The 72,089-nt window shown below is 40.2% G+C and overlaps 1 non-coding gene and 1 pseudogene across 1 annotated transcript; one reads left to right on the top strand and one right to left on the bottom strand.

Annotated features, from left to right (window-relative positions):
• The first annotated feature begins 37,952 nt into the window (after positions 1-37,952).
• On the top strand, positions 37,953-38,518 carry LOC142435020 (NEDD8-conjugating enzyme Ubc12-like; annotated as a pseudogene).
• A 32,403-nt stretch (positions 38,519-70,921) lies between these two features.
• Positions 70,922-71,028, bottom strand: LOC142435210 (U6 spliceosomal RNA). Its single transcript, XR_012781314.1, has one exon. It is a non-coding gene; the product is annotated as a U6 spliceosomal RNA (small nuclear RNA).
• Between the last annotated feature and the right edge of the window lie 1,061 nt (positions 71,029-72,089).

The raw sequence follows: 72,089 nt of genomic DNA, 5'->3' as shown, positions 1-72,089 counted from the left end.
TTTAAAGTCCAAATGCCCGAGTCATCTAAGGGAATGAATGGATGTTTAGTTAATATACTTCCACGGTAGCCAAGTGTTTGCCATTCTCTATCTAGAGCTTCTTTCCACTGTTCACTCAGAGGTTGGGGAGGTTGGGGACAGGAATTTTTCAGCCAGAGACCCTAGTTAGAATAACTTAGAATTTTTAAAAATCATTTTATTATGGGCTCATACAATTCTTATCACAGTCCATACATACATCAATTGGTTAAAGTGCGTTTGTACATTCATTGCCCTCATCATTCTCAAAACATTTGCTCTCCACTTAAGCCCCTGGCATCCGCTCCTCATTTTTATCCCTCCCTTTCCACTCCCCCTCCCTCATGAACCCTTGATAATTTATAAGTTATTATTTTGTCATATCTTGCCCTAGCCGGCATCTCCCTTCACCTTCCTTTTCTTTGTCCATCCCCCAGGGAGGAGGTCACATGTAGATCCTTGTAATCGGTTCCCTCTTTCCAACCCACTCACCCTCTACCCTCCCAGTATTGCCCCTCACACCCCTGGTCCTGAAGGTATCATATGCCCTGGATTCCCTGTGTTTCCAGTTCCTATCTGTACCAGTGTACACCCTCTGGTCTAGCCAGATTTGTAAGGTAGAATTCGGATCATGATAGTGGGGGGCAAGGGGGAGGAGGAAGCATTTAGGATCTAGAGGAAAGTTGTATGTTTCATCATTGCTACACTGCACCCTGACTGGCTCATCTCCTCCCTGAGACCCTTCTGTAAGGGGATGTCCAGTGGCCTAAAAATGGGCTTTGGGTCTCCACTCCACACGCCCCCCCCCCATTCACTATGATAAGATTTTTTGTTCTGATGATGCCTGATACCTGATGCCTTCGACATCTCATGATTGTACAGGCTGGTGTGCTTCTTCTATGTGGGCTTATTTTCTTCTGAGCTAGATAGCCTCTTGCTCACTTTCAAGCTTTTAAGACCTCTGATGCTATATCTTTTGATAGTGGGGCACCATAAGCTTTCTTTGCCACATTCGCTTATTCACCACATTGTCTTCAGTGATTGTGTCAGGCAAGTGAGCATAATGGCATGCCAGTTTAATAGAACAAAGTATTCTTGCATTGAGGGAGTACTTGAGTGGAGGCCCAATGTCCATCTGCTACCTTAATACTAAACCTATACATATATGCACATAGATTCACATCCTCGTATATAAATATATCTACATATGTACATGTCTTTATTTAGACCTCTATAAATGCCCTTTACCTCCTAGCTGTTTCCTCTATTTCCTTTGACTTTCCTCTTGTCCCACTATCATGCTCAGCCTTCATCTGGGTTTCAGTAATTCCTCTCGGTTACACTACCTTTGCTCATCCCCTACAAGACCTCCTACACCCTCCTCACCACCGATTTGGATCACTTGTTGTTCCCTTGTCCCTAGATTTGTTTATACCACTACATTTCCCCCCACCTCCCCGTCTCCCATGTCCCCCCAGAACTGACGGTTCCACTGTTTTCTCCTCCAGATTGTTCATCTAGTCTATCTTATTTAGACAGACCTGCAGAGATAATAACATGCACAAAAACAAGACAGGGAAAAAACCAAGCAACAAAATAAAACAAAACAACAACAACAAGCCAACGACAAAAAACCAAAACATAGTGGGGTTGGCCATGTGGTCCTCTCTGTGGATTGGCTGCTCTGAGCAGGAAAATTGTCCTAAAGGCTTGGTGGGCCTGGATGTGCTCCACTCTCTCTCCTACTCCCCCTTCGTTTGCTCCCATGTGCTCTGATCAGAAATGTCCCTCTCCTGGAGCTGCAGATTCAGTGCTATCCTCTAAAATAAATTCTACTGGGGGGAGGGTAAGATGTCCACGTAGTTGGGATTGGGGCCGGCCCCTCAGACCTCGCCACTGGTTCCCTACTCCATGCCGGCATGTTGCATTCACATCTTGGAGCACTGGGTTGAAGTCTGGTCCCTTTTTCCCTGTGGAGATTTAAACAACACCCTGCCCTTGGGTGAGTTAGTGCCCTTTGCCCCACTATCCATTTCTTTTTTTTCTTTCCCTACCTCCTTTTAATTTGGCTACAGTATGTATCCCTGGATTAGGTCTGACCCCTGCCATACTACCTGGTCCTCACCCCAGGAATGTTTGTATACAGTAGCTTTTCCCCTAAGCTCCTTTTGCCTTTTTTTAAAGCTCACCTCAGTGGACTCATATTGTACTTGTCCTTTTGTGCTTGGCTTACTTCCTTAGCATGATTTCGTCCAGTTCGTCTCATGCAGTGATGTGCTTCATACGTTCATCACTGCTTTTTAGCGATGCGTAGTACTCCACTGTATGTGTGTACCACAGTTTTATAATCCACTCATCAGTTGATGGATATTTGCGTGTTTTTTTCCAACTCCTTGCAATTATGAATTGTGCCGCAATGAACATTGGAGCACGGACGTCTGGCCTTGGTTTGTTTCTTGCCTCTTCTGGGTATATGCCCAGTAGTGGGTTGCTGGGTCGTATGGTAACTCGATTTCCATGTTTTACAAAACACCAGATCGATTTCCATAGTGGCTGTACATACTTACAGGTCCATCAGCGGTGGATGAGAGTTCCTGTCTCCCCACAGCCCCTCCAACACTGGTTGCTTTCTGATTTTTTGAATTGGGTTATCTTTGAGGATGTTAGGTGGTACCTCATTGTTGTTTTAATTTGCATTTCTCTTATGGATAAACATAGGAACATTTTCTCCTATGCTTGTTGGCCATTCAGGTTTCCGCTCCTGTGAAACTTCTGTCCAGGTCCTTTGACCACCTCCTCGGTGGACAATTAGTTTTTTTCCTTTTGGACGCTGTCACAGTATTGTAGATTTTAGTAATAAGGCATTTGTCTGATGTGTCATTGCTAAAGATATTTTCACAGTCCATGGACTCTCTTGGTGAAGTCTTTTGATGTACACAGGTGTTTCATCTTCAGTAGAGCCCATTTGTCAATTTGTGCCTCCTCTGTGTTTGTGTCCTTCCTTATTTCTGATAGTCTATATATTCCCTCTGCCAAAGTTCTCAAGTTGGTCCCAATTCCCTGATTGATGGCCCTAATATTTGGGGTTTTACTTCAAGGTCTGTGATCCACCTTGAATTTATTCTGTGCATGGAGTGAGATAAAAGTCTTGCTTCATTTTTATGCAGGTAGATATCCATTTTTTCCAGCACCACAAATTGAAGAGGGCATTCGCTTCCCATTGGATATTTTTGGGTCATTATCAAAGATCAGTGGTCTGTTTGCTTATGATTTTATTTCTGGGTTCTCAGTTCTTTTCCCTTGCTCTGAGTATCTGTCATTATACCAATACCAGGTGGTTTTGATAACTGTGGTTGTATAATATGTGCTAAAGTCCGGTAAAGCCAGCCCTCCCACTGTGTCCTTCTTGAGGAGTTCTCTGCTAATTCTGGGCCTCTTCCCTCACCATATGAAGTTGGTCATTAGTTTTTCCATTTCTTTGAAGAAAGATGAGGGTAATTGTACCTGGATTGCATTAAACTTATGTAGTGCTTTAGGCAGAACTGACATCTTGACTATATTGAGTCTTCCAATCCACGAGCATGGAATATTCTTCCATTTGTTGAAGTCACTCTTGGTTTCTTGTAATAGTGTTCGGTAGTTTTCCCCATATAGACCTTTTGTTCTTTTAGTCAGGTATATTCCTAGATATTTCCCTTGATAACCTTGCCTATTTCTTTTATTGCTACGGGTCTGTTGAGAATCTTGTTATCCTTTGGGGATAGTCTAGGAAGGGATTGTTTTTCCAAGATTTTGTCCATGTCATCCAGGTTGTTGAATTTACTGGAGTACAATCTTTTGTAGTACTGTGTAATTATCCTTTCGATTTCATTAGGGTTTGTTGTAATGTCCCCTTTTTTGTTTCTCATTCTTGCTATTGAAATTTGTTCCCTCCTTTCTTTGGTTAGATTTGCCAGTGGTCTGTTAATTCTGTTTATCCTTTCAAAGAACCAACTTTTAGCAACATTATTTTTCCATAGTTTTCTTATTTTCCCTCTCCTGAATCTCAGCCCTGATTTTTATTACTTCTTTTCTTTTGCTATTAGTGGGATTGTCCTGCTGACTCTACTCTGGTTGCTGTAAAATTTGTGCCAGCACATCAATCATGAGTCTCTCTTCATTTTTCAGGTGTGCATGTATTGCTATGAAACTTCCTCTGATAACTGACTTTGCTGTGTCCCATAAGTTTTGGTATGTCGTGTTCGCATTCTCGTTGGTTTCTAGAATTTTCCTAATTTCATCTCTGATCTGTGCCAGTACGCACTCCTTTTGCAATAGAGAGTTATTCCTCCTCCAATTGTTTGTTCTTGTTTTCTTTGTCTTCCTTTTGTGCTTTTCCAGCCTTATGGCACAGTTGTTAGAGAGAGAGGTCTGTGTGATATCAATGTGCTTAAATTTATGCAGATTCATCTTTTACCCCAGAATGTGGTCTATCTTCAAATATATGCCATGCAAGATTGAAAAGAATGTGAAAAATTTTTTTGTATTTGGATAAAAAGCTCTGTAAATATCTATCAGGTCAAATTGTCTAATTTTAGTGTTTTGATCTCTAGCCTCCTTGTTGTTTCTTTCACTGTGCTCTATCTTTCTCAGAGAATGGTGTACTGAGGTCACCCAGTACAATTGTTGGGGCTGTGATTTCTTTTTTCATTTTTTGAGTGTTTGGTTGACGTATTCAGCTGGTCTCTCAGTCAAGGAATATATGGTTACAATGCTTAGTGGTTCTTTGTGTATTGTTCCCTTGAGCATTATATAGTGTCCCTCCTAATCTCTTTTTATGGTTTGTATTTTGAGGTCAATTTTATCTAAGATTAGAATTGCAACCCCTGCTTTTTGTAATTGCAATTTGCTTGGTATACCTTTCTCTAACCTTTGATTCTCAGCCTATTTTTGTCTGTAATATTGAGATGTGTCTCCTGTAGGAGAAGGAGTGTGTTTTCTTAGCCAGTCTGCTAGCCTCAGTCTTTTATTGCCTGAGTTCAGGCCATTGATATTCATGGTTATTATCTCTATCTGCAGACTCTGTGAATTCATCTTATACCTTTTGTGTTGGGTGTTTTCCTACCTTCCTTTCTTATTAGTGTGCTGTGCGTGTGTGTCTGTGTATCATTCTTGACTTGTTCGTCGGCAGGGTTTTCTCCAGCCTTGGGATATGCTGCACAGGGTGGAGCTCACATAACTTGGTGTGGGGCAGGGATAGAGAGAACAGAGGGAAACAAAAGTAACAATGCAGCTGAGTCCCAACCCCTGCCCGTGGAGCTGCAAGGGTTTAGTCCCTGGTCAGAGGTGGCAGCAAGCTGTGGCTGTGTTGACATTGAGGACCTGTGCTGACTCCAAATGGTCCTGGGTCCGTCCGGATGAGACAGTGTTGGGGCTAAGGTCAAACCGTAGCCGGCTTCCACTGTGGATAGCCAAAAGCCCCCACCCCCACAAAACCTTGTGGATCTGCACCTACTTATCTTTATGATGCTCTTCCTGCTATGCAGCAGTGTTGAATTTCCCTCTTAATAACTTTTCTGGGCTGATTTCTGCGGAGTCCCTCTGGTATGTGCTACTCCATCACCATTTTCCTGGAAGTCTCCATAACTTAGGATTTCGTTGAGAATTTTTGCATCCATAACTATGAGAGATATTTGTCTATGATTTTGTTTTTTGTGGTCTGGGTTTGGTGTCAGGGTTATGCTGAAAAATTGAATTTGACAGTATTCCATCATTTTCTATACTCTGGAATACATTTGATTAGAATTGTTTGTCAGCTTTCCCCTGGATTATTTGGTCCAACTCTCCAATGAAATTATTTGGGCCTAGATTTTCTGTTGCTTTTGGGGTTTTTTAATGACTCAACCAGTTTCTCCTTTCATTATGAACCTTTCCAAAATTTTCTACTTCAATCCATGTTAGTTTAGCTACGCAGCGTGTTTCTAGGAATCTGTCCCTTTCTTCTAATCTTTCCAACTTTCTGGAGTACAGTTTTTCATTGTATTCTACTATTGTTTTTGTTTCAGTTATAAAGTCACCCATTATTTTCTTGTTCGTGTTATTTGCCTTTTTGAATTCTTTTGTCCTTTCTTAAGATTTCCAGTGGTTTGCAAATTTTAATAATCTCTTCAAAGAACTAATTTGTCATCTTGTTGACTTTGTTCATTTGTTTTTCGTTTCACTTATTTCTGTTCTAATTTTATTATTTATTATCTTCCGGTGACTGTGGACTTATTTTGCTGCTCTTTTTCTAATTGTTGGAGGTAGTGGGTTGTGGTTTAAATTTGGACCTTCTTTATGATGTGTCACTGTATTGCTATAAATTTCCTTCTAAGCACTGCTTTTATTGTGTCCCAAAGGTTTTAATAAGTTCTCTCTCCATTCTAAATTGAGTCAAAGTATTTTTTAGTATTCCTTTTTCATTTGTTCCATCACTCGGTAGGTTTTTAAGTAAAGTGTGATTTAATTTTCAGGTATGTATATTTTCCTTTGATCATTCTATTGCTGTTTTACCATTGTGCATATAGTCTTGTGATCTGAGAAGCTGCTTTGTAGTATTTTGGTGTATTTAAACTTATTTAGGTTTGCTTTGTGATTTAACACTGGTCTACTCTAAATAATATTCCATGTGTGTTTGAAAGGAATGCATATTGTGCTGTTTTGGGGTGGGGTGCTCTCTATAGGTCTATTTTCTGTATATGTTGGTTGATTATGCTGTTTAGTTCTTTTGTGTCTTTGTTGAGTTTCTTTCTAGTTGTCTTTTCTTGAATGGAAAGTGATAGATTAAATATTTCCTTCTATTTGTCTCTTGAACCCTGTTAGAGTTTGATTAATATATTTTGATGGTCTATCTTTGAGTTCATAAATATTTATTATGGCTATGTCTTCCTATTCAAGTGACTCTTTAACCATTATATCATATCCTTCCTTGTCTCTTATGCTGGTCTTTGCCTTACATTTCTGTATCAGAAATTACGATTGCCACTCTTGCTCTCTTTTGATTGCCAGTAGCTTGAGATTTCTCTTTTATGCTTTGATGTTAGTCATGATTGTCTTTGAGGTCAAGGCATGCCTCTTATAGATAGTGTATTAATGGGTCCTGTTTTCATATATATGATTAACAGTGGTGTAGTTAATCCATTTGCATGTCCATGTAATTATTAATAGGTAGAGTTTATTGCTATCATTTTGCTGGGATTTTCTGTATGTGTGTGAGGCTGATTTTTTTTCCATTTGTTATATGTTGAGTTCATTTTGCTTTGTGTTTTCTTTACTAAATCTTTTTCATTTTCCACTTTTTGATTTGGATGAGAAAGTTAATTAAATTTATTTTAGATTACCCTGTGATTTATTAATTTTCTCCTAAATTTAAATAGTCTGTTCTATCAATTTCCCCTCCATTTGAACGTTCTGTAACTGTACTATTCTCCTTTTTTTACTTTTAATTGTCTTTATTTACAAATCGATACCTCTAGTTTCCTTTATTCAGTCTTCTATGTTTATTGCACTTTGGATACTTTCATGTCTTGATTAACTTCTGAGTGATGTCATCATGTATGTTAATCTCAGTTTTTTATTTCTTGTTGTTGGTTCTCTGTCTGAAAACAGCTCTCTTAAGTATTTGTTTAAGGTTGATCTGGTTTTTTTACAAATTACTTTAGTTTCTATTTATCTGGTTATGGATATGTCTTAATTTTTCCATTCCAGCTGATGGACAGTTTTGATGGATGTGTAATTTTGGGTTGGCAATTTTTTTTCTTCCAGGGTTTTATATGTGTCAGCCTACTGCCTTCTTTCTTTCCTTTTTCTCATGAAAGTTTGTTTTAATGGATGGATCTTAAACGTCTATGATTAAATTTTGGTCCTTCCTATTGATAAAATTGATTTTAAAACCTCATAACACAAAACTGCCCAACAAAAGAGAAACAGATGGCCCACAAACCATTCCTTTTCTTCTGAAAGTTTTACAATGCACTGTTCTCATTAATCAATCTTGTACTTTGAACTTCAATGGCCAATGAGGTAAGTTCTGAGATTGTTCTATCACCATTCATTAAGACTGGGGTGGAAAATTTTTTAGGTAGAGCAGACTGGGTGACATTGCCAGATCCGGCAGCTTTATGGTCCACTGCCTTGATGACACCACAGCAACTGTGTGTCCCATATCACAAACCTGAAAAAATACGGAGGTGGATAGTCAGGGAAGCACTCCACAGACATGGGCTTGCCTGGAATAATGTCAACTATGGCAGCACCAGACTTCAAGAATTTGTGGGTTTCTTCCACCTTCTTACCAGAATATTGATCCAACTTCTCATTTAGCTCAGCAAACTTGTAAGCAAGTCGTGTGGGCTGAAAATCCAGTACAGGTACATAAGCACCATTGAGTTAGCCTGCGCGGTTCAGAATGATCACCTGAGCTGTGAAGCCAGCTGCTTCCTATGGGTGAACCAGTTTTGCTGTCAGCAGTCACACTGCCGTGATGAGTTTCTTTGATCGAGACATTCTTGGCATTGAAACCCACATTGTTTCGAGGCAGAACGTCATTCAAAGCTTCTTAGTGCATTTCCACAGAATTAACTTGAGTGGTGAAATTGACTGGAGCAAAGACCCCTTGATCAATGGTCATTGTCACCCATAGCCTTCCACCAACTGGGTGCTCAGAATGTAAGCTCTGGTACAGTTCACTCCCACGGTCATGGATTTTAATATTTACAGTACCTGGATAACGAACTTCTTCTGCATGGACTTAGCTGACACCTCATTTAGATGGCTGCTTGTTTTAAGCCAAGCTTTTATGTCCCCAGATTATATTCTTTCTGATAGTTGGGCACCATCTACTTTCTTCACACACTTTGCTATAGCAACCCTATCTTCAGTTGAGTCACACTATCTTTGTTCCTGTAACCAGAAATGATCTATTGCCTCCAAGATATTTGGGTACTGTATTCATATTGCATTGATGGTTGTATGTTGGTGTATCTTAGGCACTCACCTGTTTATTGATAAGTGTGATAGAGAATGGTAACCTGAGCCCAGTCCTCTGTTCCCTGTTTATTATACAGTTGAGGGGAGGTAAAGCTTGTGTTGGCCACTGCCTATCCTTCAGAAAGTGGTGTTGGAGTGGGTGGGGCTGGGCCATGTTGGTATTGGTACTATTTCATAGGGCGTAGCAAAATAAAAACACAAGAAAAACCAATTAAGAAAAAACAAAAAGAAAACACAAGAAAAACCAATTTCAAAAAGATACAAAAAGAAAATAACAAAGAAAAGACAAGCAGAGAAAAACTAGGAAATAATCGGAAGAAAAACTGCTTTAATAAGCAAACAGAAAAAAAAATAAAAGAAAGAACAATTAAGGTGGAAAAAGAAAGTATAAAGAAAAACAATAACCAAATATGAGATTGGGGGGGGGACAAGAAGGAATAGTAAAGGCAAATAGTGTAAAAAGAAAAAGAAGTTGAGGGAAAAAGCAAAGAGAAACAGAAAACAAAATAAAAAAGAGAAGGCAATCAAGAGAGAAAGGGAAAATAAGGGAAGAGACAGAAACAGAGAGGAGAAAGCTGGGTTGTGGGGCAGGAGTCTGAGAAGAGAACTCTGCATGGGGACAGGCACCTAGTAGAAGCTGACAGCCTCTGTCAGCTAAGGTGAAGGCCTGGGGTACTCAGTCCTTGACAGAGTCCTTGCTGGCCTAGTTGGCATCTGAGATCAGGGAATTTGATCTGGAAGTAGCCCATGCTGGTTCAAAAGATGGCTGAAGTCAGGGTGCTTGTTCCCAGAAGAAATTTTTTCAGGCTTACAGGTTACCTGGGAGTAGGCTGGCTAATTATGGATAGTGTTCTTGCCTGCCTAGGGGTGACTGGATACAGGCTGCTTGTCCACTTGGCACTGCATGGTCTGCTGGTCAGATGAGGCATGTGTTTCCAGACATGAGGGCTGTGCTTCCAGCACCCAATCTACAAGGCACAGCTCTGACCTCATATGGAGCAGGGATTATGCAGAAGGTATTGAGAGAAAGTAGGGATGGGCCCACTTCTGGTACCAAGGAGAGTGAGGCACAAGAGGGCGGATTATACCTTTCTGGTGGCCAGCTACTGGTAGGGGTGTTTGCTCTGTCAGGCTGCTGCCCCAACTGAATTCTGTTTGTGAAAATTCAAGATGGCCATGCTATCAGGTCACCCGTTCTGCCTGTCTCTTTTCTTGCCAGTTGTGTTCAGCTACTTCTATTCGGTGTTCAATCCTTCCCTCGGTGCTCTGAGTTCCAAGGCTACCACCTATAGCCGTTTCATTTGATCTCATGTGTCTTTGTTGTAGAGGATCTGGGTTTCACATCGGCTTGGTCCATCATCTTGCTGGAAGTGATTACCCTTTCCGTTATCATTGCTATACAGGGTAAACAGGAAGTTTGTCAGCTTTCAGGCAATATTTGGGTAGCAAACAAGTACTTTCATGGGATTTATTACTCATAAAGAAATCATTTCTGCCTTGTATCTGCTGTACCTTAACAGATGTTTCAGAGCGAATTTATTCATCACATCAAGCATAGCCTTGCAATGTGGGATGCTTTTCAAAATACCCCTTTTGGGGTGAACAGATTGTGTTGCTGCTGTGGGAATTTGCAGGAATGAGGCAATCACTGTGATTCCAACGATCTCTCCTCATTTCGGAGTGCCAACTGTTTATATTTGTAGTAACACAATCCATTTCTGAAGCATTTTAACACCGTTCTCTGAAATTGTTGACTGTCAAATGGTCATAAGAATCAACTTGCTTCTCATTGCAAGCCAAAACCTCTGATCTCTATATCAATACTGTTCCTGAGCAGCCATCATGTTGGGGTTTAGTTGGATGGCTTGTGTGGGATATTACAACATGAGAAAAGTGGCCTACCTTACTTATCTATTCATTCAGCAGCATCACTTGAATGCCCACAATAGTGTGGTGGTAGTAGGAATACAGGGGTACAGGGATTAAAAATACTGGCCCACCCCCTACACAACCCCCCAAAGAGTTATTCGTTTAGTAGGGGTGAAAGATACAAAAAAACACATGCAATTCTAGACTCAGTTTGTATTAAAAGTACTTTCCTTTCTGCATCTTGCCTCAAGGCGTCTTGTGAGGAAAGCTCTCTATTGGCCCTTGCGGGACTACCCTTAATCAATGGATGTTACTGTGGATGCACACACAACCTACCAACATTGCTGTTGGGTGACAGTGAGGCAATTACAACTCAAAGCCATCATTGTAACAGAGTACACTGCCCCATGGCATCTCATAGGTTGGACGTTTTCCTGTAGTTAGATCCTCATGTCTTTGCTCTCACAGAGTGGCTGGTGGGTTCAAACACTGGACTGCTTGGTTATCCACCGAACACTTAACCCTTGCATTACCAGGTTTCCTTCTCCCATGGTTCGGGTCATTGTTTTTCTGTTTCTAGTTAGATGGATCCCATATTTCCTTCCACCGTTATTGGATTGGATTTTCTTCTTTTCCTGTATCTTTATGGTCTCATCAGAAATTATATCACTTTCTGAGTCAGCGATCTCATGCTCTGATTGTGAAGTAGCTCCATTGTGACACCCTTCTGGATTCCTGAAAGCTCCGGCATTCTCCCAACTCCATCCTATCACAACCAGACATCCAGGTTTCATCTTCTAGCAACATGGACATTGTTGAGCATCTGCCTATTGACCAACAAATGACCTTAGCCTTTTGCAAAAAGGAAGCGAAAGGAGCAGTCCATACCAAGTCCTCGCGTCAGGACCCCTCCACCTGTAAACCTTGACTCTATGCTGATAGCTACTTGATAGGCATGCTTCATCTGCTATTTTAGGGAAAGTCTACTTCTAAGTCTACAGAGAAGACTGATAATTACAAGAGTATTAGCTTTTTGGTGTTGTTTTTTAATAAAGGAAAGAGAAGAACGTTTATAATTGTAACCATCTTGATAATTGCAATCATCTATTTTTGTTCCTTTTGGCACTATTTAATTATCTGTGAGTTATAGCAAACAAGTAATCACCCGTTCATTCTTGTTTTCTAAAAACACTGATTAAGTTTCATCTCTACAGACACAGTGCTTGGCACTGACTATTAAAAAAAAAGATGAACAAAACCTGGTCCCTGCTTCAAGATCATAGCCTATTGAGCATATTGGAAACTTTACAAAAAGCATGAGAAAATCTTGATAATGCTTACAGATGAGTTAATGGGGGGGAAAGCTAGATGGACTTTATATGGGTTTTGTTTCAAAATCACTATCTATCGAAATAAAAACAATGATTGATTTTTGGAGGAGTCCTGGTGGCACAGTGGGTTGCACATTGGGCTGCTAACCATAAGGTTAGCAGTTCAAAACCACGAGCAACTCCATGGGCGAAAGACAAGGCTTTCTACTCCTGTAGACATAGTCTCAGAAACCACAGGTGTAATTCTGCTTTGACCTATAGGGTCACTATGAGAGGCACACACTAGATGGCAGTGAGTAATGTTTATTGAGTTCTTACCATGCCAAATGCTGTTCTAAGCACTTTGTATAAATTACCACATTTATTCCTCTTTATAGCTTTACCTCTTCTATCCATCAATCCACCATGCAGGCATCCATCCATCCAAGCATGTAAACATCGATCCAGCTACTCACCCATCCATTATTTTATTCCCCCCCCCAAAGGAATTAAAGATGATTGCAAGACAGAAGCAAGCAACCAGGCCATAGGCTATAATATAAAATGCTCCAAGAGAAATAGGTAGGTTGCAGGCATCAAGAAAGTTTTAAGGGGACATGAAAAATGAGTATTATTTTGAAAGTTTGGAGTGCAGTAGAGAATAAGGAGTCATTTTCAGCAAACATTATCAAGAAGCAATGTATTTGTTAAGTAATACATTTGAAATAGAGACATTGAATGATGGCTGAAACTAGTAATGATAAAGATGATGAAGAAGAAGGTAAAACTTTACTTCTCACTTATCTGGTGTGGTTTTAACTACCAGCAAGTAGAGCAAAGCGAGAGCAGAGTACTTGCCAATGTGAGGTATTCTTAAGGAGATGTTTCCATTGTCTCAGAAATCTCTAGAGACAAGCACTACCATGTCTTGAACCAGAGTTTGACCAAGAAATTAAGTAGCTAGCACTGTTAATTTGTGTGTGTCTGGGGATTTACTTACATTTTGTTTTTTATGCATTTCTGGCAAACATGTAGCCGTAGAGCATGGTTTGTTAATCTGTACACATGTGCACTACAGCTGGGGTTTAAATAAAGCCTGTTTAGTCCCTGCCTTTTGCCAAAATGGAGTCGCAGCCTCTTTTTGAGCCCAGTGACAATATAAACAGCCTCTTCGCAGTAGACTCCCGACTGTAAGATGTCATTAAACAACAGCACCCTGGTGCTTTGCTCATTGCCAACTGCCTGTCTCAAGGCTGAGAGCCACCTGGGGCAGGATGCCTCTCTTATTTATCATCAAGATCTCATTTCTTTGCTGATTCTTTCCTAGTCAGAGTGAAGGGCTTGCCATCAAGTTCTGGCTTTGGGGGCTGACTATACCTACTCATTTGATCACAACCCTCAGTGTTCTGAGTTTGGGACTTTCTATGGGATTAGCAGCAGTGTGATATCCTCTTTCACGGTGGACTCACCTGGAAACACCTGCATCTCAAGAGCTGGTACATGTTCACAGGCTAGCTACAAGACACCTGAGATTTCTGGTCTTGAGCTTCCCAATGAGCCTGGGGCTCACTTTCAGGGTCCCGCATTGTCCTACAGGCTGCAGGGGTTTGGCACGATGACAGAATGGATTGTTTGATTTCTATTTTCCTGTGGCAAGGATCAAGCCAGCACCGGCAGCCGCAACCCATTTTAATGATGTTTTCAAATCTTTTAGTGTCTCCTTCCAGTTGGCAGGCCACACGGACCGGTGCTGATGAAATCGTTTTGTGAACGAATTGTATAAAATGGAGATGGACAATTTCTTCCCCAATCCTTCCGCTTTCTGGGCATAGCATTCCATCATTCTCCAGGATACCTTTTGACTCAGTCCAGCCAGTGGGCTCTAGACAGGAGTGAGACCTAGCACATCCAGGCCTGCTCCCCGCAAACCCCCACTGTTTCTCAGTCATCTTCCTCTTCTGGCCAGTTGGAATGAAGAATACCTCACAGAAGTCACCTTGGGAGCCACATGTTGAAGACATGAAAGAGGCCTGAGTCACCATTCTGAGAAAAGTTGTATGACTGGTTCCATGGAGCCAAAGTGTTAGGTAAATGAGAACTGAACTGCTCCCCTATTCAGCCCCCATGTACGGAAGGTGTATGTGTTATATCCACCATCTCTGTATTTGTTGTACTGTGGTGGCTTGAGTGTTGCTAACATGCTGGCAGTGATGATATTTCAACTAACAGCAAAGTCACCCATGAGAGACAGGTTTCAGCAGAGCTTCCAGACAAAGACTAGGAAGCCTGGTGGTCTGCTTCTAAAAGTTAGCCAGTTACTCTCCCATGGAACACAAGTGAATCTTGTCTTACATAGTGTTGGAAGATGATCCCCGTGTGTTGGAAGGCTCTGAAAAAAAAAACACAGCGACTGTAAGAACAGACTCAATTGTAGCAACGATTGTCAGGATGGTGCCGAGCTAGGAAAGATTTTCTTTGATTGTCCATGGGATCCCCGAGAGTGAGAGCTCACTCGACAGAAGCACACAGTATCTGTGATGGCACCGAGTGGCCCCTTGCCTGATGTGTGCTTGAAGAAAGGGAATGCTGTGTCGGAATTGAGGCCGGCAGCGACTGTGACTGTAGAATAGGAGACAGAGCAGGAAGGAATTCTGAATAGATGGTTTACAAACTCACCTGAGCATCACAAGGCTACCTGGAAAGCTGGTCTGAAATTCAAGTTCCTGAGTGCCACCCAGGAGAGAGTTTCCTTCAGTAGAGCTTAGAAAGGGCTAGGGAGGATGCGTGCTCATCGTGAGGCCACATGCTGCGGCTGTAGGTGGACCAGGAAGGCTCATTTGAGAAGTGGGAAGAACATGGTCTGTGCCATGCTGAAGAGCTCTTTGTCCATTGAATAATTAAATGAACAAGGAACAAGAGAAAAGGGAGCAAAAAATGAGATGACAGATGGGGATGTGTGAAGAAGGAAGTAGACAGCAGGACAGAGCCTGGCCCTGAGGCACATGAGAAGGTGGAGACACTCAGACACAGGTGTCTGAAGCTGGTGGCAGTGGGCACAGTGTAAGGCATGTGGTCCCAAGCCTGACAACCCTAATTTTATTGAGGGAAGCCTTCTGCTCTGAGAAGCCTCCTTTCACCAGGTGCTTTATGTTCACCCTGCTGCCATGGTCCATTCACAAGTTACTCCTCTGCTGGAGGCATTTCATGGCGAATGGCAGTGCCTCTTTTTTTGGGGAATTTATAAGACAACAGAAAGACAGGGTACGTCATGTCAACAGATTGAAATCAGTGATTTTACCCCAGTTTTTGCTCGTTGGCTGCACAAATTTAATTTAAGTCAAAGAGATGAGGTCTCTCTGGTCCTGCTGCCTCCTCATGTTACTTTTATGATACCCAGGTAAAAGGGGGCCTATGCTAGTGAGGTTCAGCATGCCAACCTGGTCAAAAGGAATATGTGGGATCAGGTCACAGCCATTGCTGCCTCAGTGTGGGCATGGCCTTCTCCTGAGGATTCTGGTCTTCATCTGTGGGGGGCAGGACACACACTCTCCCTGTGAGACATTCCTATTGACAAGCCACATGGAGCTATGATGATGGAGCCAGTGTCCTGAAGCTGGAGGAGCTACGTGGAGATCCACGCCAGCACTGAGATGCTTCCACCACCACAGGATCCACAAGACTTTCTACCCATCGGCCTGCGATCTTCCTGCATTTGGCACCATTGCATGTGTTGCATGCATCCGAAGAGGAATTTAGAGACTGGTTTTAGACATATGGGCTAATATCAGACTTATGGACTTGATCTTGACTGGGCTGGGATGTTTTCTTAACAAGCAATTTCTCTTTGATATAAAGTTCTTTCTGATACACTAGAGTGTTTCTCTAGTCAATCCAGACTAACACAGGGCACTTTTTTGACTTTGTTGCAATAAACAACCTTTTGTCACTGAGGGGGCTGAAGGACAGTCCATCCAGCCAGGGCCCATTTGGTGATAATGACAATCGAGAGCTAGGCAGAGAGCAGAGAAGGGGCTAAGCTGATGTTGGGAGCGAAGGGTCCAAGATGGAATGCACCTTGAATGATGGAAATAGGTACCATTAGGATTGGAAATGATCGGAGAAGAATGGTAAGGTTTGAGGGAAGAGAGGGGAAGCCATGTGGACTACCAACTGTAGCAGGCTGCTTGGCTGTTGCTCAGGACATGTCTCCCACCCTCCACTCCCCCACCCCACCCCCACCCCAGCCACCTGTTACATGCATCACTGAGGGAGGGTCTCCTTTATTATTTAAAACACCCATCTCTAAGTTGACACTGCCACAATTGTGAGGCTCCAGGGAGCTTCTACAGGGGCCTGGAAGATTGCTTTTGGCAGAACAGCTGGCAGGAGAAAACGAGAATTGGTGGATGTGTCATAGATTTAAAATAAATTGCTGTGTGTGTGTGCTATTTCCCTTTCAAAACATTCTTGGAGGTCAAGATAAAGGGAAGCTCTCAGATGCATCCCCTGGCCTGAGCGCTGTCCCAGGAGTGATAGAAAGCTCTCTCTGAAGAAAAGCCAGATCGGTTCTTGACAAAAAGAAGCTAGGCCTGCATAGCAATATGTACGCAGCTGGCACCAAATGGGGGAAATGTTTAATCCATCTTCTGAATGGATGAACAGTTGGCTTGGAGAAGGTGCCTCTGACTTTTGGCTGTGGAAACCAGGCGGCCAGGCTGGGCTCCGTCATGCAGAGAAGGGCCAAGGGGGAATTTGTTGTGTATCTCCAATCAGTGTGACACAGCCAGGCAATTATTTTCAGGAAGAGTCAGCCTTCTTGATGTCAAACTGGAATGGAAAAAAATGGTCCACATAGGACCTGTTTCTATCAGCATTGGAAAGTAAAGTAATCGTCCTAAAGAGCGCCATGGCAGAGAGCTATGCTGCCCAATATAGTGGCCACTAGCCCGATGTGGCTGTGGAGCGCTAGGAATGTGGCCAGTCTGAACTGAGATAAGCCAGAAGGGGCCCAAGTGGCACAGAGGTTGGTTAATCAAAAGGTTAGTGGTTCGAATCTACCGACTTTTTTGGCAGTCTGCTTCTGTAAAGATCAAACCAAAGCACCCATTGCCTACAGGAAATTAGCTTTGATAATGAATTTTCTAGTCCAGTTTAATCCAAAATTAGATCACTTTGATAATCAAGGTAAAAGATTATCAATCTCAGAAATCCAATATATCTTTATTTTACCTTTACCAACCCCCACCCCTCCAAACCCATTGATGTAGAGTTAATTCCAATTCTATAGGACAGATTAGAACTGTCTCACGGGGTTTCCAAGGCTCTTTCTGGAAGGTTGGAGACAGAGGCGCAGAAGGAGACAAGGCGCAGTCAGGAATGAGAAGTATAGAGAGGCTTTATTAAAGGCAATGGAAAACTCCCGGACCAGTTCCGCAACCCAACGAGCTAGGTCAGGGAAGTCGTGCCTGGCAGTGAGGCAGTGGGACATATACAGGGCTTGAGCCAAGGACCTATGTACTGATAAGGGGAAGGAGGGCCTTCTGGTGCTGCAGTTGCAGGGTCTGAGTCAGGATGTGGTCTGTGAGAGAATCATCGTGTTTTTCTGCAAACCTTCCTGGAATGCTGAGGGAAGGGGCCATAGAGACCCAGCCCGGAGAGATAAGCTCCTTGGAATGCTGGAGGCAGGGACTGTACAATCCAGCTCCAGCCTTGAGAGGCGGGGGAAGGGGCCACACAGTCCAGCAGGCTATCTTTCGCGAGAGCTGGGGGAGGCGGCTGCACAGTCTGGCCCAGCCCAAACACTTTACACATATATATGAACGTTGGACTATATAAGGAAGGCAGTAAAAGGGTTGATGCATTCAAATGAAGAAAATTAAAAGGACCATGGACTGCCCGAAGAACAAGCAGGTCAGGCAGTCTGGGAAGAAGTGCAGCCAGAAGGCTCCTTCTGGAGAGTTTCCTGATGGCATAAACTGCCACAGCTTTTGCCTACAGCGCAGCTGGAGTGTTCAAACTGTGTTAAAGCAGCCGTGTGCTTCAACCACTGTGCCACCAAGGCTCCTTCCGGACAGGCTGGGAAACCCTACCGGGCAGTTCTACTCTGGCCTATAGGGTCACTATGAGTTGGAATCGACTCCATGTCAATGGGATGGGGGGTCTGGCAGGGGCAACAATCGCTGCCATGCACGAGTACATCATGGCAGATAGGTTCCATCCATCCAGTGGGTCCTCTTCTCTTTTGGTAATCCTCTACCTTCCAAAACATCAGCTTTATTTTTCAAGGACTGGTTTCTAATGATAACACTTCCAAAGACCATGAGACAAAGCCTTACCATCCTCCCTTCCAAGGAAAATTCTGACTGTACTTCTACAGACATTTGTTCTTTGCCAACACCACCATTCAAATGCGTCCATCCTTCAGTCTTCCTGGTTTATTTTCAGCTTTCACATGCACAAGAGGCAAGTGAAAATACCATGGCTTGAGTCAGGCACACCTTAGTCCTCAAAGTGACATCAAGATCTAGCTCACATTATCAATGACATCTCTTGTTCCATGTCCACTTCTGAAGCCAGCTGGAATTTCTGACAACTCCCTGTCAATGTACTGCTACAACGATTGTTGAATTATCTTCAGTAACATTTTACTTGCATGTGATGTTCACTATATTGTTCAATGATTTCCACATTCTGTGGGGTCATCTTTCTATGAAATGGGCACAAATATGGATCTCTTCCCCATCGTTGATCAGATAGCTCGCTTTTGAATGGCTTAGCATAGAACAGAGGGTGCTTTCAGTGCGTTATCAGATTGTTGAAACATATTAGCTGGCGTTCCATGAATTCTTGGAGCCTTTAGTACAGAGCGGAATTTTTCCTTTATTACCATTAGTTCTTGATCATATGCTACATCTTGAAATGATGGAATGTCCATCAGTTATTTTTGGTACATTGACTCCGTGTAATCTTTCCACCTTCTTTTGATACTTCCTGCATCTTTCAATATTATGACTTGAGGCTTGATTTTTTCTTTTGTTCTTCAGCCTCAGCTATGCTGAGCGTGTTCTTCCTTTATGGTTTTCTAACTCCAGCTCCATGCATATTTCATTATACTACTGTACTTTGTTTTCTCAAGATGCCTGTTGAAATTTTCTACAATTAAGAACAAGTTTCAGTCTCTTCTGACATCCACCTTGATCTTTCTTGATTTCTTCTTATAATGGGTTTTTGGTTTCTTGATGTCATTCCACAGTTTTTCAGGTCTTCTGTTACTAGTGTTCAATACCTCGATTTTCTTCCTGAGATGTTCTCACAATTCAGATGAGATATACTCAAAGACATATTTTGGATCTCAAAGGCTTGTTTTAATTTTCTTCAATGTCATTTTGAATTTACACAGGAGCAATTGATTGTCTATTCCACAGTCAACCCTTGGACTTGTTTTAGTTGCTGATATTGAGCTTCGCCATCATCTCCTCACCAAAAAAATCCCTCACTGCCATCTAGTGGATGCCAACTCATAGAGACTACAGGACGGAGCAGAATCGCCTCTGTGGGTTTCTGAACTGTAACTCTTCATGGGAGCAGAAAGCCTCCTCTTTCTGTCATGCTGACTTTGCAGTTATCAAGCCCACGTTTAACTCTTATACCACCAAGGTTCCTCTCATAGGTGTAGTCTTTACTCACACATGCAGTCAATTTGATTCCTGTGTATGCTATCTAGTGAGGTCCATGTGTACAGTTTTTGGAAACAGTATTCAAAGAATGAAGCCAACTGAGTGAAAATTTAAAATGAGAGAGAAGGATGTGGGACAAGAATAGCAATAGTAAGCAACCCCTGCCCCAAATCCTATTGATAATTATTGTTGTTAGTTGGTGAGTTTGTTCCTAACTTGTGGCACCTCTATGCACAATGACTGCCCAGGCCCGAGTCATCTTCATGATTGCGTTATGATTGTATTGTTGTGACCCATAAGGTTTTCGGTGGCTGGTTTTGGAAAGTAAATCACAGGCCTTTTGTTCATAGCTGTGCTGAAACCTGCTCACTTTTCATAGCAACACACACGGTCTCAATGACATTGGTTGCATTGGCTGGAATGGAACCCTAGCATGCCCCACAGATTGTGAGATTCTACCACTGAATGACCAACATGCCACATGGTTTGTACATGCTTATAAGTGAAAAAGTAAACAACAACAACAATAATAATTATGTCACAACTAAAGAACTAAAATCCTAGATGTTGAAAAGGGTAAGAAGAAGGAACTGAGGTTTTTGTTTTGTCCGGAAGGAAAATTTTGATACTGATTCATTTGAAAATGGCTAAAATGCTATAATTATAGATATATTTTCTTTGTCAAAAATTTAATTGCAACAACTAGTAGAATAATAAAGTGACATCTGGTTTTATGCTTCTAGAGTAAAGTTCATTGGAATAAAATATTGTCAATCAGCACAAAGAAGTAAAGAGGAGAAACAAAACAAATCATGGAAAGTAGAAGTAAATGAAGACTATGCATAAATTTTAAAAATAATGATAATCACATAAAAGGTGGGCGTGTTAAATCCATCTTTTAAAAGAAAAGAAAAACTTAGATTGGTTCAAAATGCAGTTGCATACTGTTGATAGGAGATAACTTTAAATGAAGTAACATGGTAAAATTAGAACGTGAAAGCAAAGATATATCATGAAACAAGCAAAGATATATCATGAAACACTGAAATAGGACCCTTGGTGGCATTGTGATTAAAGTGTGTGGCAACTAAACAAATGTGAGGCAGAGGAAAACAAAGAGAATTATAAGGTCACCCAGATGAACAAAGAATGTGGGGTATAGCATATATATATTTTCAAGGCCCACACTTAATCATAGCTCTAAGAATAATACGTTCTTATGATGTGGTCTTACTCAATACCTGGCCTCATGAAGAGCTCACTGAAGATATGGGTGCTATAGCAAAGTGTGGTGAAGAAATCAGATGGTGTTTTCCTATGAGAAAGAATAGTATCTGGTGTCCTGAAGGCTTGTTTTAAAATAAGCCAGCAGTCATCTCAGTGACGTGTCAGCTAGGTTCACACGGAAGGAGCACACTACCCTGTGTGATTGCAATCCAAGGATTGCAGATAATAAAATCCAAGACTGGAGAAGGAAAAAAATACTAGAGTTTATATTTGAGTATCCAGTTCTCAGAAGGCTAGGGACAACAGTGAAGCCCCAAATCCAGTTATAGGGTCTCCATGAGGATTAAGCTCCTGGTAGAATCCCCACTGACCACTTACCAGGGCTGTGCATAGCCTTGCTATGAGACAGAGTACATTGGAAAGTGGATTAATCTAGATGAAGTTAGGTTAATATTTAACATACTATTATCTGTTCTCCCTTTTAAAAGTTGTTCTAATTTTTCATATATTCTGCTTTCTTTTCAATTGAGGTTTCTCTGTGTTATTGATGTTTTTTGGCTATGCTTTTCTGTATATGAATACCAGGAGAGGTAAATCTATAGAGACAGTAACTGGAGTAAGAGCTTCGTAGGGGTGTGGCAGGGACGTTTGAGGGGAAATGTGGAGTTTATAATAATGTATACAAGAAAAAAGAAAATGCTCTGATGATTGCATAACTCTTGTTGATATGATTAAACCACTGAATTACAAAAAACCCTATGTCTATGATTATATAAATTAAAAAGAATGAAATACACACTGAAATACAGAGTTCAGGTAATGCAACAGAAAAACCCAAGAAAAGTAGAAATGATTAGAAATGTAAATTATATACTTAAAAAAGTAAATTTACTGCCATGGGTTCAATTCTGACTCATAGCAAGCCTATATAATAGAACTGCCTCTGTGGTATTCAGAGCATTAATCTCTACAGTAGAACGTCTCATCCCTCTACCAAGGATCAACTGGCAGTTTCAAACTACTAATCTGTGGTTAGCAGCCCAATGCACAATCCCCTATGCCACCAGGCACCTTTTAAACCAGATACTAATGGTATTCTAGACAATTCAGAGTTGAACAATACAACACAAACCTGATTCTTTAAAAAAAAAAGATACTCTGAATAGCCTGTCCTTTGGGAAGTCTGATTTCAACATTTTCAACATGTCAAGAAAAATAAGAGACATAAATAGAAAATATTAGAACATACCATGAGATTCAAAGGATGTTTTCACAAAAGGATTCAATATACAACTTCACAATAATAAAAATTTTAAATTTAGAGAAATTAAGGCATTTTTGAACATGAGAATTTCTTAACTTGACTAAAAATGTATATAGAAAATTAGAATAAAACAATAATCACAGGATGAATTGAAATGGTATTCAACAATCTATCCCCAGAAGTGATCTACATTGAGCTACCACTTTTTGAGTAATTTCTGCAAAACTTTCAATGTTCAAGCACAGATAGCTTACATGGTTTAGTAGCAAAAGCTTCCAAATTCACTTTTTGAGATCAGTATTAAACTGATCAGGAATCTGTTTCTCTCTCTTCCTCTTGTGTGTTTGCGTGCACGCACACAAAAAATGGGTCAATCTCACTTAGAGGACATTAAGTATATTTAGCATATGAAATCCAACAGTGTGTTAAATCAGTATTACGTAATGATAAAGTAGAGTTTATCCGAGGAATAGAGTTCCTAGGTGGTGCACCCAGTTAACATAGTCAGCTATGAACAGAAAGGTAGGGGGTTCCAATCCAGAGAGGTACGTTAGAAACAAGTGATCTACTCCTGAAAAGTCAGTCATTGAAAACCCTGTGGAGCACTGTCTGACTCTCCCTACGTGGAGTTACCAAGAGTTGGAAAAGACTCAAGAGCATTGGCATCCTAGGAGTCAAGGATGTCTTGGAATTTGGGCATTTGTAAGCATAATTTGTGACTCTAAATCTCACTGCTCATTGAGTCCATACTGACCCATGGTGACCCTGTAGAACAGGGAAGAATGTCTCTAACAGATTAAAGGCGTAAAACATGTCTCATGTCTCTTGAAAAATTACTTGACAATGTAAGCTTCCTTCAGTCCTGAATGACTACATGTAAGAGCATTTAAAAATAAAAGGCAGGAAGGAAGCAAAACACGAACACTCATCACGTGTGTTCAATGCTTTCTTACCAAAGAAGCGGAAAAGGGAAGAAAACTCAAGAGGCATAATAATGGAGAGGAGAGAAAAGTGTCTCTGCCTGATGATAGTATTGATTATGTGTTTTGGAATTCAAAATTTATGTGAAAAACGATTTAAGAAAAGTGTTAAGGAGCTCCGGTAGCAATGCCAGGTAAGCCTTGGACTGCTAAGCTCCAGGTAAGTGGTTCAAACTAACCAGCAGAAAGATGAGGATTTTGGCTCCTGTAAAGATTTACAGCCGTGAGAATCCTCTATGAGGTTGTTATGAGTTGGAACCAACACGCAGTGGGGTAATGAAGAACGTTTCTATAAATAAGGAGATACAAAACAGAAATACAAAAAGTAGTAACTTTCTTATACTAGCAATGAGCTATTTGAAAAGGAAACAAAAAGCTCTTATAATCCCCAAATAAAAAACAATAGCTAATCGGAAGTTGAAGAAGGGATCACTGTAGTATCTGAAGTTGAAGGAGGGATTAGTATCAGAGCCTAACTTGTGAGAATTCGGTTTGCAGAAGGCTATGGATGACAGCAGGAGCCCCAGATTTGTTTGTGGGAACGACATAGGAAATAAGCCTCCGGTGGTGAACTCCTTCTAACCACATTTGAGGGATGGGAGGAAAAGTGGTTACTAAACAGAGTGCATTGGCAAGACGAGTACAGATAGCAAAGATCACAGGGATACACCTGACTTGAACACTTAAAACTTTGTCAGTTGATCCCTTTCTGATGCATGCTGGACCTGATCAGGTTTTCAACATTTTCTGTATTTTTGTTTGTTCATTTGGGGGTTCATCTCAGAGGTGTTAAAGCATTGGGAGTCACCCTCTTGAAGCTGTCTTATATGTTTTTGTGTTTTTCAAAATATGAACCCCAGGACGGATGAACCTATAGCAAGTAGAATAAGGGTTTCAGCAGGGGGAGGGGAGGTAGCGGGAGGGGGTCGGGGTACCATGGCAGTGATGGGGGTGTAAAAGGAAGATGATGTTAATGAGTCCAGGAAGAAAAACTGATTGTGGGAACAATTGGACAATACTACTTGACATGATTGAACTATGAAATGATATGTTATATGTAGTAATTCCCAATTAACAATAAAATTTTAAAATAGCTGATATGTGAAAACATAAAGGCAGAGCTATACTTAATACAATTTTAAAAACAGATGAAGAAATTAAAAAATAAGTACTGAAGCATATGAAATAATATCTAAAATCTACGGTTGTCATATTTTTTTATGATGTAAAGATGTAAGCTTTGCCAAATTAATTTATAAGTCTAGTGCCTTCCAACTCAAAATCCCAACATGAATTTTTAAAAACAAATTTGACAATCAATCCTAAAATTCATAGAGCATAAGAAATATTCAAAAACAGAACCAAGAGGGTTGTAAAAAGGAATATTGAGATTTTTGCTACAACAAAATATTTTATAAGTACTCTATAAAGCAAAAGGACTTCAGATAGAATTATAGCATTTTAAGCTAACATAAATAGATGAAAAAAACAGAAAAGGGAGTTCAGAAACTGATGAATGTTTATAATTATCATTTGACTAAATTTACTAGGCAGAGTAGAACTTGTCAGGAAATAAAATTTATATACCGTAATTTCATATCTACATAGGAAAATCAATATTTTGGATTCCTTTTTATACTATTTTACATTATGTATATTTAAATGTTAAAATTAAGTATAAAATCAAAATTATGAAAGTATTGAAATGATTTAAGATAAGTAATAAATTAAAGTAAAATAATCTCCATATATTGCTCTTTTAGGTGCCATCAAGATGTTTCCAACTCATACAACGAGCCTATGTTCAATACAAGGAATCACTGACTGGTCCTGTGACATCCTCACAATCGTTATATCTGAGGTTCTAGTTGAGTCCATCAATGGAGTCACTATATCAATCCATCTCATCAAATATCTTTCTCTTTTTCATTGACTCTCTACTTACCAAGCATGAAGTCTGTCTCCAGAGACTGGTCCCTTCCTGATAAAAAGTCCAAAGTACAGGAGAGGGAGTTCTTTCTTCTAAGAAACATCCTGGGTGTCTTCCAAGAGAGATTTGTCCAAACAAAGAGAAAGGTATATTGAGTATTCTTTGCCAACACTATGATTCAGAGGCATCAATTCTTCTTCAGTCTTCTTCATTCACTGTTCAGCTTTTGAATGCATATCAAGTGATTTAAAATACCATAGCTTGGGTCAAGCACACCTTAGTACTCAAAGTGACATTCTTGCTTTTCAAAGGTCTTGAAAAGGTCTTTTACAAACGTCTTGTGCAGCAGATTTATCTAATGCAACATTTCCTTTGATCTCTTGATTATGTCTTTCATGAGGACTGATTATGGATCCAACTCATATGAAATCCTTGATAACTTCAATTTCGTCTCCATTTATCATGATGATACTTATTGGTCCAATTAGTCCCCAGATCCAATTTTTATTTTCTTTACATTGAGGTGTAATCCACACTGAAGGCTGCAGTCTTGGATCTTCATTAAGAAGTGCTGTAAATTCTCTTTACTTTTAGCAAGCAAGATGATATAATCTATATCACAGGTTGTTAATGAGTCATCCTCCAATCTTCCTTCTGATTCACTCATATAGTCAAGCTTCTCAGATTATTTGTTCAGCATACAGATTGAATAGTATGGGCAAAGGATACAATCCTAATACACAATTTTCCTGACTTAAAAGGAAATCATATTTCCTTGTTCGGTTTGCATGACGGCCTCTTGGTGTATGCACAGGTTCTGCATGAGCACAATGAAGTGCTCTGGGATTCAAATTCTTCTCAAGCCTGTTCATAGTTATCATCCGCACCATTGAATACACAAGTAAACCTCATTCAGGTGCTCTGCTTTCAACTAAGATCGATCTAATATCAGCAATGCTATCCCTTGTTGCATGTCTGCTCTGAATCCAGCTAGAATTTCAGGCAGCTCCTGCAATTATTACTGAATGATCTTCACAATGATAGATTTGCAGGTGACATAGATCTCTTAGTAATTTCTGTATTATATTGGGTCATGTTTCTTTGGAATGGGCACACATATGGATCTCTTTCAGTTGGTTGGCCAGATATTCCAAATTCCATGGCATATATGAGCGAGTACTTCTAGTGCTGCATTAGTGTGTTGAACCATTTCAGTTGGTATTCCATCAATTCCTGGAGCCTTATTTTTCACCAATGACTTCAGTCTAGCTAGGACTTCTGTTTTCAATGCCATCAGATCTGGATCATTTGCTACCTCCTAAAGTGGCCCCGCCTATTGGTACAATGCCTCTGCATAGTCTTTGTGCTCATATATTCTCTTGATGCTTTGTGTCATTCAATATTTTGCCCATAAAATCTGTCAATATTTTAACTCAAGGCTTGAATTTGTCTTCAGTTCTTTCAGTTTGAAAAGTGCTGGGTGTCTTTTTTCCTTTTGGCTTTCTAATTCCAGATCTTTTCACATTTCATTATAATACTTTATATTCTTGTGCTGTCTTTTGAAATTTCCAGTTCAGTTCTTTAACTTCATCATTTCTTCCATTTGCTACAGTTTCTTTATGTTTTAGGGCATGTTTCAGAGTCTCTTCTAACACTGACTTTGGTTTTTCCTTTCTTTACTCACTTTGTAATGACCTTTGTATGTATGTCAAATCGTTTTTTAATTGAACTCTAAACTCATTTGTGATAGACTCAAGGTTGTATTTTGACTCTCAGGGACTTATTTAAAATGTAAAGATTTAAATTTCTTCAGCTTCAACTTGAACTTGCATATTAGCAGTTGATCGGATGTTCCACAGTCAGCCCATAGTCTTGTTCTAATTGAGTTTCTCCATCATCTTTATCAATAGATGTAGTCAATTTGATTCCTGTGTATTCAGTCTGGAGAGGGTCTCTTGTATAGTTGCTGTTCATGTTGTTTAAAAGCAGTATTTGCAATGAATAAGTCATTGGTCTTGCAAGATTTTGTCATGTGTTCTCCAAAGTAAAATCCATCACTAAGGTTCTGTTTTCCAACTATGAATCATTCCCCTTTGTTTCCAACCTTCCCATTCTAACCACAGTAATTATCCATGCATTTTGATTGCATATTTGATTTCTTTCAGAATGCAGAAGTAGTGATTTGCATAAATCTAAATAATAGTCATATTAGCTGGGCTTTCTTATCCTCATGTAGATTTTATCCTAGCACAGAAGGCATTGTATTTCAGGATACACCTTGAGATGTTCTTGTTGACAATGAATATGACTTCATACGTCTTCAATTTGTCATTTCCAGCATAGTTAACCATATGATTATCTCATTCAAAATGGCCAATACCAGTGCATTTCAGCTCACAATTGCCTCGGATTTCCAAATCCAAGTGTTACTGTTCATTTGATGACTTCCAATTGTTCTAGATTATTACTTTTTAAATTAAAATTTCTGATTGTTAATGGACTTTTACAGCTGTTTCTTCTTATTTTGATTTGTGACTTTGAAAGCTTTATTCCATCCTGATCTATCTATCTATCCCCATTGGTTTAAAATGAGCTTGTATGTCACTAAAGACTTCAAGTCCACCTCAATTTTACTTTTCCTCCTTTCTTAGCCACTCAGATCAATAGTCGATCTAGGGGGTAAGGAATTGGGAAGGTTTTTTTAAAAAGGTCATGAAGCTTCGCTCTCATTTATTTATTGATAAAAATTTAAATAACGTTATTATTAAGTGAAAAAGGCAAAGTTACTCACAATACACATGCCGATATTTTAACAGAATATAATATTAAAGCAAAACAGAAAGAAAAAAAGCATGGACAAAGAGGATACTTAGAAGGAGCTATGTTAATATGCTAAGAGAAGTTACTTCTATAAAAGTTCAGCAGCACAAAAATAGTTAAATAAATATGAGAATTCCTTAAAGACAGTAGTGCTCAGCCTTGAAAGAAGAGTTAAGGGGAGTGGTAGAAGTTGGAATTGAATCAATGAGGACCATCGCCACCATTTGTATTTGGAGTTACTTTGTGTGCAGATGATTAACATATACAGATGCTAAAAGGAAATTAGAGTTTTGAATCCACCCCAATATTCCTTGGAAGAATGGTCTGTAGATTTAAGAAATTAGTGGTGGTAAGCCATGTTGACTGCAGGTGGACTCTCACGCAGGCAGAGTCGCACTGAGTTGGAATCAGCTCAACAACTGGTGTTGTTGATCTCCAGAATATTTTGTTTGTGGAATAAAAAAAGGCAAGTCACTAAACAATTCTCACGTGAGGGCTGGGATTCTATTGCGCTTCCTTGTTTTTCCAAACCCAGAACGTTTTTCACCTCTGGAAAGCATGCAGTTTTACCACTTTTCTATTGATGATTTTAGTGGCACATACTCATATTTGAGTGGTTTTTTCTTTTCCCTCTTACACAAGTTCATTTTTGAAGGTTTTACTATATATGTATTTTTGTAGCATTAGAAAATTAATAAATCTAGATAAAGCAGTGCAATTATATGCAACGATTTAGAAAAACGGATACACATTAGGGAGGAGTTGATAGATGCGTCTGGGCAGTGATTTTAGATACTTTGCTGTTTAACTCTCAGCTCTGACCAATAGAATTTTGCTCAATGAGGGAAATATTTTATATCTGTGCTGTCTACGTCAACAGGCACCAGTGACACGTAGCCCTTGAACACTTGAAATATGACTTGTGGGACTGAAATGATGAATATTTCATGTTACTTCATTTTTAATGTAAATAGCCACACATGGCTAGCAGCTGCTGTGTTAGACAGCACAGCTCTCTACTTTTTTGTTTGAACACTTTTTTAAATAATAAAAGTGCTTCTCTTTGTGGTGATGAGAACCCTGGTGGCACAGTGGGTTACAGGTTGTGCTGCTAACGACAAGGTCAATGATTCAAACCCACCAGCCAGTGCGCATGAGACTGGCTGCTCCCCTAATGATTTACAACCCTGTGGACCCCATGGGGCAGTTCTACTCTGTCCTATAAGATCACCATGATGGACACGATCAATGTCCCTGAAATGTACATGTACCAAAGTTGAAAATTCAAATGTTGCTGGATATGAGCATCGTTTAACCACACACATTCAAATGCCTATCTTTGTTATGTTGTAGGTTATGTATGGCCAAAGCAACCCTTAGAAAGCTCTGTGACTTGAGCAATCAATGATTACTGTTGAACATGTTACACGTTCTTCAGGGCTTGGCTTAGTATGCTATGCTTCACGTCTCCTCCTCTGAGAACCCAGGGTAACAAAGCCTCTACCATCCAGAGCCCCTCTGATTGCCTTGGGAAAGGATGAGATGCTACAGAATCTCATAGGGACCATTTAAACGCTGTGTCTGGGTGGGAAGGGGCACATGTCCCTTTTCTCATTTCATTAGCAAAGCAAGTCTCATCGGCACCTTGAGTTCAAGGGTGTTGGGGATAGCAGACAAATGAGGTAACCAGAGAGAGGAGAGCTTGCAAGCAATCATAATGTGTACCAAATCTGAGAAAGGCAAGCCAAGTGAGAAAGTTAGAGCTCACACTGCTATGGCAACACTCATAAAACTTAATCAATAGTTGTAAATTACTCACCGCCCCCTTCCTCATTAGAGAAAAGAACTGTCGTCTTCATTTATAGAACTGGAGAACTTAGAAATACGCTGAAAAAGCGGGTTGTTACTGCTAGAGGAAATTTTGGTTGACTGACTGGTGAAATATTTCAAAAGATTTTAACACTTCTTATCTTGTAGAGTATTAAAGCTGATACTGAGTGCATATCTATTTCTTTCCAAACAATAAGTACTTTTAAGAAAATATGTCAATTACTGGTAGCATTATGATTAATGGTATTTCTGCAACAACATGCATAAGTCTCACAGTCATGCGATAAGTGGACAATTTTGATGGCAACTGGAAAATTGGTACAAGTGAGAATTTACTGTTCTACTCGTCAATGACTGTAAATGAAAGCCAACCCACATAAAGAAGTACAAAATACCTACCGAGGGAAGAAAAAAATCATTGAAGGTAAATCAACTAGTAATTCAGACTTGTAATATGTACTATGACCTTTGTAGTCTTTGTGCCTCTGACACAATGTATACTGCTAAAGCAAATAAGGTGTACACGAACCCTTGGGGGAGGGTAAGGAAATGCAAATAAGGTGAATGAAACTAATATGGTGAGATATGATCCAGATGACTCCCACTCAGGGCTACATACAGGGTAACAAAAAACAAACAAACAAACTGGAAAAAAGCTCCGCTGGGCACAGCTTTCATAGTATGCATTTGTCCCGCTAGATGCGCATCCATCAACTTACTCTGCATTAGTGCACTCAGTGGCATTGCCTGGGAAGGTTCTTTCTGGTCATAGTGAATTTTTTGGTAAAAGCACTTTCGCTCAAAACCCATTTTTTTTTTGATGGCCAATTGAAAGGAACAGCATGCGGCTGTGAAATTGTATTTTCTGCTTCGGAAACTGCCATAGAATCTGTTGTGATGTTCAATACAGCTTACAAGGACAGCGCTGTGGGAGAAACTCAAGTGTTTTTCTCATTTCCAAGAAGGTGAAATCAACCAGAACCAGCCTGACTCCCACCCTGGAAGTGTGTGCCACAGAGAACTACACAAGAACTTCTGGTGGGGGGAAAGGAAGCGACCTACCATACCTAGACGGAAGCAAACCAAGAAAGAAAAAGAGAAAGGGGCAGTGGCCACCCTAGACTCTATATGGGCACACCAAGCCCCAAGGACGAGGTCCCTGCATGGAGCTGCTGGGGCACAGAGAGGACTGTGGGACTACCAACAGCTGAAGACATGTTGCCCCTAACTGGAGCATACAGAGATGGGACACATGGTAGGGAGAAAGTGTGGGAATGAAGCATAACAGATCAAGCCAAGCAAAATGAAATCTTCACCAAATTCAATATTTTCTGTTTATTTTTCTATTTATTGGTCCAGTGATGAGGATTTGGGTTTTCTTTACATTGAGTTGTAATCCATACTGAAGGCTACAGTCGTCCAAATTTTTTTGGCTTCTGTGAGAGGGTGTTTCCAGTGCTTCATCAGTTTGTAGACAAATCTCATTGGCTATTCCATCAATTCCTGGAGCCTTGCTGTTTCTCATGCCTCAGTGCAGCTTAAGCGGAAAGCTGTAGTCCTTGACCTTCTTCAGCAAGTGCTTCAATTTTTCCTAGCTTTTAGCAAGCAAGGTTGTGTCATCTGCATACTACAAGTTATTAATTAGCCTTCCTCCAATCCTGATATTTACATGATGATTCATAACAGTAACAAACTTCACAGTTATGAAGTAGCAATGAAAATAATTTTATGGTGGGGGGGCTCACCACAGCATGAGGAACTGTATTGAAGGGTTGTGGCATGAGGAAGGTTGAGAACCACTGTGTTACAATCTCCATTAAATATCAATGCCTTTTTATTACATTTTTGATCAATTACAGATTGAAGAGGTTAATAAAATTCTTCAATTTCTTTGTAATTTTCTTTAGTTGTTAATAGATAAAATTGAATACTAGTTTTAAAAACTCATCTCCCTTGTCATATAGACATCTTCATCTCACATTTGTTGCACTTTTAGCTAGATCTTGAAGTGTCATTTTTGATGATGAATGCAACAAGATTTCTCTTCAATTTGTCATTCTTGGCATTGAAGGCTATGACTGTCCAATTCAAAATGGCCACTACCAATCGATTTCAGCTTACGAATTCTGATAAGACCTGTTCAATTAGGGTGACTCTGTTGGTCTTTGAAATACCAGTGGCATAGTTTCTAGCATCATAGCCAACAGCAAGCCACCCAGTATAACAAGCTGAACAGCAAGTAGTCAGATTAGATGAGAGGGCTGTTTAATCATTTTGTGCCGTGGTTTCAGACATGGTTACAAGGTTTGAGAAGAGTTTACACTTTCAAAGGTTTTCCTATGGCCAGTTGAGAATATTTTGATTGGCTCCAACAGCATGGTATTTCAGTTTCTCAGGCACAAGGCTGCCACCTTGCTTGGAACCTACTCTTAGCCCATGGTACTCAATTGCAGTATTAGTTTGATTTTTCAGTGGCGTGTCAATGAATAAAATGAGGTTCTGGAGGATAAAATGAATCTTCCCAGATTTTAGGGCCTTATGGAGTGTGATGAGGCATCAGGTAGAGGCCATTCCTAGACAAAGAGCCTGAAAGAGGCAATCATTTGATTCCATACTCAGTCGTATACATGAGTTAGTTATGTCTAGATGACCATTATGACACATATATTTATCATCTGTACAATTGCTTTATTGGCCCCATTCCCTCCAAACACGCATCCATAAGGACCTCTGGTGGTGCAACAATTAAGCAATTAGCTGCCAACAGAACATTTAGTGGCATAAACCCACCTCTCAATGGTGTGGGAGATAACATCTAGTAATCTGATTCTATAAAGATTACGGGTCCTAAAACCCTATGTGACACTTCTACTCTGTCACATAGGGTTGTTATGAGTCTTAATCATCTTGATGGCATCTCACAACAACAATAGCCCTGCATCCATACTCATCATATATTGCTTCACCTTATGATTGTGGGGTTGGCCATGCAACTTGTTTTAGCCAATGGATTTTTAGCAGATAGGAACGTCTTCTTTAAGGAACTAAAATTGAAGCCACGATCTGAAGGATGAGCAGGTTTCAGTAAGCAAAGGAAGAGAGTATGCATCGAAAGGATGAGCTTTCTAGGAAGAGGGAAGTGTATGTAATAAGATACAAAAGATAGAAGCACAGAGTTCAATGGAGGAGTTTTGCATAACACAGGGAAGAATGGCAGGGACTAGAGTTTATTCAGGATGTGTAAAGGGTTTGGGAATTTATCCTAATGCTACTGGAAAGCTATGGAAAACATTTAACCTGAGGGTGATAAGATCTAATTTCTATTTTGAAAGATAACTTTGATGGCAGAGTTGTTATAATCAGGGATGGAATTATGGAGAATGGAATTCTAGCATTTTCCCATTTTTGTCAGGGCATCATGCAATACAAATTGGCTCTCTCATTTGTTCCATTAAAATCAATGACTTTGTTTAGGCAAAGTGGCTTCTGGACATCATCCCAGAGAGGGGTTAGAAGGGTCCTTGATAATATTCTAAATTTACTAAATGAAAATAGGAGAGTAGCTGAGAGGATTGATTTTGGGGTGAGCCAAAAGTCGTTGGTGGCATGGGGCCAAGCAAAGAGGGCCTATTAGGTGAGGTTTCACAAGCTGTGGCTGTGAGTTACTAAGGGATGCCATTTTCTTCAAATGGTAACTCAGTTTGGAAATGAGGTTGGTGAGAATGAATAACACTTTTCGGTATGATAACTACAATATATGCTAACTACAACTACTATAGCCCGTTCAGATTTGAATCTCATCTGGAAGTGTAGTTTTTACGCTATGTCACATGTCAGAACATTCGATTCTATCATTTCAATACCAAAGGGGCTGGTATCTTGTACTCTTTAATCGGAAAATAAAATCTCAGCAACAGTGAGATCAGATGACATTGAGCCTTAGAAGCTTGAAAATCTGAAAACAGGAAATTAAGTTACAAGCGGAAATTTGGCTTGCTTTTTTTCAGGTTGGCTTGTTTGTTTTGAAAAATGAAGGTTTTTAGGAATAGGCAAAGAATGGGTTGTGGATGGCTGGTTTGATGGTTACTTTAGGTGAGGGGGACTGGTTTGTCTTTGTAATCAGATAGTAATGGTGCTTTATTTTCAGAGTGTCTGATTTGAAGAGCACCTTCTTTAGGGCATTGAATTGTGCAAGCATTATCTGTGTTACAAATTGACAGAGGTTTTTCATTTACAGAGGCCTAAATACAGGCATGTACATATGTAAATATATATATAAAATGAGAGGGGACTAGAAATATGTATTCATATCTATATGTTAAGAATGAAGGTTGCAGATAGACATTGTGCCTGAACTCAAATACTCCTTAACACAAGAACACTTTATTCTAACAATCCGGCATTCTGCAATGCTCACCTTCCTAACACAATTGCTGAAGACAAAATGGGTGCATAAGCAAATGTGATGAAGAAATCTGATGGTGCCCGGCTATCAACAGATATAGCATCTGGGGTCTTAACGGCTTGAAGATAAACAAGTGGTTTTATTAGTTTTTCAATCTCAACCTTCTTTCCATTTATGGATGAACGATTCTTTGAGAGAGGGTCTGTCCTTCCTGTACATTCTTGGATGTTGAGCAGCAACTCTGGCCTCTGGCCTTTAGATGCTGCTTGGCACTCCCCCCAAGTTGTGACAATCCAAACTGCCTCCACACATGGCAAATGTCCCTTGATGGGGATTTTAGTTGAGAACCACTGGATTAGCTACTACCCCAACACATTTTTGTCTTGATGATTGGACAGATTTTTCGCTGTTACTTCTTTTCGTGTTTATGCTCAAGTAGACGAAAAGCTGTTTATAAATAGGTTCAGAAGGCCATGCCCATCTAAGAGGAGGACTTTGGGCTATACTATTCTGTGGCTTCCAGCATGTCACAGGTGTTTGCTGAGTTTCAGAGGTGCTTTCATGGGTACTTGATGAAAACGAAAGAATTTAAAAGGTAGGTCGTGTGTGTCTCAAGATGTTGTTTGTAAAGAGCTTGGAAAGGACCAAGAACACACTGTATTTTATGTGTGTGAGGGAGCATGAAAAAATATTCATTGAATGAAATATTCATTAAAACCAAGTTTGCATTTCCTATTTATCTTTAGATATTTAATCAGGGGTTGAGCGGCGCTGTGAATTAACAGGATGGAAGGTCACATGTGATTATATTCAAGGATGCATAGGAAAGACCACAAACAAGAGATAAAAGAAATTGAGAGGGTGAATTTAGAAATGAATTTCATTCAAAGATGTACTGGGATATGAAATGAGGCACGAGGCTCCCTTGAGAAAGTACTGAAGTCACCAAGCATCAGGTAATTTGAGATAGGGACAGATGACTCAGAGCATGTCTTAGTAGAATGGGCCTATCCCTGAAATACTGATGAGGAGATGAGTCCAGAGACCTTAAGGAGACCATCTAAATGCTGACAAATTATCAAAATGAACTGAAAATGAAAAAACAGAGAAGCAAATGCTAGGTAAATACCTATGTGCAAATAATTCTACCAGGTGCAAACATGGAATCAGACCCTTAGAGCTGGAAGGGAGCCCCAGTGGTAAGGATGTGAGGTCTTGAAGCAGGCTGCCTGGATTCAAATCCCAACTCCACCCCTTATTAACTGTGTAGCCTTGAGTATGTTACTTGCTTTCTCTTTGTCTCAGGTTTCTCATGTATAAGATGGAAAGTACAATAACAGTATTTACCTCATAGGGTTGCTGTGTGGATTAAATTAACGAAGACCAAAAGTTTGGCTTTCATTTTACTCAGGAATATTAGCTATTATTATTTATTTAAGGCATAAAAGGACACTGACTTGCTCAGAGGCATAGCTATAGTTAGGTACAAAGTTAAGACATGGACTCTCAGTTCACATCCGGTGCCTTTTATTTCAATCTGTTCCCCTCCATGTAATGTCTCTGTGTGAATGTCTGTGTACACGCACATGTGTGTATGCAAGCACACACATGTGTGAGAATAAGAAATAGACATGGAAAAGGTCGAGCAAACTTTTGAAATATTTTATATCAGGATCATACTTGAGCCCCTAACCAATCTTATGACATAAGGTAAAATCTCCCACGTTATAAATATAGGAACATAAATACAGTAAAAATGTTAAGCAATTTGCCTAAAATGTCAGAGCTAATGAACAGCCAAGTTGCAATATTAAATCAGGGCTTCTGACTCCTGTTCGGTGCCTCTGCCCTTGCACCCCACTCCGAATCTATGGCTGAAACTGAATGCATGAGGACTGAGAGTGGAAACATAGGTGAGTTTTTGGGCAGTGCAATGGAGGGAGGGCTGCCACCCCACAGGTGAGGGCAATCAGGGAGGGCTGGTTAGAGGGGTGGACATCAGTCCCAGCCCTTTCCGTTCCCTCTCCAGCGATCACTTGTGTCCATTGATTTGATTCCAAAACTCCTTCCACATATCTCTCATCCTTTTTTCTTCCTCTTTGACTGAATATTTCATGCTGTCAATGAGGCCATATGATTATTCTAACACTCAAATCTGACCCTTCTCCTCTGCTGGTGGGAATATAAAATAGTTGCAGCCACTGTGGAAAAGTGTTTGGTGGTTTCTCACAAAGTTAACCACAGAAGTACCATATGACCATGCAATTACTACTCTTACAACCATACCCAAAAGACTTGAAACAGATGCTTGGCACCAAAGTTCATTGCAACACTATTCATAACAGCCCAAATGGGGACATAACCCAAGTGTCCATCAACAGAAGACTGGATAAACAGAATGTGCTCAATTCATATAATGGAATATTATTGCACCATAAAAAGAAATCAACCTTGAAACCCCATTAAATGAAAGAACAAAACACATAAAATATATTTCATTATTACTTGCATATGAAATATCCAGAAGAGGTAAACCCAGAGAGAAAGAAAACAAATCAGTAGTTTCTTGGAACTTGATCAAAGGGAAGAATAGGTATTGAACACTAATTTGGGGCTTCCTTTTGGGGAGCTGAAAATTTGGACCTTGATCAAAGTGATGGGTGCACATTAGGAAAGTGTTATATTAAAATGGATAATGCTATTTAATGCAGATTTCACTTAAATTAAAACAAACAAATGACTCTGATCATGGCCCTTCGTTCCCCCAACTCCACCTCTCTATTCAGTGATTCTCCATTTTGCCCATCAAACCAACCTCTCCATTTCGCCAAAGCAACTCTTCAGTTCTAGCCTGTGCTTTCCTCGGCCACAACCAGTCTGCTTCCCCCATTCATCCTAGCTCTCTCATGCCATGTTAGTCTGGATCGACTAGAGAAAAAAATTCGTAGACACTCATATAGGTATAAGAAAGAGTTTTATATAAAGAGAAAACATCCCAATCCAGTCCTGTCCAAAGCCATAAGTGTGATATTAGCCCATATGTCCGATACCAGTCTATAAAGTCCTCTTCAGACTCAGGAAACACATGCAATGACATCACATGCAGGAAGATCACAGGCCAGTGGGTGGGAAGTCTGTGGATCCAGTGGGTTGTCAGCTGCAGCAGGGGACTCCACTTATGGCTCCTCCAACTCAGGACACCAGCATAGCTCCATGTGTCTTGTCAGCTGCATTGTCCTGCAGGGAGTGAGCCTGTGTCCCACCTCCAGCAAGATATTTATCTCCTTTGCACCTCCAAATGAGCTCTTCAAGCTGTGGACCTGAGTGACAGGCTAGACTCCACCCCTCCACTTCTAAGTCTCAAATTGACAACAGATTATTTAACTACCACACATGCTGAAAGAGATTTCCTCCTCCACTAAAGCATCACAATCTTTTTTCCTACCTGCCTTTTACATGTAAGCTACTTGAAATAGTATATAGATTATATTTTCATTGTCTCTAAGGGCTTAAAAAGAACGTTATTGGAGGTGGGCCGTGCGGTGGGCGTGGAGCAGCGTGGAGGCCTGGCTGCCAGGGGTCCGGTCCGGTCCGGCAGCGGCATCAGAGGAGGCAGGATGATCAAGCTGTTCTCACTGAAGCAGCAGAGGAAGGCGGAGAGTCAGCGGGCGGCACCAAGGGCAGCAGCAAGAAGGCGTCGGCCGTGCAGCTGCGGATCCACAAGAACATAAACGAGCTGAACCTGCCCAAAACCTGTGATTACAACTTCTCAAACTCTGCCGACCTCCTCAACTTCAAGCTGGTCCTCTGTCCTGATGAGGGCTTTTACAAAAGTGGGAAGTTTGTATTCGGCTTTAAGGTGGGTCGGGATTACCCACAAGACCCCCCACCCCCACCCCAAGGTGAAGCGTGAAACAATGGTTTATCATCCCAACCTCGATCTCGAGGACAAAGTCTACCTCAACATGTTCAGAGAGGACTGGAAGCCGGTCCTTTTGATAAACTCAATCATTGATGGTCTCCAGGACCTTTTCTTGGAGCCCGACCCCGAAGACCCCCACCCCTGAACAGGGAGACTTCCGAGGTCCTGAAGAACCACCAATGGCTGTCTGTGCAGAGTGTGCAGCGCTCCATGCGGGGAGGCTGCGTCAGATCCACCTACCTTGAGCGCTGCCTGAAATAGGGTTGGCGCCCATCCCAACCCCGCCAGGGCCACCAGCGCCTGTGTTCCCTGCAGATATTTATTGGAGGCCACAGGTGGGGGACGTGGGGTGGCCGGTGGAGGGTTATCCCCCTCCCTGGCTTTGCCTCCTCTCCCTGCCACGCGCCCCTCATTTTTTTTAACCGCCATGTGATTAAGGTTGGTGCTGCCTCCCCCAACCTACTCAGTGATGGGAAATGAATGGGCTTATCTAGCTCCACGCTGGGTGCTCCCTAACCCCCACTATGGGCACTGGGGTGGGTAGGCAAGGGGCCTGTGTAGCTGGGGCCCCCAAACCCTACCCTCTGTCACTGGCAGTCCACCAGGCTATCAAAGGGGAATGTTACTGGGGAAAAAAAAACTTTATCGTGAAGTGGGTGAAAGTGTACAGAGCAAATCCGTTTTCCATTGAACATGCCATATATTCCACTGCCTCCTTGGTTCTCCTTTTCCATTTCTCCTTCTTTCCTACCCTTTTGCATATTCTCAGCTGTGTCCCTGAGCAAATACTACCCTTTGAATCTCAGTTGATTATTCTGTGGACTGCATATCTCCTTACAGTTATTTTTCACTGTGTAGACCTCTCTATTATTTGATTGCAACTTGAGCCAGGGATGTGTCAGCCTCCTTACCCTTCAGGTTTCATTCATAACTTTGTGTTCAATACCACTTCTGGTTTCAGTTGCCTAGGAGTCAACACCACCTCCAATGTGTGTTAGAATAGAAGCCGGCTCCATAGCATTTCCATGGCAAATTTTTCAGAAGGACATGGCCAGGCCTTTGTTCTGAGGTGCCTCTGAGTGAAATCTGCATCTCCAACCTTTCGGTTAGTATCTAAATACTAACCAATCAGCTTGTATTCAATGACTTAACCCAAAATCCACTGTCATCCAATTGATTCCTACTCATAGAAACCCTATAGGACAGTGTGATAGTTAGGTCTATTGTGCCAACCTGACCAATAGGAGCATGTGGGGTTAATCAGGTTGCAATTTGATTGGAGGACAAAGTGATAAATGGCTCTGCAAGACCCGAGACTTTCTCTCTTGCTCTCTGATGATCGGAGTGGGCTGGAGTATTCGAGCTGCTGCTGGTAGCTCAGTTCTCAGCCTCAACCTGTGAACTACACCACTTGTGGACCAGACCAGAGTGTGGAACATGTCTCTAGAGCTTGAGGCTCCTTTGAGACCTGCTTTGTCACGCTGCTGGTGCATACATCGCCAGAGCTTGAGGCTGGTGGATTCTGTCACCTTGCATTGCCTGAGTTCAACATACCATCCGCACCTGCTTCACTAAACTCACTAGCTACTGACTGTTGGTGACCCACCCTTCTGCCTGTGGGCAGATTCTGCTTGCCTTGCCCCAGGGAGTACTCTGTTGTCTGCTTTCTTGACCTTGAACCCAGCAGCCCGCTTGAGTTGAAGGACTTCCAGTATGTTAACTGCTCCACAAAAGTGAGTTGAACTGAACCCTCTGTACTGCTGTGTGAACTAATTAGCTGTTACATTAATTTTCTCTGTATAAGCCTGCCCTCGTGTGTGTGTGTGTATACATATATACATACATATATATATATATATACATACATATATATATAATCATAAGTGTCCTGGTCTCATATCTCTAGAGAACCCTGCCTAACACATAGAGAGTAGACTTGCCCCAAAAGGGTTTCCTGGGTTGTAATATGGCAAAACTTTATTTCATATCCTTAGAACATGTTATCTGGAGAGACCAGTGCCTGGAAAAGATATGCTTGGTATAATAAAGGGTCAACAAAAAAGAGAGAGACGCTCAATGAGATGGATTAACACAGTGGCTGCAACAATGGGCTCAAGCACAGAAACAATGGTGAGGCTGGCACAGAACTGGGCAGTGTTTTTTCCATTGGACCTAGGATTGCTATGAGTCGCACCAACCTGATGGCACTGATCAACAACAACACGAACAACAATCTTTAGGAGCCTTCTGCCTCATCTTTCTCCTCTGTGCCCCCCTGGGCTCCTTGTGTTCTATAGCAATGACAACAAAGTTCATGAGTGCTACATGTAATGACCTTGGCCATGGCCTATCTTGGCACAGCTTATGAACATAAAATATTAAGAGTGTTCAGTAAAGAAAAGATTGTTTATCGTTGAAGCCTCAATCTAGGTACTTTAGTGCTACTCAAATGTTTTTTTTAAAAGGACAGAGAGACAAAATTGTAATTGCAGATGTAATTGCAGATGCCCTGGGTCATCAGAACAATTTAATAACGTTAACCTAAGTGATGCGATGGGCATTTAAAAGGGAAAAACTGGGGGGAGGGAAGGGGGGACTGGAGATTATAAAAAGTTCTTATAATTAAATGAAAATTGTTGTTTCAGTCATAATTACTTTCTGTTAATTTTCAGGTTCATGGCAAAACCTAAAAGAACCTATTTTAGTCCACTAGACAAAAACGCTATGATTGTTTTTTAAATATAAAATTAGAATAGATTAAAGTAGAATAGAGGTTTTCATGTAAATTGTACACATGATTATTTAGATAATGTTCACAGAAAAAAAATAAGCCCTGGGGGAAAAAGCAGACTTCTTCTTTCCAAGCTTATTATAACTGAAAATATCCACATTCACATGCTCAAATAGAAGATGACATAGTATACTGACTTCATATTTATTTCAATTTATATACACATACTTGCAGGTTATTTTGTTTTGCCAAGACTTGAAGTCTTTTGTTTATGCATATATCTTGTTAATGTCTAATTTGTTATGAAATCTTTTGTTTAGTATAATGTGCCTACATGTTTCAGAAGATAGAAGATCTTTCTGTCATTAGGTCCAGGACTGTGCCTGGCAGGACCTAAAATCAATATCAGGAAAGGCAAAAGAGAGGGAGGTTTTCCACCAGGGATGAAGGTGTTTTGCAGGAATATTTGCAATGTCTAGTGACATTTTTCCTTCTTTTAATTTATTTTTTTAAAACATTTTATTAAGGGCTCATACAACTCTTATCACTATCCATACATATACATACATCCATTGTATAAAGCACATCTGTACATTTTTTGCCCTAATCATTTTCAAAGCATTTGCTCTCTACTTAAACCCTCCGCATCAGGTCCTCTTTTTCCCCCCCTCCCTCCCCACTCCCCCCTCCTTCATGAGCCCTTGATAATTTATAGATTTTTAGTTTGTCATATCTTGCCCTATCCGGAGTCTCCCTTCCCCCCCTTCTCTGCCGTCCATCTCCCAGGGAGGAGGTCACATGTGGATCCTTGTAATCAGTTCCCCCTTTCCAACCCACTCACCCTCCACTCTCCCAGCATCGCCCCTCACACCCCTGGTCCTGAAGGTATCGTCCACCCTGGATTCCCTGTGCCTCCAGCTGCCATATGCACAAGTGTACAAACTCTGCCCTATCCAGTCCTGCTAGGTAGAATTCAGATCATGGTAGTTGGGGGGAGGAAGCATCCAGGATCTGGGAAAAAGCTGTGTTCTTCATCGGTACTACATCGCACCCTGACTGACCCATCTTGTCTCCTAAATCCCTCTATGAGGGGATCTCCAGTGGCTGACACTTGGGTCTTGGGTCTCCACTCTGCACTTCCCCCTTCATTCACTATGGTATTCACACACACACACACACACACACATATATATATATATATATATTCTTTTTTGCATGATGCCTTCTACCTGGTCCCGTTGGCACCTCATGATCGCACCGGCTGGTGTGCTTCTTCCATGTGGGCTTTATTGTTTCTGAGCTAGATGGCTGCTTGTTCACCTTCAAGCCTTTAAGACCCCAGGAGGAAAGTCAAGGGAGGTGGAGGAAAGAGCTAGGAGTCAAGGGACATTTATGGAAGTCTAGACAAAGACATGTACATGCAAATATATATATGAGGATGGGGAAATAGATCTATGTGTCTATATTTATAGGTTTAGTATTAAGGTGGCAGAAGGACCTTGGGCCTCTACTCAAGCACTCCCTCAATGCATGAATACTTTCTTTTATTAAATTTGCACTCTATGATGCTCACTCTCCCGACACAACTGCTGAAGCCAAAGTGGGTGAACAAGTAAATGTGGTGAATAAAGCTGATGGTGCCCGCCTATCAAAAGAGATAGTGACTGTGGTCTTAAAGGCTTGAAAATAAACAAGCGGCCATCTAGCTCAGAAGCAACAAAGCCCACATGGAAGAAGCATACCAGCCTGTGCGATCACGAGGTCCCAAGGGACCAGGTATAAGGCATCATGCAAAAAAAAAGAATATGTGTATATATATATATATATATGTGTGTGTGTGTGTGTATACATATGTGTGTGTGTGTGTGTGTGTGTATATATATACCATAGTGAATGAAGGGGGAAGTGCAGAGTGGAGGCTCAAGGCCCATTTGTCGGCCACTGGAGATCCCTTCATAGAAGGGTTTAGGAGACGAGATGGGTCAGTCAGGGTGCGATGTAGTACCGATGAAGAACACAGCTTTCCCCCAGATCCTGGATGCTTCCTCCCCCCAACTACCATGATCTGAATTCTACCTAGCAGAACTGGATAGGGCAGAGTTTGTACACTTGTGCATATGGCAGCTGGAGGCACAGGGAATCCAGGGTGGACGATACCTTCAGGACCAGGGGTGTGAGGGGCAATGCTGGGAGAGTGGAGGGTGAGTGGGTTGGAAAGGGGGAACTGATTACAAGGATCCACATGTGACCTCCTCCCTGGGAGATGGACGGCAGAGAAGGGAGGGAAGGGAGACTCCGGATAGGGCAAGATATGACAAAATAACAATCTGTGGATTATCAAGGGCTCATGAAGGAGGGGGGAGCGGGGAGGGAGGGGAAAAAGAAAAAGAGGACCTGATGCGGAGGGTTTAAGTGGAGAGCAAATGCTTTGAGAGTGATTAGGGCAAAGAGTGTACGGATGTGCTTTATACAATTGATGTATGTATATGTGTGGATTGTGATAAGAGTTGTATGAGCCCCTAATAAAATGTAAAAAAAGAGAAAAAATCTAAAGAGGAAAAAAAATAGAGTTTTATGTTAATGAGTAATTGTATATTAAGAAAACATCCCTGCCCAGTCCAGATCAAGTCCATAAGTCCAATACTGGTCCATAAATCCCTCTTCAGACTCACACAGGTCATGCAATGATGAAAATGCAAGAAGATCACAGTCCAGTAATGGTGGAAGCATCTCCAGGGCTCTCACAGGTCTTAGCCTGGCTCCATGTGGCTTGTCAACAGGAAGGTGAAAGCAGAGAGAGAATGCCTCACATCCAGCAGGCCATTTAATTTGGTCAAGCTGTGACCTGATTGACAGGCTAAACTCCGTCCACATGTTCCTAAGGGAGCCACGTAGGCACAGTAAAAAACTATCACAAGTTATGTCCCGCCTCAAACACATGTTGGAATCTTAACCCCTTTATCGATGGAGTTAATCCCATTTAGAAATAAGGTTATCTTTGTTATTGTAATGAGGCCATATCTGTATAAGGGGTGTCCTAAATCTAATGTTATAAGGAACAGCATAGACGGAGACATAAGGGAGCACAAACAGGAAGAAAGACACCGTCTGATATCCACAGAGGCAGAGGCAAATGCAAGGACAGGAACTCCACGGATGGCCAGCTGAAATAGATGAGGGCCTTTCATTGGAATTCCAACTTCTAGCCTCTGAACCGTAACAGCAGCGTAACGAAACTAAGACAGTGACCTTTCCGAAGTAGATAGTCAGGCTTGTCTTAGTCAGCTCTGGGTGGCTTCAAATCAACAACCTTTCACTTAGTAGTTGAGCACTTCGCTGTTTATACCTCCCAGAGACTCCATGGTAGCATTAGGGGGAATGACAGGCAGAGATATTATTCCATTTCTCTGGTCGAGTTCAAGTGCCTCTTCCCAAATAAGCATTTCCTTTTCAGCGTTGCTGAAAACCATTCATCCAGTTTCTGCTTGAATTCCTCAGAGGCAGTCTATTCCTTCCCCCGCTTCTTTTCTTGACAGCTCTATATTTTAGAAGCTCTATATTCCAAGCTGTGAACTGGCATCACTGTATTACTTCTTCACTTCAAGTCTGGTCCTAGTGTTTTCAATTCCTCTTCCACTTGGCGATCCTTCAAAAAGTTAAAGGCAGCACATTACTTCCCCAGAGATTTCTCTTTTCCCACTGAAACCTGCTTGATTTCTTTCACAATTCCTCATTGAACATGATTTCCAGGCATCATAATGTTAACAACTCTTGCCTGTTTCCTCTTTTATTGATACTCATCTTGAAAGTCTTTGCCCAGGACTTTACCCAAACAAATTTAGACATAGGGATAAATTCTTCCATTGTTCTGAACACTGTACTAATATTAACCCACAATAAGAATCATTTGCTTTCCTTCTTGTTAAAGCAGTCCATTGCCTTTTATGCATGTGGGTCAATTAAAACATCGAAGGACTTTATTTACATAAACAGTCATTCCATGTCCCAGCAGGTGGCAGACATAGTATGAAGAGCATGCTATGGAAATCCCAAGCCAGGTGTGCACACTCTGGTGCTTGCCGCTTATCAGCCTTGCTAAATCATTTTCTCCTCTCTAGACTTTGATGTTTCAACTGAAAAACGGCACATGAGAAGTTCTGTCTTAACTAAGTGATGGGGTTCTTGGGAAAATCAGTTGGCATGATACATGTCAAAGAATTTTCTTAACTGACAAACACCTGATGCACATTTTAGAAATGCTCGGTGATAACTATTGCATGCATACATAATCATTTATCTATTTACTACCTGAAGATATCAAGTCAGATGGAATGTATCAAGAAATACAGAGGTCCTTTGTAGCAGATTTGCAATACACCATTTGATTTCTTGACTGGTACTTCCATGAGTATTGATTGTGGATCCAAGTGAAATGAAATCCTCCATTCATCATGATTGGTTTAATTGTGAGGTAGGTCCATGTGGCTTCTCCTCAGGGATGTCTTGCAGGAAGTTAGCCTTGCCAGCTGAAGCAGGGAACTGCTAAGGCAACTGTAACCTGATGCAACCATCACAAAGCAAGAGACCCGAGAACTCAAAAGGTGAGGATCACCGAGCCATTTATCCCTCCACCCTTCAATTAACGCCACATGTGTTTATTGGCCAGGTTGGCACAATAAACTAACTCAGAAGGCTATGCCCACAAGGAGGCACCATTAGGCTGTGACCTGATTGACATGCTAGACTCCACCCTTACACTTTTATTTATCAAGTTGACATGAAGTTATGTAACTACCACACCCTCCATTTCAGTCTTTCATCTTCTCTAAGCCTTTACAACATAACATCCCTAGATGGCTTACTTGGACTTTCCACCCAGGTTCTGTTGTGTCATCAACTTACCATGGCCTTCTGGAAGTGTGTTTGTTCTTGCTGACATCAAAATAATCTTTTTGAGGTTCTATTAAACCAGAATTTCCACTTTAATGAGCTCATAGCCACTTATATGCACATTGAAGTTAGAGATGTGCTGCTATAAGGATCTATGTATCCTCTTGGCTCCAATGGAGACTGTATTTGTGAATTCCCGCAATCATATAGTAACTAACAATAAAACCATAAAATCTGGCTGTTCATCGGAGCAGATGAATACTGCTCCATGATGATGAAAATGAAAACCATGGGGGAATTGTTGACTAACAAACAGAGTACAGAGAAAGATTATGAACTACAGAGTCTAGTTGTGAGAAGACACTATTTCCTTTTTGCAAATTTCAAACCAAATGAGAGAGATCTGAGAACTTACTTAGGGAAGTTTACATAAAATGTACTTTCTCAGGGCTTATCCTATTTTTATTTTTTCACAAAAATCTTCAATGATGGAGGGATAGGCCCTCCCACTTCTAGTGTTACCAGCGTGCAAGGGATCAGAGGAATTGGTATTTTCTGCTAAGTTATTATTCTTTGTAATTTTCTTTCTTTCAAGAGAGGGATATCTTAGTCCACCATAAAAGGTAGTTTACAATTCAATCATTGAAATGTCATTCCTCTCTCCACCGATTAATTCAAGATCAGGCAGGCTTAAACCAGTTTAGACCAATGAGATGCCAGGGGACCCTAGGGCATTTGTGCAGGATGTATCCTCAGTCCTAGGAGAGACTGAAAGGAAGCATAGATATCACATGCTAGGCATGAAAAGACACATGAGGTACAGATCACTACCTGCATTCATCCTGCAACCACAAGGGTGAGCTTATGGTTGGCTTAGGAGTTACTAAATGGTTAAATGACATTTCAGTTACTAATTCAAAGGCCGGTTGTTAGCACCTAGCCAGCAGTGACTTAGAAGAAGGGCCTGCCAATTTATTTCTGAGAAAATGAGCAATGGAAAATTCTCTGGAGCAAAGTTCTACTCTGACATATATGTGGTTGCCTTGAGTAGGAGTTGACTCCATGACAATGGGGAAAGTTTAGGATGAAATCCAGAATATGTCATTGTGCTGGTATGGAACCTATACATGAATCCAGAGGTAGCAGTTCAAACAGAACAAGGGACTATTATGTGGTTTAAAATCAGGGAAGGTGTGTGTTAGGGCTATATCCTTTCACCATACTTACTTAATGTGTATGCTGAGCAAATCTCAGAGGAGCTGGATTATATGAAGAAGAGCATGACCTTGGGCTCGAAAGAAGCCTTATTATACCTTTGATATGCAGATGACACAACCTTGGTTGCTGAAAGGGAGGAGGGACATGAAGCAGTTGCTGACTAAGATCAAGGACATGCTCTTCAGTGTGAATTACAACTCAATGTAAGTTAAAATCCTCACAACTAAACCACAGGCATGATTAATGGAGACAAAACTCGAAGTTGTCAAGAATTTCCTCTTGCTTGGATCCACAATCAATGCTCATTGAAGCAGCAGTCAAGAGATCAAATGGCACATTGCATTGGGCCAGTCTGCTATACAAGGCCTCTTTAAAGAGTTGACAAGCAAGGAGGTAACTTTGAAGGTAAGGTACACCGAATAGCAAGGCATGGTGTTTTCTATGGCCTCATGTGCATCTGAAAGCTGGATAATGAATAAAGGAGACCATAGAAGAACTGCTGCATTTGAATGATCCTGCTGGTGAAGAAAACCAGGAGAACAAATGACTCTGTCTTGGAAGAAGTACAGCAATGCTCCTTAGAGGCAAAGATGGTGAGACCGTTTCAGGTTCTTTGGGCAGGAGAGACCAGCCCCTGGAAAATGGACATTAAACTTGGTAAAGTAGAATGGCAGCAAAGAAGAGGAAGTCCCTCGAGAAATGGGTGGACACAGCGGCTCAAAGATTTCTAAGAACACCGACAACAGGATGGAGTCAATCTTACAAGTTCAAGAAGAAATTAAGTCTTCACTTTGGCAAACGTGGAAGCGTCATAGAGAAGAAACAAAAAGAACGCAAATTCCTAATGGCCTTGTTGATCCACTAAACCCATCCTATTTCTGGACTTCCTGTTGCATGTGCTGTGATATTACTTACAGACTTAAGTTATTCAGTTGGGAGTTTCACTGCTGCTCAGTTATAAACACTCTGATTTAAACCATGTCTAAGAACCCCTTTTTCAAACTACAAATACAGCATAACAGTATAATTAAGATGAATTCAGGTTCATCGTTTCTAAAGTGATGCTGTTTAAATTCACAGACACTCATCCCAGGTGAAAGAACATAATTTTTAGCAATCATAATGAGATTCAACAATTAGAGCAGGGGTAATTTAGAGAACAGATGTCATGGTACTCCCATGTTGTGCAAATCTTATTTCAGTAATTTATTGGCAAAGGGCTCAGGGGTCTCCATTGCTGTAATTGATAGGACTGATTTCATCATGAAAGCTCTACGTACGATAAATACAAACCAATTTTCAGACCATATTATTGAGGAACTTTTCTGTAAAGCCTTTCCCCTTAGGTGGGTGGTCCTTTTCCCTCTGGCAATTGAAGCACATATCTCTTGATTGTTTTACATATATTAACTCATTTATTAGAGGCCAGAGGCATTTCATATAGTGGAGCTTCTACTGGTCTTTCCGTTCCTTCAGTATTCTGATGGCGACCTTGACTGTGACAGCAGAGGTGGATTTGTGGGTCCAGGACTCACCAGCTACTGTTCTCAGGGGGGAACCGCAGTGCCAGATCCCCAGAGCGTGTCTCTTCATTTTGGTTTTGCCACAGAAGGTGCAAGGCTTATTAGCTGCTATCAATTTTATTCACCATTTTCCTGATGGGGCACTGTAACCGATGCCCTATTTACCCATGAGCCTGATTTTCTTAGCACGTTTGGCCTTCTCACCACAAGCTAGCTCCAAGCCAGGAGGATCATCCCTTGATTTGTAAGCACAAGTTCTTCTTGAAACCTTCTCTAATTAGATCATGCCACAGACTGGAGAAAATAACTGTGCTCATTTTGATAGATTTGAGTCTGTGGGTTCTAACAGATCATTTCAACACTTAGCAAGTGGGAGTGACTGCACAGTCAATATTGCATAACCATAATTCTGAGTTCTAGGTTCTCCCTGGCTTCCCAGACTTAGTTTTCTCACATGTAAAATGGGGGAATTATGAGGCTGTTATGAAATCACATGAAATGAGATCATCCAATCAAGGTACTTAGTTCAGTATCCAGCATGTGGAGAATGTTCCACAAAAGTCACCTGTCATTACAGTTTATGCAAATGATTTCTTTGAGATGAGTTATTTTCATTGAAGGTTGTGGAATTCTACTTTCACATATCGAACTATTCTAATTTTGCTTATTAAAATATAACCTGTGCTTTTCCAGATGTGCTAGACTGATTGAGACTAGAAGAGTCACCGAGGCCAATTCCCTGAGGGGCTCTTCAAACTTTGAATCCAAACTAATCCCTGAAGTCAAATTGGCTAAAAAAAAAAAAATCATGAACATCACCCTAAAGTGCTGTTCTTCTTAAATGGTCAACAAATACTTTAAAACAAAAATGAGATGGTAAGGGGAGCAGGAAAACTAGATTTATGGAAATCAAACAATCAAAACAGAAATGATGAGACTACTCAAACATTGTGAAGAATGTAACTAATGTCACTCAACAACTTATTTATTTAGAAATCATTGAATGGAAACCTAAATTGCTAGGCAAACTTTTACTGAAAACATAACAATTTTAAAATAAAATGTGTTTTAATTCCCTAAGTTCAGGTACTGGATTTCATATTTAACAATGAAACCTCCTCTCTGATCAAATGAATTAGCATCTTCACAGTAAAGTAAATGATGCAAATTTACTGATGTGGGCATCTGACATATCTGCCTTCATGTACATAGTTAGGATTCATAGGTAACAGCTGACCACAGACTTTCCTTTAAAATAAGACTTATCTCTAATTTCAAGTGGTAATAACAGCCAATTTAACAAACAGCAGTATCTACTGGGTGGTTGGGTAAGTGTTGGATTGCTAACCACAAGTTCAGAGGTTCAAATCTATCAGCCATTGCAAGGGAGGAAGATAAGACCGTCTGCCCCCATAAAGATGTACAGCTTCAGAAATGCTCTGTAGAGTCTGAGTTAGCATCAACTCCATGGCAGTAGGTTTAGTTTTCACGTGTTTTTCTAACTGAGCAAAAGGCATTATGAGACCTTTCTAGAGGTGTGGGAAGGAAGGAGGTTTCATGCAAAATACAGGAAGTTGTTAAAAAAGAAATGCTTCACTGGGTTGTATAATCAATATTGTTTATATTAGAGGCATATCTTTCAAGATAAACAAATACTTATGAGAACCCACAAATTATTCTCACTATAAATTTATCTTATATTAACTCAGTTTCTGGATTATTCTTGTCAGGACCACTAATGAGAGTAGCAATACCAGGAGAGTAAGAGGAGAATGGGGGGAGAAAAGGGGAACCAATCAATAATCTACATATAACCCCCACCCAGGGTGGTGGACAACAGAAAAGTGGGTTAAGGGAGACAATGGTCAGTGTAAACCATGAAAAAAATTATAAATTATCAAGGGTTCATTAAGGAGGGAGGGGAAAATGAGGAGCTGATACCAAGGGCCCAACTAGAAATAGAATGTTTTGAAAATGATTATGACAACATATGCACAAATGTGCTTGACACAATCGATGTATGTATGTATAAATTGTGATAAGAGCTGTACAAGTCCCCAATTAAATTATTTTTTTTAAAAAAGGAAAGAAAGAAAGCACAGACTAATTGCTATAAAGTTTAGTGTGAATCCTGAATCCACCACTTATTAATTGTGCTGCACTTGGGCAACTCACTAAACTTTAGATTAATATCTCATTATTTTCTTCAGCATCATTTGTTAATGAAAGAGGTGAAATTACACAGTATTATGCATTAAGCTAAGCAGCTAAACAAACCTAAGCTAAGCTAAGGTTAGCTTCTGTAATGAAAACAACATTTTTTTTTTGCATTTGTTTCAGGAGATAGCATAATGGATTAGTCAGTGGTTCGAGCCCACCAGCCACTCTGCAAGGCGAAACACGAAGCTGTCTGGTCCCACCAAGTCTCAGAAACCAAAAAGGGCAGTACTACTTTGTCCTAGAGTGTTGCTATAAGTCAGAATAGACTCGATGGTAGTGGTGGGGGTATTTCATTAGCTACCTTACACAATTAACAACTGCTGGAAATTATATTAATATTAAAAATAGCATTATCCAACATTTATTTCAATAACTCAGAGGTACACCATTAACTATAATAAGGATAGAGACCGGTCCAAGTACTGTATTTAGTACTTTTCAAAAATGTTTGATCAAACATTTAATGTCAGTGGTACAATTCTTGAGTGAATTTTAGAGGAAACACATGCTTGTATATTTAATTATGTTTACTGCTTACGTGCTAGGCATGAAAATAAAAGACATGAGGGAAATCATTTAGTCAACTCTTGACACTCCTTTCTTGCTACAAATGAGAAAACATTCATGAGCCTTTGAAAATTATAATGCAGTATGGTCATTATTTGTCAATGGTAAAATGAATTGGAATATGTAAATTTAAAAAGGAATCCTGTGTATAAAAGATATTACAAATGAGTTTAAAGACAAACAATAACATAAGAAGAAAATTGCAATACACATCTTAAAGAACTAATTTATTTACTATAAAAATGGGTGATGCGGGTCTGTCTAAATAAGATAGGCTGTATGAACAATCTGGAGTAGACAACAATGGGACCAACGGTTCCGGGATGTGTGTGGGGAAGAAGTGGTGTAAACAAGCCCAGGGACAAGGGAACAACAAGTGATCCAAAATTGGTGGTGAGGAGGGTGTAGGAGGCCTGGTAGGGCTTGATCAAGGCTAATGTAATCTAGAGGAATTACTGAAACTCAAATGAAGGCTGAGCATGAGAGTGGGACAAGAGGAAAGTAAAAGGAAATAGAGGAAATAACTAGGAGGCAAAGGGTATTTATAGAGGTCTAAATAAAGGCATCTACATATATAAATATATTTATATATGAGGATGGGGAAATATATCTATGTGCCTATATTTATAGGTTTAGAATTAAGGTAGCATAAGGACATCGGGCCTCCACTCAAGTACTCCCTCAATGCAAGAATACTTTGTTCTATTAAAGTGGCATTCCACTTTGAGTGAAACTGAAGAAAAAATGGTGATGCAAATCAATAGCAAAAGATCAACAATCCAATAGGAAAATGGTCAAATACCATGACTAGTTCACAGAAAATGAAATACAATGCATTCATGGGCATAAGTTAAACTATTGTTTAAGCAAGTGAAAATAAAACACCAATCAGTTGCCATTTCTCAGCTATCATATCAGCACATGAATTTACAATACCCAGTGTTGATGAGCCTTGGTACGTATTAGCTGTCAACCAAATGGTCAGCAGTTGGAAACCATGAGCTTCTACAACTCACCAAGGAAGAGAGGTGGGTATTTCTATTCCCATAAAGATTTAGTCTCAGAAACCAATCAACCAACCAACAATCACTGTTTGGTTTTTTTAAATCATTCTGTTGGGGATTCTTACTGCAATGCATACATCCATCTATTGTGTCAAGCACTTTTTTTATGTTGCCATCATTATTTTCTAGACATTTATTTTCTAGTGAGCCCTTGGTGTCAGCTCCTTATTTTTCCCTCCCTCCCCCACTCTCCTTCCCTCCCTTCCTCCCTCATGAACCTTTGATAAATTATTTTTGTATCTTTCAGGAAGAGATGAAAGGGGGGAGGAAGCATTGAAGAACCAGAGGAAAGTTATATGTTATATGTTTCATCAGTGCTATACTGTACCCTGACTGGCGCATCTCCTCCTTGTGACCCCTCTGTAATGGGATGTCCAATTATCTACAGATGGGCTTTGGGTCTCCACTCCACACACACCCTCATTCATGTAGATATGAATTTTGTTCTGGGGTTTTGATGCCTGATATCTGATCCCATCGACACCTAATGATCACACAGGCTGGTGTGCTTGCTTTTTCCATGTAGACTTTGTTGCTTCTCAGCTAGATGTCTACTTGCTTATTATCTTCAAACCTTTAAGGCCCCAGATGCTATATCTTTGGATATCTGGGCACCATCAGCTTTGTTCACCACATTTGCTTATGCACCCATTTTGTCTTTAGGGATAATGTTGGCAAATTGAGTACGCAGAATGCCAGGTTATTAGAACAAAGTGTTCATGCCTTGAGGGAGTACTTGGGTAGAGTCCCAATGTCCGTCTGCTGCCTTAATACTTACATTTAAGTATATATACATAGATATATTTCACTATAATTATATACAAATATATTTACATATGCACATAAAATGTGACTATATTTATCCCTCCTTTGCCTCTTACTTTTTTCCTCTATTTTCTTTTACTTTCCTCTTGTCCTAATATCATGTTTGGTCTTCATTCAGGTTTCAGTAATTCCTCTTGGCTACATTGCCTTTGATCAAGCCCCACCAGGCATCCTACGCCCCCCCTCTTTATTGATTTTAGGTCACATGTTGTTCCCTTCTCCCTGGGTTTGTTGACACCCCCTTCCTTTCCCCGTCTCCACCTTTCCCATGTCCCCCGAGGACTGTTAGTCTGTTGTTTTTTCCTCCAGCTTGAAAAATGGGACCAGGCAAAGAAAGTATATCAAAGGTAGTTTTCTGGGGAAGGAAGAGGAGAAACTATCATTATTCGCAGATGATATGATGCTATATATGGAAAATCACAAAAGCTCCACAAGGGAAATGCTGAAAGTGATTGAGAAATATGGCACAGTAGCAGCATACAAGATCAACAAAGAGACGTTTATTGGACTACTATACACATTAGACAAGACCATAGAAGAGGGGGTCAAAAGGAAGTTCCCTTCACAATAGCCAAGCACAAATTGAAATATCTAGGAATATACCTGACTAAAATAACAAAAAAGATTTATATGAGGAAAATCACAGCACACCATTACAAGAAACCAAGAGCGACCTCAAAAAATGGAAGATTATACTATGCTCATGGATTGGAAGACTAAATATAGTAAAGATGTCCGTTCTGTCCAAGGCACTATATAAGTTTAATGCTATCCCGATACAAATACCATCATCTTTCTTTAATAAATTGGAAAAACTGATTATCAGCTTCATATGGAGAGGGAGGAAGCACAGAATTAGCAGAGAACTCTCAGGAAGAAGGACAAAGTGGGAGGGTTTGTGAATTAGTTAGTTTATTGTGCCAACCTGGCCGATAAACACATGTGGGATTAATTGTAGGCCAGAGGGGTAAATGGCTCAGTGAGCCTCACCTTTCTAGTTCTCGAATCTCTTGTTTTATGATGGTCTTACCAGGATGCAGCTGCCTTAGCAGTTCCCTGCTTCAACTTGCAAGGCTGACTTCCTGCAAGACACCCCCAAGGAGAAGTCACATGGACCTACCCCGATGCAGCCCTGGATGCTGGAGCACCCATGTAAAGACCTCTGCCAGCGCTGAGATGTTTACACATTCTCTGACTTGGCTTACCTCCTGCAGTCAGCATCATTGGGTCTGTTTTGTGAGATGGAGGAGGACTTTGTGGACTGGTGTTGGACATATGGGTTAATGGATTAATGTTGGACTTGTGGGTTTGGGCAGCACTGCGTTAGGATATTTTCTTGATGCGCACTTAACCTTTACATAAAACTCTCTCTTATATATGAGTTTCTGTGGATTTGTTTCTCTAAAGTACCCAGACTAATACAGTTTGATTTATCTGACTTTAGTATGTATTATGCAGCCAGAGTGGTCAAAACAGTGTGGTATGAGTATAATGACAGAAACTCAGACCAATGGAAAAGAACTGAAAACTCAGAAATAAAATCATCAGCATACAGACAACTGATCTTGTATGAGGGCCCCCAAAATATCAAGTGGGAAGTGGATGTCCTCTTCAACAAGTCGTGCTGGAAAAAAATAGATATCTACCTGCAGAAAAATGAAGCAAAACCCTTACCTCACTCCATGCATAAAATAAACTTAAGGTGGATCACAGATCTTGAAGTAAAACCCCAAACTATTTGAGCCATCAATGAGGGAATGGGGACCAACCTGAGATCTTTGGCGCAGGGAATACATGGGCTATCAGAAATAGGGTAGGACACAAACACAGAGGAGGCACAAATTGCCGAGTGGGATATATTAAAGATAAAGCACTTGTGTACATCGAAAGAATTCACCAAGAGAGTAATAAGAGAGACCACAGACAGGGAAAACATCTTAAGCAATGACACATCAGACAAAGGCCTTATTACTAAAATCTACAGTACTCTGCTAGCTTGCAAAAAGAAAAAAAACCCTAATTGTCCATTGAAGAGGTAGGCAAAGGACCTAAACAGACGTTTCACAAGGGCAGAAATCCAAATGGCCAATAAACATATGAGAAAATGCTCCTGATCATTAGTCATAAGAGAAATGCAAACAACTATGAGATACCACCTAACACCTTCAAAGATAGCCCAATTCAAAAAATCATAAAGCAACAAGTGTTGGAGGGGCTGTAGTGAGATAGGAGCTCTAATCTACTGCTGGTGGACTTGTAGGTATGTACAGCCATTATGTAAATCGATTTGGTGATATCTAAAACAGATGGAAATCAAGCAACCCAGCAATCCCCCTACTGGGCATATACCTAGAAAAGGCAAGAAACAAACCACAGCCAGACATCTGTGTTACAATGTTTATCACGGCACAGTTCAGAATTGGAAGGATTTGGAAACAACCCAAATTTCCAGGAATGGACAAATGGTTTAAAAAATTGTGGTACATACATACAATGGAGTACTACACATCCCTAAAAAGCAGTGATGAACACATGAAGTACATCCTAGAATTCTTCCCATACGATGATGTACTTCATGTGTTCATCACTGCGTTTTAGGGATGTGTAGTATGCTAAGCGAAGGAAATCAAGTACAACATGAGTCTGCCTAGGGAAGCTTAAAAAGGCAAAAGGGGCATAGGAGAACAGCTACTATATACATACATTCTTGGGGTGAGGTCCAGGTACTATGGCAGGAACCAGACTCAATCCATGGATACATATGGCAGCCAACTAAAAAGGAGGGGGAAAGAAAGAGAGAGAGAGAGAGAGAGAGAGAGAGAGAGAAGACATGGGTATGGGGGAACAGGGCACTAACCCACCCAAGGGGAGGTTATTGTTTATATCTCCACAGGAAAGGGAGAGAGGGACCAGACTTTAACCAGGTGCTCCAAGACAGGAATGTAACATAACGGCATGAAGCAGAAAACCAACAGAAGTCTGCAGGGCCAGCCCCAATCCCGACTATGTGGACATCTCCCCCACCCCTGCCTCTGAAGAATGCACTTAAGAGGACAGTACTGAAGCTACACCTCAGGGAGAGGGGTGCATCTGATCAGAGCACACAGGAGCCAATTAAGAGGGAAGGAGAGAGAGTGGAACACATTCTGGCCTACCAAGCTCAGAGGATAATATTCCCGCTCAGAGCAGCCACTGCACAGAGAGGACAATAGGGCTGGCCCCACCATGAGACACACTGTTCCTCACTGACCCATAGCACTACAGGAGACAATACTGGAGACACAGTGCAGGAATTGTGCCTGATCTGACCCCACCACACTGGGGCGAAACTTTAAGGGTGTGCAACATAGCAGTAATGGGAGCAAAGCAATGAAGTCCCTGGGGAATACCAAAAACAGACTTTGAGGCCAGGGTGTGGCACCCTATCAGACTTGACCAGAAAACACTTCTAAAGGTAAACAAATGGATCTGCAACTATTGACAAGCTTTTCTTTTTTTGTCATTGCGTTTTGTTGTAATTTTGCTTTGTCTTGTTTTTGTGCTTATTATTGTGTCTACACGTTTATCTAGATAAAATAGGTCAGATAAACAATTACTGTTAATGAGTCAATTCTAACTGACTGAAATCAGACAGAATAGAACTTCCCTTGTGGGTTTTTGAGGCTGTAAATCTTTACAGGAGTAAAAAGCCCCATTTTTCTCCCATGGAGCAGCTGGTGGTATCAAACTGCTGAATTTGTGGTTAGCAGACTAATGCATAACCCATTATGACACCAGAGCTCCTGTCTGTAAGTAGTACTATGCAGCCATTAAAAATGAAAAGATCATTTTCAAAATGATCTATAAGAAAGCATTCATTAAATGTCAAAACAACAGAGTGTGTAGAGGTAAGATGATACTTAAACATTTCAACCAAATGCAAGTGGGCCCTTGTTTTTACCATAAAATATGCCTTTATGAAAAACTGGGGACACTGGTGCACTTGCTAGATATTTTAATGATACTAAGTAATTGTCGTTGTTGTTGTTGTAAAGTGTCATAAAGTCAGTTCCAATCCATACTAACCTTATGCACAACGGAGCAAATCACAGCTTGACCCTGAGCCATCCTTACAATTGTTCCTATGCTTGAGCCCAGTTTTGCAGCTACATTGTCGAGCCATCTCATTGTGGGCCGCCTTCCTCCTCCTCCTCCTCCTCCTCCTCCTCCTCCTCCTCCTCCTCCTCCTCCTCCTCCTCCTCCTCCTCCTCCTCCTCCTCCTCCTCCTTCTTCTTCTTCTTCTTCTTCTTCTTCTTCTTCTTCTTCCCCTCCATTTTACTAGGCATAATATCCTTTTCCAGGGATTGGTGTCTCCTTATAACAAGTCCAAAATATGTAAGACAAAGTCTTACCACCTTTGTCTCCAAAGAACGCTCTGGCTATACTTTATCCAGAACATATTTTTGTTGTTGTTCCTTTGCCAGTGCATGGTAATTTCAATATTCTCCTCCAGCACAGTACAAATGCATCATTTTTTGTTCTTCCTTATTCAATGTCCAACTTTCACATGCATATGAGGCAATTGAAAGTACCATGACTTGTGTTAGGTGCACCTTAGTCCTCAAAGCAACATCCTTGCTTTTCAATAGTCCAAAGAGGTCTTGTGCAGCAGTTTTACTGAATGCAACACATCTTTTGATCTCTTGACTGCTGCTTCCATGAGTCTCAATTGTGGAGTCAAGCAAGACAAAATAATTGACAACTTCAAGCTTTTCTCCATTTCTCATGATATTATGTATTGGTCCATTGGTGAGGATTTTGGTCTTTTTAATACTCAGTTGTAATCCATACTGAAAGCGGCAATCCTTGATATTTATCAGCAAGTGCTTCAAGTCCTCTGCACCTTCAGCAAGCAAGGGTTTATCATCTACAAATCACAGGTCAATAACCCTTCCTCCAATTCCAATGCCATGTTCTTCTTATAAAATCCAGCTTCTCTGACGATCTTCTCAGCATATAGATTGAACAAATAGGGTGAGAGGATACAACCTCGATACACATCTTTCCTGATTTTAACGCATGAGGTCTTCCCTTCTTCTGTTGGCACAACGAGTACAACTGCCTCTTGACCCATATACAAGTTCTGAATGAACACAATGAAGTCTTCTGGAATTTCCATTCTTCTCAAGGTTTACCATGGTCAACATAGCTGAATACCTCTGCATAGTCCATGAAACACAAGTAAACATCTCTCTGGTATTCACTGCTTGAGCCAAAGAAATGCAGTATCATATTAATGATATTATTATATAATTTGATAATTCTGTTGGATCACCTTTCTTTGGCCTGGGTACAGGATCTCTTCCAGTCAGTTGGCCAAGTAGCTGCCTTCCAAATTTCTCAGCATAGATGAATAAGCGCTTCCAGTTGTTCATCATGTTGTTGACACATTTCAATTGGGATTCCATCCATTCCTGGAAACTCATTTTTGGCTAATGTTTTCAGTGCAGCTTGCACTTCTTTCAGCCGTTGATTTTTGTTCAGACACTGAAATGATTGAATGTCAGCAAGTTCTTTTTGGTGCAGCGACTCTAGTATTCCTTTTATTTTCTTTTGATATTTGATATTTCACCCATAGACTCTTTCATTATTCCAGTTTAAGATATGCTGTGCATGTTCTCTAAGTCGTTGTACATTTCATTATATTTTGCTTTGCCATCTTGAGATGCTGTTGGAAATTTTCTGTTCAGCTCTTTGACTTCATGATTTCGTCCATGTGCCTTAGCTACCCTACAATTGATAGCAAGTTTCATGGTCTCTTCTGACATTTACTTTGCTCCTTTCTTCCTTTCTTGTCTTTTTAATGACTTATTGCTTTCTTCATTTATGATGTTCATGAAGTCCTCTTATAGCTTATCAGGTCTTTTCTCATTAGTGTTCGATGTGTCAAATCTATTCCCAAGATGGCCTTGAAATGAAGTTGAGACAGACTCAAGGTTGTATTTTGACTTTCCTAGATTTGTTTCATTTTTCTTCACATTCAACCTGAACCTACATACGGTCAATTGATGGGTCTGTTCCACAGTCAATCTCTGGCCTGGTTTAAGCTGCTGATATTGAACTTCTCCATGGTCTCTTCTGACAGATGTAGTCAATTTGATTTCTATGCATTCCATCTGAAGAATTGCATGTGTATAATCACCATTTCTGTTGTTGGAAAAAAAGGTATTTGCTATGAATAAATCTTTGATCTTGCAAAATTCTATAATGTGATCTCGAAATTTGTTTCTATCACTGAGACAACATCTTCAAATTTTCCTTCCAGTTCGTTTCCAACTCTTGTATTCCAATCAGCAATAATTATCGATTCATCTTGATTGTATTTTTTTATCAACTTCTGACAGAAGACATTGGTAGAATTCTTCAATTTCTGCATCAATAGCTTTGGTGGTTGGTGCATAAATGTGAATAACAGTTGATTGATTGGATTTTCTTGAATGGGGGATAAACCTAATCCTGTCACAGACAGCCTTGTACTTCAAGATAGATCTTGAAATGTCCTTTTGACAATGAATGCGAAGCCATTCATCTTGATGGTGTCATTCCTGGCATAGTAGGACACATGATTTTCTCATTCAACTGAACAATACCAGTCCATTTAAGCTCACTAATACCTATAATAGCAACCTTTATACATTCCATTTCATTTTTAATAACTTACAGTTGTCCTAGATTCATGCTTCTGACATTCCAAGTTCTGATTATTAGTATATTTTTGTAGCTGTTTATCCTTAGTTTTAGTTGCACCCTATCAGCAAATGAAAATTCTGAGGGCTTTACTCTGATAGGCTTTATTTCGTTAATGTCATCATGAAAGACTCCACTTTAAGAAAGCAGCTCCTCCTCAGTCATATTTTGAGTGCCTGTCAAAATGGCACCAATGTTCTGCTTCCAATTATGTATTCTTTAGCATCAGACAATGTTTAATATTAACCATAACATTTTCAGTGGCTACTTCATCTGAAGTGGGCAGCAGATTCCTTTGAAGTAGTCAATTGTTATTCTGGAAGCTTTGCTGAAACTTGTTCACTTCAAGTGACCTTGCTGGCATTTGAAATACCAGTGACATAACTTCCAGTATTATAGATACCACAGTATGACAAAATGACAGACAAGTGATGATACTAAATAATTAGAATCAAAATATCCAGTAGGAGCTCTGGTGGCATAGTGTGTTAAGAGTTGGGCTGCTAGGCACAAGTCAAGGGTTGAAACCCACCTACAGCTCCAAGGGAAAAATATGAAGCTTTCTAAAGCCTCAGAAAGAAACAAGGGAAGTTCTACTAAGTCCTACAAGGTCACTGACTGGGAATTGACTCTACATCCATGAGTAAAATCATTAGTATTTGATAATGCTATTAAAGTTATGTTTAGAAAAAAGTCCTTACATCTTTAACACTTCATACTGAAACATTCTGGATAAACTTGTATGGTTTGGGGATACTTCTTGTAAGAGTATAAAGTATGAAGATTATCATATCAAGTCTATGAATTATGGATATTATCAGTGAGAAGGAAAGGGAATGTAGAGGAAACAAGATTGGCCATGAGCTGAAGATTATTGGAACTGAGTGATGGGTAGATGAGTAATTCTTCTATTCTTTGTGTGTGCATGTGTGTAATTTTCCCCAAATAAAACATTAAAATTAAAAGGTAAAAACAAAGCTAAATAGTTGTAATAAAAACATGAAAACTAAATGAAAATAAAGTGAGACAACGATATGGATAAATATATTTAGTAAGCTAACAATTGATCTATTTAGAGAAATTCCAAAGAAACCTGTCACGTTAGGCAGAGTTCTCTAGAGAAACAAAACCAGAGCATTTATGATGATATATATGTATATATATATGTGTGTGTATATATATATGTTTTATAATGGCTAATTATTCCACACAGCAGTACAGAAGGCTCAGTTCAACTCAATTTTGTAGAACAATTATGAAGATCAAGGAAGCAGAGAGCAGAGTCTGCCCTCAGGGAAGACAGGTAGAGCAGGCTGCAAGTAGCAGGGTTGGGTAACAACAGTCAGTAGTGCGGTAGCTTAGCGAAGCAGGTCCCTAAGATGGGGTCTCAAACTCTAGAGTTTGGTGACAAGATTCACCAGCAGCATAGTAACATAGATCAAGAAGGAGCTTCAAGCTCTAGCAATAAAATGCAAGGCGACATGATCCATGGGTTAGCTCAACCCACAGGTTGAATTCAGCACACGTTTGAGGCAAAGAACTAGCTCAAGCAGTAGCATGCTGGTCTGATCACCAGGGGAAAAGAGAGACAGAATGCTGACTTTAGAAAGCAGTTATCTCATTGCCAACCAATCAAAGTGTGACCTGATTAAATTCTGTTCTCATGTTCCTATAGAGGTTTATTTGGCACAATAAACCTAACTATCACACCTGCTGATGGTGGGTTTCATTTGGGGTGAGAGATTGGGAACATATAGTGGATGGAATGCTTAATTTTCAGTATTTTAATAATGTTTGAAAACAAAGCTATAAACATAAACTACTGTACAAATACTAAATCAGCTATTAAGAATAATATCTGCCATAGTTAAATCCAAATGAGCTAAGGATCTCAGCAGGGCTTTCCAATTAGCACATTTATTAATTCAGATCCTGCTTAGTCTACTATTGACACCTTAATTATTTTAAAGTCTCCAGCTTGCTTACAGTGATTTAGTACATGCTATAAAATGATGGCAGAGCAAGTTAATATTATTTTATGTTCATTAACATATATTTAAATATGTATTTAATTTGAGTATATTTTAAATGCATATAATTAAACCTGAAACCGTGATTTAATTTCTGTTAAATATATATATATAAATTCTTCAGTCCTCCAAACAATGAACTTCTGTCTTAGTTTCTTTCTTTCTTTTTTAAGAATTTATTTACTTATTTATTTGTTTTCAAAATCATTTTATTGGGCCCACGTACAACTCTTATCACAATCCATACATCCATCCATTGTGTCGAGCACTTTTGTACATTTGTTTCCCTCATCATTCTCAAAACATCTGCTTTCTACTTGAGCCCTTGGTATCAGTTCTTCATTTTCCCCCTCCCTCTCAGCTCCTCTCTCTCCCATGAACCCTTGATAATTTATAAATTATTATTTTATCATATCTTATACTGTCCAACATCTCCCTTCACCCACTTCTCCACTGTCCATCCCCCATGGAGGAGGGTATATATAGATCCTTGTAATCAGTTCCCCCTTTCTCCCTCACCTACTCTCCACCCTCCCAGTATCACCACTCTCACCACTGGTCCTGAGGGGTTCATCTGTCCTGGATTCCATTTCCTATCTGTACCAGTGTACATCCTCCACTCCAGTCAGATTTGTAAGGTAGAATTGGGATCATGATAGTGGGTGTGAGGAAGCATTCAAGAACTAGAGGAAAATTGTATGTTTCATCATTGCTACACTGCACCCTGACTGGCTCGTCTCCTCCCCGAGGCCCTTCTGCAAGGCGATGTCCAATTTCCCCCAGATAGGCCCTGGGTCCCCACTCTGCACTCCCTCTCATCCACAATGCTATGATTTGTTTGGTCTTTTATGACTGATACCTGATCCCTTAGACACCCTGTGGTCTCACAGGCTGGTGTGCTTCTTCCATGTGGGCTTTGTTGTTTCTCAGGAGGCCAGTTGTTTATCTTCCAGCCTATAGGACCCCAGACTCTATATCTTTTGATAGCCAGGCACCATCAGCTTTCTTCACATTTGCTTATGCACCTGCTTTGTCTTCAGAGCAACCCCATGTGGTGGTGTTAAGGAACAGAAATGTATTTTTTAGTAGATCAGGAGACCAGAAATATAGGGAAAGGCTTACTATCTCTTTTCTCTGTGGGGAAATCCATGGCTTAGCTTCTCCAGTTTCTGACTTCCTCAGTTCCTTGGTGGTCCATTTCTATGTGGGATCTAACTTTTCCCCATTTGTGCTTTCTTGCTCCCATGCCTGATCTGCTCTTTCAATATCTGGAAAGTTATTAGAATTCAAGCACACCTACACTGATATTGCCTCACAAACATAACAAAGACAGCCATAATCATCCTAACACAAATATGATTATATACACACGTGTAGGGGTTAGGATTCCAAAACATATTTAGGGGGAGAACACAATTCAATCCATAACAACAACCATCATCTAGATTTGAAAATTTTCAGAATCTCCCCATATTTGCTTCATTAACTTTGTCTTTCAAGTACTTTCAAGCAACTTACAGACATGAGGAAGTTTCATCCCTAAATTCATAGGCATGTATCTCTCTCTTAAAAAAAGTGATTCCTGATATGATTGTAATTTTACAAATCTAACAAAATCAGTACTATTTCCCTTGTACCAACCAGCACTCAATTCATCTTGAAATTGCTACAAGTATCAAATCAAGATCAAAACATAGAACATACACTGCATATGGTTGTTATCTCCTTTAAGACTTGGGTAATGTAGAGCATCTTTCTATTTTGTTTAGGTTGTTGATTTATTTCCATTTTTTCCTTTAAACTGGAAGTCAGATCATCAGGTTTCACATAGTTTTCAAATATTGATTCCATTACATTCCAGTCAACTTGTGATACTGCGGCTGCTGTGTGTTGCTGAATCTATGCTATCACTATTTGAAATGCCAGTAGTGTCACTCAAGAGGGCCACATTTCAGCGGAGCTTCTAGACCACAACAAAAATCCCCACAAAAACCCACTGCCACTAGCTTCATTCTAACTCATAGCAACCCTGTACAGAGTTTCTAAGTCTGCAAATCAGTATTGGAGCAGACAGCCTCATCTTTCTCCCCTGGAGTGGGTGGGGTTGAAATGTTATGATTAGCAGTACAATGTTTACTTGACAGCACGATTCCAAAACCAAGTTCACTGCCATCAAGTCAATGTTGACTCATAGCAACCCCTGTGAGTTTCTGAGACTGTAAGTGTTTACGGGAGTAAAATGCCCAGCCTTTCTCCTTCAGAGCTGCTGGTGGTTTTGAATTGCTGACCATGCTGATGGCAGCCCATCTCGGAACCAGTACACCACCAGTGCTCTATTCCACTGAATTCCATTGACAGCATTATTACTTTAGCCCATGGCAAGGAATTTAACATACTGTTAAGGAAAGGAGGTTATGCAAGCATAGCCCAGCTGAGAACTGCGATCCACAAGTAATTGATTTGTACAGATTGAGTTCTTAAATGATTGAGCTCTGTTGACATTGACCATGGGAACTGGTGCTAGGGGAACATTTCCTGTAACATTTCTTTACAAGAGCAGATAATTTCCTATGAGATAAATGCATATCACAGCAAACCAAGGAGGGCAGCAAACTTATAAATATATGATAGTTCTGGGCCACCTTTCATTGGATGCCCTGAATTTGTTCTTTATTTCTATCTGTAAGATATACTGAGTGTTCTTCCTCTTTGGTTTTATAACTGTAGGTCTTTGCACGTTTCATTATAACATTTTACTTTGTCTCCTTTAGCTGCCCTTTGAAATGTCCTGTTCAGCTCTGAACAGGACTTCATCATTTCTTTTATTTGACTTAGCTACTCTACTGTTAAGAGTAAGCTTCAGAATCTCTTCTGACATCTATTTTGACTTTTTCTTACTTTCCTGTCTTTTTAGCAACCTTTCGCTTTCTTCTTGTATGATGTTCTTGATGTCCTCCCACAGCTCAAGAGGTTTTCTGTCAGTGTTCAGTTTGTCAAATCTGCTCCTGAAAGGTTCTTGAAATTCAGGTGGGATATCATCAATGCCATATTTTGCCTCTCATAGATTTGTTTTCAATTTATTCAGCTACAATCTGAATTTTTAGCTACTGATATTGATCTTCTCCATCTTCTCTTCCCACAGATGTCATCAATTTGATTTCTGTGTATTCCATTTGGAGAATTCTATGTATATAGTCACCATTTCTGGTGTTGCAAAAAGGCATTTGTTATTAACAAGTTGTTGGTTTTTCAGAAATCTATCATGCAATCCTGCTCCATTTCTATCACTAAGGCCATATTTTCTAACTACTCTACCTTCAGTTTAGTTTCCAACTTTTGTATTCAAATTGCTAATAATTATCAATGGATCTTGATTTTATCCTTGATAAATTTCAGACTGAAGCCATTGGCAATATTCTTAAATTTCTTCCTAATTGGGTTTAGTGGTTTGCATATAAATTTGAATAATAGTTGTACTGATTGCATTTCCTTGTATGTGGATAAATATTATCCTATCACAGACAGTATTGTACTTCAAGATAGGTCTTGAAATGTTCTTTTTAATGATGAATATAACAATATTCCTCTTGAATTCCCGGAATAGTAAACTACATAGCTATTTGATTAAAAATTACCAATACCAGTACATTTCAGCTCCTAACGCCTAGGATCGATCTTTATGCTTTCCATTTCATTTGTAATAACTTCAAATTTTCCTAGAGTCATAGAATCATACTCTGCACAGTCCAAGTTCTAATTATTAATAGATGATTCCTACTGTTTTTCACTTTGAATTAGTCATCATAATTTGACATATCATGTTTTAGTATGATTTGATTTAAAACACCAAGAAGGATAAGACATTAGGTTAAAAAGAGTCCCAACAACAGCAACATTCTGCTACAATCAGAGCAAGAACAAACAACTATTTTATGGTGAAGCGTGGGTGGGAGACTGGTGAAGCCATCGATGCTTTAGGAAAATTTATGGGGTAATGTCCAATAGAACTCAGCAGTTTTAAAATGGTAACTTTGGATAAGATGATATTGAAAATGAATCCTTCAGCAACTTTGGGTAAAAATGAATCCTATTTGTTCCCCACTTGAAGATGATGGATGATTAACAGTACAAACAATAGCTAATACTACAGACATCTCAATTCGCTCAACTTACACAATTTTAAATGAAAAATTTAAGTTAAGTGAACTTTCCTCTCAATGGCTGCCATCACTTGTACCTAGATCAGTTGTAGACAAGAACAGAGCTTTCTTTTTTTTTCTTTCTATATGTTAGTTACTTTATTAATTTTTCCAACAGTTTTTTTGGCAAGTAATTTACATATTATGTAATTCAATAGTTCAATCACATCATGGAGAATTGTACAATTACCCCCACATCAATTTTGGAGCATTGTTCCCACCCCATAGTTAAATAGCCTTTAAGATGACTTATGCAATCACATGTTCCAAAGCTTCCCCACCCTCCTGTCTCCATTAGTTACTCTCAAAATCCCCTTTCCCTCCTTATTCCCGCCCCCAAACAATGTATTCCCTAAATGGTCTTGTATCTATTACTATCCATTTCTCCTGTGCTTCACAGCTGGGAAACCCAACAGAAAACAATAAAAAACCAAAATTGAGCTAAGGTGATAAGGGTAAAAACATAATAATATATAGACAAAAATACTAATAATGCACAAGTAGGCAAAGAACCCATCAACATTCATAAGGCCAGGAAAGAAATTTCTGTCATGTAACTAGTAAGAGATCCTTGCACCCAGAACAAATTCAGGTGGCGTCTGTAGGTGGTCAACTGGCCAAGTGTTGAGTTCAATTCAGCATAATCAGGATTACAATGGTCTTTTCCTGGTAGTAAGGCTCATGGACCCTTTTGCATGGGGTTAGAGTGAATATGCCAGTGGCTCAGTCTGACCAGATGGGTTTTGCCTTTCACTACCCGCCATTGACCTCCACAAATTGGGTGTTCATAGTTTTTGCTCTGATGTTTTTCTTCTTAACATAATCGAGTTTTGTAATTGTCATCTTTGGATCACACAAGGTGGTGTGCTTCCTCCAAGTTAACTTAGGTGACTCCTTGCTCAGATAACTATTTGTTTGAATATAAGCCTTGAAGACCCCAAGACACTATTCCGATTGATAGCCAGGCACCATCTGCTTTCTTCACCACGCTTTGCTGTAGCACCCTTATCTTCAGTGATCATTTCATGAAGGTGAATATTGAACAGGGCCATGATATAAGAACTGATACTTCTTAATTTTGGGCTAAGATTTAGTGCAAGCTCAAAACCTATTCCTGAATCTATGCCATTAACTAACTTCTTTATTTTTTAATTAGTTGGCTGTAATTTAGGAGCCAATGCATGTGTTACATCCTTCCCTAGTTCACTCACTTCAACCATAGTTGTACAATTTCTTGCATAATCATGCATATTTTCCTGGACGTCTTGATATCATCTCCCTGTTGTCTCTCCCAACCCCTCTATATCCCCCTTCCTCCAAACCTTTATTTTCCTTTCCCTGTAGACTCAACATCCCTGGGTTTCTTTTACCAAAGCATAATAAAACAACACAGCTTCTACACCAGTGGTTCTCAACCTTCCTAATGCATGTCCCTTTAATACAGTTCCTCATGTTGTGGTGACCCCTCAACCATAAAATTATTTTTGTTGCTACTTCATAACTGTAATTTCACAATTGTTATGAATCGGGGACCCCTATGCAAGGGTCATTCAACCCTCAAAGGGGTTGCAACCCACACACAGGGTGAGAACCACTGTTCTGGAGGGTGAACCCCATAGGGGACACACCTCTGAAATACACTCTAATACAAATGAACACAAGTAGAATATAACAGAATGGTCATCACAGGGTTGTTGGGATAATGTGTGTCTTAATACAGCATACTGGGTATTGATGTACTGAGACCTTGTTTGTTCACCAGCCAACAGTATGCCGCTCTTGATACAGCTGTCTTCTTCTACCTCAGACACCTTGTGTTTTCCAGCTTAAGTCTTCAGGTTACAAGTATGTCTGGGTGGATTCTAGTCAACTCACTGGAGCTTCAATTTGGGGTCTCACTGATGCAGCCTCTGGGGCATGACCTATTCCCCCAAAGGTCAGGGTTCAGTGTCCCAGTGTTCTGTGGCACCCAGCTTGGGTTCCTGGGTTACCCCAGACACCCTAGGTCAATTCTGTCCTCCCACTGCACACCACTAAAGACCCTCCCTATCTACCTAATGGTCCCAAGAGCACCCTCAGTCTCTTCTTCCCCCACCTGGTGGGTCAGCCCACCCTCACCCACCTCCCCGCCCCGGACATGCACCTACAGTTGCCCAAACTTGACCGTTCCATCTCCCAACTCCCATCAGGCAGCCTCATCCTCTGACAGGACTGTTTCCCTCCTGCAGGGACCTCAACCCAGGTCTACATGGCTACTACACAGCGGACAACATCCCTCCCTCTCCGCCAACCATTTGATCCCAGCTGTCATGATGTGCCCTAAGGCCAAGTGACCTACACTATACTTACCTGGAGCAGATGATGTGTGGTTCATTGGCACTGGTCCAGTTCTTTACCAGGATGTCTGGACCTGTGCCAGAAGACTGGATGGCATCAAAGCTTGAGCATGTGCCCATTCTGCTGTTTGTTCCGACCACAGTGGACACACACAGTATTTGTCCTTTTGTGCTTGACTAACTTCACTCATCATAATGCTTCTAGATCCCTCCACAAGTTGAGGTGTTTCGTGGTTTCATAGCTGTTTTTTAGGGATGTGTAGTATTCCGTTGTGTGTATGTACCAGTTTCTTTATCTGCTCTTCTACTGATGAGAATTTAGGCTGTTTCCAGCTTCCTGCTATTGCAAACTGTGCTGTGATGAACATGGAACAAGCATATGTTCGTGCTGTTTCTTATTTGGGTGGGGGGAAGGTATAAGCCCAGTAATGGTATTGCTGAGCCATGGTTTCGGTATCGTCATATTGCCTTCCACAGTGGCTGCACATATTTACAAGTCCATCAGCAGTGGATAAGAATTCCTATCTCACCATACCCTCTCCAATATTTGTTGCTCTTGTTTTTTTAATGTCTATTGTAATGGACAATAGGTGGTATCTCATTGTTGTTTTGATTTGAATTTCCTGGATGGCTAATGACCTGGAGCGTTTCCTCATATGTTTACTAGCTATTCGAGTGTCCTCTTTTGTGACTCGTCTGTTCAGGTCTTTTGCCCACCTTCTCAGAGGGCTATTAGTTTTTTTCTTCTTTTTTTTTTCGGTAGAAATATTTATGCTTTTGCTATAGTCTGTTGAATTTATCCAACCAATTGACATTTTTGTATTTTTTCAAACATTTTCCTGGCAGCTCTTACAGATAACATAACATTTCACCCTTAAGTCACATCAAGTAGTGTTGTACAATTGCTACCACAGTCAGTTTCAAAACATTTTCTTTCTTTCTTTCCTTCGTTTTTTTTCTACTTATAACCATGTAAAATTCTGTAGATCTTAGTAATTAGTCCTTTGTTATGTCATTATTAACTTTCTTCTCCTAGTCTTTGTGCTCTTTTACTCTTTTAATAAAGTCTTTTGATGTATACAAGTGCTTTATTTTTAATAAGTTCCATTAATCTATTTTATCTTCCATGGAGTGTTTCCTTCTTTCATTCTGCTAACCCATGTATTTCCTGCACTAGGGCTTCTAGCTTTGTCCCAATTTTCTCATTGGTGCTCCTGATAGTCTTGGGTTTTACCTCCAGGTCTTTAATCCACCTTGAGTTTGTTGTTGTGCGTGGAGTTAAAATGGATCTTGTTTCATCTTCCAGCACATGGATAGGCAGCTTTTCCAACACCATCTGCTCCCCATTTAATGGTTTTTGTGCCTTTGTTGAAAATCAACTGTTTATATGTGGATGCTTTTATTTCTAGGTTTTTGGTGCTGATCCATTGGTCTTAGTATCTATAATTATACCAGTATCAGGTTGTTTTGACAACTGCGTTTGAGGTCAGGCAGTGAAAAGCCACCTGTTTTGTTCTTCTTGAGCAGTTCTGTGCCTATCCTGGGTTTCTTCCCTTTCCATGTAAAATTGGTAATCAGTTTTTCCATTTCTTTGAAGAATGATGCTGGAATTTGAATTGGGGTTGAATTTGTAGATTTGCTTCAGGTACTATTGACGTTTTACTACATTGAGTCTTCCGATCTATGAATGTGGATATTCTTCCATTTGTGTAGATTCCTTCTGGTTCTCTTGTAGTAATGTTCTGTAGTTTTCTTCCTACAGGTTTTCTGGTTAGGTTTATTCCTAGGTCCTTCAGCTTTTGCATGGCTATTGTGAATAGTACTCATTCCTGGATATCTTTTTCTGTATTCTCATCACGGGTATATAGGAATCCATTTGATTTCTGCTTGTTAATCTTGTATCCTGCTACTCTAATAAACTCCTCTATTGTTTCCAGCAAACCTATTGAAGACCCAAGGATTCTCAGTTTATAAGATCATATTGTCTGCAAATACCGAAAGTTTCACTTCTTCTTTACCTTGTGGGTGTCTTATGGCATTGACTAGGACTTCCAGCACAATGTTGAATAGAAGTGGGGATAAGGGGCATCCTTGTCGGGTTCCCTAGTTCAATGGAAATGTTTTCAGCTTTTCTCCATTGAGTATAATGGCTATTGGCTTTTTTTTTGTATATGGCTTTTGTAGTATTGAGGATTTTCCCTTGCAGTTCTATCTTATTGAGAGTCTTTTTTTAGGAATGGATGTTGGACATTATCAAATGTTTTTCTGCATCAATTGATATGATTATATTGCTCTTGTCCTTTTTCTTGATGATGTGGTGGATTACATTATTTTTTAAAATATGGAATGCTTCACAAATTTGCGTGTCATCCTTTTGCAGGGGCCGTGCTAATCTTCTCTGTATCATTCCAATGTTAGTCTAGGTGCTGCCGAAGTGAGCACCATTATTTTTTTTATGGTAAACCATCCATACATCCCTAGTATGAATCCCATTTGGTCATGTTGTCTTATTTTTTTGATGTGCTCTTAAAATCCATTGCCAGCATTTTGTTGGGGATTTTTGCATCTACAGACATCAGTCTGTAGTTCTCTATTCTTGTGTGGTCTTTGCCTGGCTTGGGTATCAAAGTTATACTGACTTCATAGAATGAGTTTTGGAGTTTGCTATCCCTTTCTATATTTTGGAAGAGTTTTTGTAGGATTGGTGTTACCTCTTTTCTGGATGCTAGGTAGAATTCTCCTGTGAAACCATTTGGACTGGGGCTTTATTTGGTTGGGAGTTTCATGACCTTTTCTATTTCTTCTTTTGCTATGAGCCTGCTCAAGTTCTCAATATCTATATCTGTTAATTTGGGGAAAGAATAATATTCCAAGTATTTCTCCATGTCCTCCAAATTATTGGATTTGTTGGAATACAGTTTTTCATAGTACTGTGTAATTAATCTTTGTACTTTTGGTGTCTGTTGTGACTCTCCCTTTTTCATCCCTAATTCTAGATATTGACATCTGGTCCCTCTTTTCTTTCATTAAGTTTGCCTGCAGTTTGTCTATTGTGTTGATTCTTTCAAAGAACCAACTTTTTGCTGTTGATTCTTTCCATTGAGCTGCATTTCAGGTCATTTATTTCTGCTCTAATTTTTATGATTTCTTTTCTTTTGATGGTAGAAGAATGATGTTGGATCTTTTCTAACTGCAGAAGGTGCTGATGTAAGGTACTATCCATACTTCTCTCTTCTTTTTTTCATGTGTGCACTTATTGCAATAAAGTAACTTTTGAAAACAGACTTTGCTGTGTCCCAAATGTTTGGGTATGTTTTATTGTCATTCTTGTTGGTTTCCAGGAACTTCTTAATTTCCTTTCTAATTGGGGTTAAAACCCATTGGTTCTTGAGGACCATGCTCTTAAGTCTCCAGGTGTTTGTATTTGTTTTTTTGTATTGTAAATTTCCAATTTTATGATGCTGTGGTCAGAGAAGGTGGTCTGAATGATCTCTGTACGTTTG

The sequence above is a fragment of the Tenrec ecaudatus genome, chromosome X (assembly GCF_050624435.1).
Source record: "Tenrec ecaudatus isolate mTenEca1 chromosome X, mTenEca1.hap1, whole genome shotgun sequence".
NCBI classification, from domain to species: domain Eukaryota; kingdom Metazoa; phylum Chordata; class Mammalia; order Afrosoricida; family Tenrecidae; genus Tenrec; species Tenrec ecaudatus.
This window is presented reverse-complemented; position numbering and strand designations above follow the sequence as displayed.